We start from the raw sequence: 64,986 nt of genomic DNA, 5'->3' as shown, positions 1-64,986 counted from the left end.
TGAGGCAGAAGTTGAGGTTAACCTCTCATGGCAGTGGAATACCGCTATTGAAGACAGACCTGCTTAGTAGCCAGAATCATTTTTGTATGTGTGCTTTGTGTTCTTTCTGGCTAAGGAAACTTCACGGGTCTCCAGTGTCATTTTAGGAGCTGGATTATTTCCAAATGGTTTAGGCTCAGTCAGCGTTTTAGTCTCAGTGAAACCGTGCTCCCCACCACCACATGCATGTCTGCCTCTGCAAACCACCGTGTCATTCAGCCCAGTACTTGCTGGTGTTGGACTGTTCGTTACCTTCATTGTTTGTGCAGCTTTTCCATAACCTCTGTCAGTGGTGAAGTCAGATGGCAACGATGACATTCTTGCCATAACTTCTTCTCTCCTCCCCCCCATACTTAGAAAATAAACCATCCCATAGTGGCACTTAATTCAGTTTCAGAATTGCCTTATTTGTCCTATTGGTTTGACAGCTTGCACTCCCTATCCAGCTACTGTGACACAGCCAAGAGAATGCCACAGGCCGAGTTCAGAGGCACTGACATAAAGCATGTCGAGTATGTTCTGAATTCATGGCAGTAAGCTGGAAATCTGCACATCTGCTGTGAACCAAAATTGCTTCAGATTTGTACATGGTTGCGCCTTTATGATACATCTTTTTAATGTCAGTCCTTAAAACTAAACCATAATTAAATCACAGAAAATTAGCGTTCTGGAGCAGGCTGCGCAGCGGCTTTGAGGGCCCTTGAGCAAGTGTCAAAAGACAGGAAAAAATCTGTTCCTATGTCATTCTCACTGAATTTCCTACTTGAAAATAGTGACGTGCCTCTAAAAGTTTGTCTCACCCTCTTCCAACGTGCTGTAAGGACTTGGCTGGTGAACCTAAGGGCTCACGGAACAGTTGCGCGCGCATCTCAGTGCAGCTCACTCAGCTGACAGAAGGGCTTCCCAGAGTATGTTGTTCCTTTTTCCATCCTGCTCATTTCAGGTGCTACCTGAATATACAGCACTGAGTGCCCACGTGCTATGCTCTTTTCTTGAGTGCCTGGTCCTCTTTAGGTGCAGAACATTGTAGTCTATCACTTTGAGAATTGTGATGTTGGTAAAAAACCATAGAAGAGAACAAGCTGGCAGTAGCTTTTTCATGTTAGAGGTAAGGTGGGTAGGAAGGAGTCTTGTGTTGGGTGTGATGATGGAAGTGCCTTGATAATGGAAACAGAACTGAAATTATGTGGAAAAACAAAACCATCCCACAGCAAATGGCATTTCGGGTATAAATACTCATTGTCAATTAGTCGTAATACAAAGCTTTGTCAGAGAACTGCGTTCTGCCACTCAACTTCTTGATGCAATGGGCCAAGAACTCTGATCAGAATTGCTCTTTGTTTTCTGACCATCTTGCTCTACCTTTCTCGGCCCCTCTCGCTCGTGCTCCCTGCCCTCTTACCAAGAGAATCAGTCTGTTCAACTTCCACAAATTTCAGTGCTGTGCATCTTTTTGATCATATCCTACCCATTCCCTTTTACCTCTGTGGACATTTCAGCTCACATACAGAAATGGTTATCAGTAATACATTTTTTATTTGCTGCATCTCAATGAATATTTCTGTAAGATGAGTTTAATGTCAGAAAATAAATGTCCCAGGCCTGCAGGCTCGGGCTGCAGATTGCTGATGTGAGGGATTTTTGCCTGTGTGTTACAGAAGCAACATTTCAGAAGTTCAGAATGGTTAACTGATGATCTTGCCTCAAAATATTGCCTTAAAAACTAAATGTTAAGATTGTATTTTGTTGTTGTTCTTCCCTTATTTGCCCACCCCAAATTCTGTCTCTCTTAAATGCTTATGTTTTGTGATTGCTGTATATGAGGGCTGCTCTGAAAGTATTGCCTCCTACTGTTCTGGCCCACAGTGTTAGAGGCAGATGGTGGTGGTACTGCAGCAGAGGTTGAGCCTTCCTGCCAGTGCTGCTGATAAAATGGAATCTGGCACGGAAGTGCATAGGGTGCAAAGGTGTGGAACTGAATTCCTCCAGGTAGAAGAAATTGCACCCACTGACATCCATTGGTGCTTCCTCTACACGTGTGGAGAGCAAGCAGTGGATGTGAGCACAGTGAGGTGATGGGTGGTGCAGGATCTTATGATGCAGGCTCTTGCTCTCTGCTGGCAGAGGCACGCAGCTCGTAGTGGTGTCTAAGCTGAGAAACAGAGAAAGTGCTCTATCAAATTTACTGTGCTCTTTGCATCTGTTGTAGCTGCCGTGGAAATAAGCAGGAGGCAGCAGTTTCAGAGCAACCAATGTATATGAGAGTGAGTTTTGAGACATTCTGAGAGAGCTTATGGAGAAAGGCCTCGCTCGTTCTGCAGTGTATTAAGTGGTCAGGATTAAATTAACCGAAGTCAAACAACAACAAAACAAAGATATAGTTCACTTAAATAAGATTTTGCCTTTTTTTTTTGTTTTTAGTATGTGCAATGCTTCTGTTGTGCTGCCCCTTCAGGATACATCTTCAGTGAGAGCTGGAAAGATCATGAACAAAAGTTAATGTGGCTTGCTAACAGGCAAAGGCAGCCTGGTGTGGCTCCTGGCTAAGTCTTCTTGTATCTGTGAGTGTGCATTTCTTTGTGATAAGAAAAATCTGATCTCAACCCTCACCTAACTCACTACAGTGGAGCTAAACACCACTGTATGCTTTGAGTGTGAACTGGCAGGGAGAGACAGCAGTGCTATAGGGTCCAGAAGCCTGGAAACAAGCAGGCAGGAGCAGATAAAATAGTGCTGGGAATAGTGTAAAGGAAATAGCAGCTACGTTGAAGGCATTGAGATTTCTGCAAGCACTTCACCTTGTGTTTGTGTCCCAAACAAACTTCTGATTGTTCTTCTACAAGAACTGACTTCAGTGGGATGCTTCTTCTCTCTGCTTCCTTGATAAGACAAAGTAATGTTTTGCAAATTATTAGTGATGTTTTCACAATGCCTGGAATAATGTCCAACCGCCTCTGCTCTGAAATGCAACCAGTGTGGTGTCAGCACGCTCGGTTTTGAATGTGTTACCTGTCATCTTTCAGATGCTATCCATCATGGTGAATCAGCCTGCAGCTTATTTGCATCTGAAAGAAGATTTAAACTGGCAGGAAAGTATATGCAGTCAATCCTTGGGTTATTGCTAGTGTTGGTACGAGCTAATTATATTCTGAGTGCTCATACTAAAACCACGTGGAGCAGCTTTCAAAAACCACGTCCTATATTTACTAAGACTCGGATATAATTACTTTGCATTCAGCAACTGCAACAATGGCCACTGCCTTCTGCTGTACTTGTAGGTTAAAAACCACTGACAAACGTAGTCAGGATGTGTGCTGTGAACAAGAGGCCAATCCTGACCTGGTCTGTGTTCTCACTGCGCCATGTGAGCAATGACTGCACGACCTCCATTCCTCTTGGGCAGGTGTGCAGTGCTAACCAAAGGCCAGAGCTTTTGCTTCAGAGTTGAAACTGGAACACTTGCATACTTCAGTACACCTCGGTACACAATTCTGCAGGGATTTCAGACCCTGCAGCCAAACTGCAAGGGATGATAAAAAGCTAAATCTCTTCAGTAGCACTAATATCAGTGAGATGGATGCAGCTTCAAGGCATTTCCATCAGTACTGCTTGATTAGCCAACCTTTGGTTAAAAAAAAATATAAAATAGGAATTTTACATCTGTTTTTAGAGCAATTTATCGCATCTGCGATTACATCCTCTTTCAAGAATGAAGATCACTGTTTGTGATCCCTGAATAACAGTTTCTGGAGTAATTTCTGAAACAATCTTCCATCAGCGTAATGGGAACAATCAGCTTTGCAGGCAGGAAATGACCACTTGCTGTGGAAGCCCATTCCAGCAGGGCTGCCATGTCCTGCTGCATACAATAGGCTTGCTGCTGCTGGCTGGAAGCTGAGCCATGCATGCACTGCTCTGAAATCACCGCTCTCCAAAGAGAAAGAGGAAGTGTCCTTCACTTGGTATGTCGTGACCGAGCACAGCTGTCCCCTCTGCAGTCAGGGCTGCATTTTAAATAAATGACAACACATTTGCATTCTTTTTATTTATTTCAACACTATGATTTAGGAGCCTAAATGCAAGTTCTTCCCTTTTATTTCAGCAAGTAGCACTGCAATCATAACTTACAAAAATGTTTAAAATACAAAATGTACATGAAATTACAATACAAGGCTCTGTAAACATCTAGAACTTAATCTTTATTGTCCCATATTTTTAAATATAAAACTTCAATTTGAATGATTTCCGAACCTCAAGGAATGACATCTGTTCTGAGTATCAAAAATAGAGTTGCAAAGCTCTGTTTGTATCAGGACAGAACAGTCTTGTTCTTTTCGTTCTTTGGTTTAAAAAGGATGGCAGTTCCACTGACGAGGTGAAAGTTTCACTACAGGAACAAAGACAGCTAGTTCATGGTAACTGCACAAACTGAGCTCCCTGCCCCTTGTGTTACAATATTACCCCATGATTTTTGTTTCAACGTGAATCTCTTTTGACCCTCCTTATAGAAAAGCTACCTCATCTTTAAGGCTTTCCTTCAGGATAATCTAAATTAGACGGACTCAGGAAGGAGAAAGGACTTGAGGGCAAAAAAGTGGATGCCAACAAAACATTGATAGTTGCCAGGTTCTGCTGTTTAATCAAATTTGCATAGTCCAATAGAGATTGTGTGCTTTTTATATCACTAAAATTATACAAGATAAACAGTCTTTACCTACATTATCACACAAGCTAAAATAAAATTAAGACCCTTGTACTGAAGCTTTTACAAGGCAAATACAAAACTGCTTTAGTATCCAAAGCTATATATATAATTTTTTTCTTTTCATTTTTAAATAGGAAAGCGTCTATGTCTACAGGCATCAAGGTATTTAAAGGCATCAGAAAATTTAGTGCATAGCAATTCTGTATTGTATGGGCTCCTGTATTTCAGGTACAGTATGAATTCCAGCTACTTACTTGGAGAACTTGCAAAGAGAATCTGTACCAGTAGGATAAAGGAGTACAAATCCCATACAGTATGAAAAGCTTTTAAGTTAGAATTTTCCTACAAACAATGCTTAATGCAAAAGACCCAATAAATGATCGGAAACTGGAACATGCCTTGCCACCAGCACACAGTCTGAAGACAATTGCATAGCTTACCGTGGGGACTTTTGGTGCGTTTTTAATGTGGAAAACATAAGCAGATGTATTTCTTTGCATGTCACCCCTTATCTAGGATCTTTAACACAGATGAGTGGAGGACAGAGTAAAACAGCACCGCTAAGGGACAGCTGCAGCGTCACACCTCTCAGCCTGCAGCCCTGCCAGTCTCTTAGTTCAGCTTTTAAGATGTGCATCACTGAACAGCACATTCACAAGCAGGACACTTGGGTTCCCAGCACGCGTTCCCTCGTGTTGGGCTGTCTGAAGTAACTGTGAAACACTCCCATAGCAGCTTTAGGCTGGACTCTAACAGGAAGCAACTGCTTCTCCTCCTCAGCGTATGGTCTTCTAAGAAATATGTAGGTTCAGCTATTGTGAACGTGACCGCAGTCAGTGCAATGCTAGAACCTGCGTGCTGACCCACACCGAGATGTAACGCTCTGCCTGCAGGACGATGAATGAAGTCCTCCCTATGGTTGTCCAGCAAAATGCAACACCAGGAGTCTGAATTTACTCTTACGGGCATGGGCGTTACAGTTTGGTAATGGAGTCAGCTTTAAGACTTACAACCTGCAGCATGGTAGTCTAGAGGGCAGAGATGCATCCTCCACGTGCACTGAGCTGATAAAATGTCCACTGAGCATCTGAGAGTCGCTGTATTTCTCATCTTGTTTGGCTGTGATTGTTGTACCCTGTATTTTCCATATCAGAAAGCTTTGTAAACTTCAATTTCTGGAAGGAGAGGGAAACGCTTGTGGCCTTAGCAGGCGGTTTCAGATCCTCTCCTAGGTTTCTAATCATAGAGGCCCGAGCTTTTTAGTAACATGTAAACAGAACTGCTTCAGATGCATCAGATTATGTAGGTGAGGGAAACACATCCTTTGAGCACAGCAGGGTTTACTGCTGCCGTGAGACTTGTGCATTTCTTTGGTAGCTTCTGCTTTACACATCTACAACACGGGCGAGGTACGCTACTTACTCACCACCTCACAGGAAATTACGAATTTGCAGACTGAGTTTATAAACAGTTTAAGGAACTGTATTATCTCCTCAGGACTTCGAGGTGGCATGGTGAGGCATGCAGCACATAAAAGATACAGATGTGGTCAAATGATTTATTGCGTGGAAAACTTGAACGCCACCGAACTGGTGACTTAAAACATATTCTGCAGGGTTACCAGGAACACTTGGATCCTCAGCAAATATTAACATTTCTCCTGTTATCTAACATGGCTTTGATGTTGCTGTTCTTTAATCTAAAATCCTACTTCTCAAATTTGATTACAAATGTAACTTTCTAAGAAAAACCTATTTCAAGAAGGAGCCTGTGCTAATAAAGTACAGGAAGATTATCCACAAAGTTATAAAAGTTAAATTTTGGAATGTCATTTCTATCCCAACACTTTCATGATGGAATGGTCTTTTTGCAGCCTATCAAGTAACATTTTCAGTTTACAAACAAGTGCAGATCTACATTTGGCTTTGCTTCCTATGAATCTAAGAAAGAAAACACTACAGTATTTGTATACACAATGGCTTCCATGGCATTGGCTTCAGATGACAGGTATGATCTGCCACTGGAAGATCATATTTAAAAAAATAATAATAAAAATGAAACAATATAAGCTTAAAGGCTTTCCAAAATGACCAAAAGGTGTTAACAAATTATCAGTTACAAACTACGCTATCTCTAAGGGAAAGCATCACACTGAAGATGTGTATTAAATCTTTTTCCACATTCAGTACTGTGAATATTATAAGAGCAAACTAACATCTCCACACATTTGAAGCACTTATCATATAAAAGTATTCTATTTCAATGCAAAAAGCAAAGCTTATTTGTATTTTTAAAACAGTTAAAAGTATCTGGTGTAGACTGGGTGTCCATTTTACGAAGTCTCTTTACAGCATCCAATGAACTATAATTATAAATGCTCTGTCTCTACATCAAAAATGTAACCCACTAAAAGGGCTTTGCAAGGATCCACTGTTCCAGTTCATAAAGGCCACAGAGTTGGAAGCACAGTTAAGTCTAAAGAGGAAGAGGACAAAGAGTGTTCAGAGAGACTGTGAAGTTTTCATGGATGTTTTAGCTGTAAGCTTATCTGTTACTGGATTCCATCAGATATTCTTGTCTCCAAAGATCCAGGGCACGTTCGTGGAGGCTGGGTGGCCACTGTTGTTCCATGTGACACTGAGATCTGTGACATATCTCTTCCTATGATCTCATTTACTAAAAAAGGAAAAGAAAAAAAGGCTGTTTTATGCTTTTCAAAGGACACGATTTAACAACCCATCTCTTTTAAAAAGAAGTGCTGCAGTGCTAAGCCTTGATGCAGTAAATTAACAGGATGCATTAGGACTCTAACTTCAGTAACAGCTAAACAGGGAAAAAAAAAAAGTCATAGCTTCTCATCTTAAGCAGTGTACTCAATGTAATCTATGTCAGAGAATATCTATAATATTCGAAGAAAATAAGGAAATGCTTATTCATGAAAACCAGGTCAACAAAAGGCACAGGACAAGTCAGTTTAATACAGGTTTCTCAGAACTCAGTGTTCAGGAGTGCTACAGGCACAGTTACCAACCCCGGGCCCTCTAAAGCTACTTACAGAACTTCCTTACAACTTGATACTGTTAATGCAGTCATTATTACTGTTTTTTAAACTACATGCCTACTCAATTGGTCAGTCTTCTCAGTGTGTTTGTAATGCTGCAGTAACAAAAATGGTCAACTTTTCTACAGGGAAGGCTTAATACTGGCTGACACGCACATCAGTTCAGTTTGGGCCACAGCAGTAGAATATCCCTTACTCAGCAAGATGCTGAATGCACCAAGTTACAGTAACAGAAGAAATGCCTCTGGTATGGGTTTGTTTGGATCCTCTGTAAGGGTACATATAACGTGATCTTTTTGTTGAATAATGTCCATTCCCAGTGCATGAGAGCATTGGTTTTGTACCTGAAGGGCTTATGCTCCATTGGTTTCTGTCAGGGCACTTGTTGGCTTGCTCTAAGGGACCCCAACAGCTGCTACTGACTGCATGTGCTGAATGGGTTGTGTTTGCAGATCAAATAGTGCAAATGTTCACTTAAAATGTTGATGAGTGGTACAACGAGAAGAAAAATAGCAAAATCCTTCCTATCTTTTGAAATTATAAGACTTCAAGTGACAGCTTCACTATATCTTAGATGCAGTGTGTATGTGTGTGTATGGCAGGCAGCGTCAGGACACCCTGAGCTCCCACAGTGTTCACTAACTGAATAATGTGTACCTATATGGCATTAAACTTTGTGGAAATGACATTCTATCATGAAAACAAAAAGTGGTCACGTGGCATGTTATTTGCTGAGGTTCTGCATGGTTCCTTATGTAGAGTGTTACAGTTACAGGTTAATTTGTAGTCTTGTTTTTTTTTTTTAAACAATTGACTTCTGCATAAAACCTTTCTTTTTTCCATGTGTGATAGCTCTGCAGTGCTTTGTGTCTTGTTGTTAAAGAACTTCTTTGGCGCTGTTTAGGATGAGGCCAAGACAGATCTGTCTGTAAGCAACACATGGACAGGGGTAAGCTTGCAGACTCCAGAAGTCTTTAGGGTGATCTGAATTATGTACAGGTGATGGTAAAAATGCTTCAGAGACAGCTCAGACTGCAGTAGGCAGCAGCAGAGAGCAAAGTGTGCTAATCTTCTGCAGCACAGCAGCACAGCTGCCAGCTTCAGGACAACCAGGTGGGGCTGCTCCGGGAAGTGGAAGGGTTGAATGGGGGCAGTGAGGAGTCCCTGCCCAGCGTGCCAGCTATCAGATGGAAGAGTGGGCATTTAAATCAGGAAAGCAGATTTGCTACAGGAGCCGGGGGTTCAGAAGCCCGACTTTAAAAAACAAAAAGCCAACGATCACTGAATGGAAGCCGTATCGATTTAGGCAGCTTGGAAGTCCTTTGGAATAGCTCACTGAAGAGATGTACAACTCAGGGCAGCAAATGATGAGACACTCAACTATATTTCCATGGCATTATCACAGAATGGTTTGGGTTGGAAGGGATCTTTAAGACCATCCAATTCCAACCTCCTTCCTATAGGCAGGGACAAGTTGCTCAAAGGCCCATCCAGCCTGGCCTTGAAAGCCTTCAGTGATGGGGCACTCACAACCTTGCTGGGCAGCCTGTTCCAGCATCTCACCACCCTCACTGGGAAGAATTTCTTCCTGCTATCTAGTCTGTATCTACCCTCTTCCAGTTTAAAGCCACTTCTGTCATCCTGTCGCTACGTGCCCTTACAGAGTGCCCTTCTCCAGCTTTCCTGTAGGCAACTGTAATTGTCTAACTGTGCAGTAGTATGAATTAAGACAGTTTAAAAGGTAAATAACATAAATAGTAAGAGGAGCTGAAGTCTGTGCAGAAATGTATAGAACTGAAGGTAAAAATCACATGGTTTCCCTTCTGTATTAATTTTTGAGAAAATATTTAAGACTAAATCACTAATCAAGAAGTCTGTGTTCAAACACGTGCCACGCTGACTTCCTCCAAAAAGAATCAATATTGCCACAGAACATTTACTTCTCTGCAATTAAAACTGAAAATTGAAATTTGTGTGTGTAAATGCAGACTTTCTGTAAGTCTGGCTAGCAAAACTGAAGTTCTTACGTGACAAATTGGGAAAGGAAGTCTGTTTCATCAGTTCAGAGAGAGGCCTGAGCTGACGATGGTTTATTTCTTGATTTTAAACACATGCACTTATTTTTAATACCACTTCCTTTCTTCCTTCAACAAAAGTTTCTTGGGGAAGGCTGCTAAGCTCACTGTGGACTCAGCAATAGTGCTCTCAAGTATGTTCTTAAAGTTCTATGGTCTGTCTGCTAGGTTCATATATGGTGTGTAGTGGATAATTCTGTCTTCCTTTTGAAGAGGACCAATCTCCTGAGAGTTAAGATGGAAGGGAACAGCACCTTTGGCTTTTTTTCTTCTAAAAAAGCTCTGCCTATTTGGTATATTTCGTGGCTGGTGTTCTGACTGCTGATCCCCAGACCTCTATTCACTAAAGATGTGGAATTAGAAATATTTGAGCAGAGTGGAGTTGTTTTGTTGTGAAACGCACCAATACCATGAGGCAAGGTGCTTTCTAATAATAGGCTGTGTTTTTGGATGAATTTTTAAAACAGTCTGAAAGAGATTACAACGAGCGATTAAAAGAGAGGAACTGGTCCTCTTATATATTTATGAGGTCTATTTCCTCCCCCCCCCCCCCCATTTCTTTTGTCAGTTTTACATCAATTTATCCTCTTGTCCCATAACTTGTCAGTCAACTTGCATGCTTGTACCATCGTGCTAAATATTTCTTATTGGTATAAGAGCACGTGTAGATGTAAACTCTGAGACAGGTGTCTTCATTGCTATCACAAGAAGTGAAATCATTCTCTTTTCAAATACAATGTCCACCAAAAACTCGCATCCACCTAAATTGTTCTAACAGCTGTTTCCTTGATTCCTGTGAATGCTGAGACAAATGTTTCGTACAGGAAACAGTAAATCATTCCTGGGCCCTAAAGGCCCTTCTGCTAATACAGCAAGTGGCCTCTTTCAGATTTAAAGCTGGGAACAGGATCCATAAGCACCCATCCCACTGTCTGATAGTCACTTATCTGACACTAGGCATTCCTTGAGATACAGAGCCATTCATCTGACATTCGTGTTTAAATACTAGTTTCCATTACAGCATTAGTATTTCAGTGACTTAGCCTCCAAGTACCTGCAGTATCAATTATTTCATTTCCTGACCATATTTCTCAGATGCTGGCATTTGTGCAGAAGCACGTTTCTTTATGGATGTGGTTTTCTGTGTATGTGCCCTTTTAAAAAGGGACCTGAATGTCGATGTACATTTCATAATTTCAAGCTCAGGCTTTTCCGGTATCTGTCTTAAAATTTACCAGACAAGACAAGTGTGTGTGGGTTTTTGGTTTGCTTTAATGATTATTATACTGAGTCTGTCATCCAAGAACTCTTTCAAGGATTCTTTCATACCTACCAGATTCTGAGTTGCTCTGGTTGTAGTCTAGAATACAGAAATAATCTAAGCTCTAAGTAATATGTTACCAACCAACTTGTAGCTTCAAATTACAGATGTGTCAACTCAGCGTGGAGTCCATTCTCCAGCTTTGGCATTCTGACAAGTAAAGCAGAACGGAGTTCTGCGAGTAAATTTAAGCCCACACACTGTGTGTAAGGGTTTTACTATGGCTATCTGGGTTCAGTAAGTGTTAGCAGTCCTAAATTGAATGCGCACTTATAGGTATTACTCTCTAAAATATTTGGGGAAAAGATGTGTTGTGTGAGTGCATACGTGTATGTGCATTTATTGATCTACAGGGTTCTTTGGCACTGTGGGCATGTTTGTAAAGAAGTGAAAAACCCTTAAGAAGAATGACTATAGACACAAACATGACCAATACGCTACTTATCAATTTCTAACATCACCACTAGGGATGTAGTGATAAGCACGTAGTTATCACCTTTATGTGTGAAATAAAGAGCTGACAGCATTTTAAAGCAAATTCAGATGAAAATTCTCAATTACAGTGCACGTTCACCTAGAATTCTTTCTATAAAACGTGTACTTCTGGTACTTAGACTGGTAGTGCATGCCACTGTGCTCCATCTACTTAAACTGGTACTGTTTTGTATCTTTAAAAAGAGAAACTTTCCAAGTCTCTCAGTTAATCTGATCAGGCTGCTCTACCACCATGGCTGTATTTGGCTTTAAATGTTCATAGTCTCTTTGCTACCTCACTAGATCCTACAGCACTCAGGAAGTTCTGTGGCAGCTATAAATACTGCAGGCAGAGGTTTTTACTCAGTTAAGTGTACACCTGGTTCACAACTTCTGATGTTTCCAACTATTTCAGAAAGTACAGGTGTCCAATTACAGCAATACTTAAGTACTACATTGTGCTTTCCACTCGTATATGTTAGGACTATTAAAACACCTTCCCCTCTCCTTTGTGCTCCAATTTTAAACATTGAAGCATTTTCATAAGCAGACTCACCCTCTAGATTTTCCACATAGGAGTTGGACATGAGTGCTGAATGTTGAGTCCATTTCTCTGTTGAACCTGATGGCTGGTATTCCAGGTCAGAGATAAAACTGTCTGTGTCAGAGAAGAAGACAGACATAACTACTGACTGCACTAAACCAAGAAGTTACAGTTCACTCAACCAGGAAGTGACTTTCAGTTTTCTTTCAGTAGTGCTAACTTTAAATACCCAGTTTCATCCACAATTACTACATACATTGACATAAATAACTACGTATAATTCGTCTGTTGTCATTATTTTTCAGTTTGTAGCCAGAGCCATAAAGGTAATGTTGATACTTTTCAACGTGTACCTAATTTTATACAACCTATATTTCATTTAGTATTTGCATTGCAGTATTCTTCTTGCAGTTTTCTCAACTTGCTTTACTTAATGCAGTAAAGTTAATAGTGCTTACGCCTCCTGACAGCACCTCTGCTGGACATGGCAGGCAAAACAGTGCTACTCGATCCAACCTTTATTTGTATTCCTCAAAAAATATATTTATTTGTATTAAAGGATAACCTTTACACAAAGGAATTTGCTGCTGTGAACAGCTGTTAGCTTCCCCTCACTTGTCAGACTGAGCACTCTGCCCAAGGTATTGCTCTTCAGTCAGATGGTCGCATAGACTGAAGTGTAGGAAAACTAAGTGTTATGTGGGTGTGGGTGGCTCTTAGCAGAGAGGCAATGTGAGAAACTAAGGAGGAAGCAGAGAACTGTACCTCACTGAACTAGTTCCTGGAGGAAGAAGTAATGCAGGGTGGTGTACTTATGAATGTAAGCAACGAGGCTGTTTGCCTGTTCTGATTAGTGACTATGCAGAAGTTGCACTGGGATGTCTCTGATTTTATTATGTCCGAGACGGTGTTGTACACTTTAGTAAACCAGACTTCATACAGCTGAAAGCTTACTCTAGAAGCTGGCTGAGTGGTGCCTCCTGGACACCGCCACACAAATGCTTTGCCACACTGATTTCTGAGCACTGCGTAGGAATGACTCCTGGGAATAACTTTATTCCCACTCTCTTCTGAAGTCCAAGCAGTTCAAATCACATACTTCTTTGGATGACTCCTCGTGCTCAATTACTTAAAGCATGCGGTCACACATATTTAAATGGAAAGTGGAAAGGCTTATCTGTGTTTCAAAGAAATGTTTGCTGCCATTTTGAGGACAGATATTGAGCAGTGTTTTCCCACCGGTTTGGTACAGCCCGCAGGACAGTGTCATTTAAATACAGATCTAATGACTCCAGGATAAGCTGTAAACTACTTGTGGATGATACACATTAACTCTTACAGAGATCTATCAAGCTCAGGTTTTAAAAGGAACAGACAGTAAACACACAGAGCCTCTGTGGGCAACAGTGGAATTAATTCACCCTTTTAAGCAATACCATCTGCACTGTTAAATCATCATGGTTTATAGAGATTGTCACTCTAGCAGAGAAAGATGAGTGAGTATATTTTTCCTAATTATTTTAATGCATAGAAAGGTTTCCAGTTATTCTAACAAAATTGACGACAGCACTGAGCTCCTTCTCTAAGACGTTCCTGACACAACGTGTTGCAGGCAGCATGTGTAACAAGTCTCCTGCCAGCACCGCTTGGAATGAAGCATGCTTTTGCCTCAGGCACACAGTGCTTGGAACTGGTGAAGTGTGGCAAACAAAGCAAGAGCCTTTTGAAGTGCACAATATAGCATATGTATCTTTTTCAGTGAACACTGAAGTTGAATAGAACTCGAGGTACTAGACAGATATTAAGAGTATCTCTCTACCTCACTGTTTCAAAAACATTTCTGAAGGGTTTTTTGTATTTAAGTGATGTTAGAATGCATTTTGTATGCCAACAGTATAACACTGGAATTATATCTTCTCAATTTAAATGAAATCAGGAAGACTGATGTAATGTAGATGTGCCTATTCAACAAAAAGAAGCACACTTCTGAAAGGCAGCTCTTGGCCTGACCTGCATCCCGTAAGCTTTCTTCCTTTAAGAAAAACTTTAAAACCTCAGTGAGCTGCACCACACCTGGAGCTGTTGTGAGTAGAACCAGAAAGACTAAAAAGTTTCTGGAGTTCAACCACTTGGTTTTCAGGATCTTTTCCTACAAGAGTCAAGCAACTTAGGGTTTTTTTTTGTAGCTCTATCTAATGAAACACTGATATGCACAGATGAACTGGAAAGGAGATGTGTGCAGCCTGACTTTGGCCAGAAGCTGTGCCAGTTCTAGAACAGCAGATCCCAAAAGCTATCATAAACATATGCTTGTCCCCAGTGCTGTTACAGTAAGTAGCACAGACTGAGTTTCTTTATGTCCTCTGCAAAGGGAGTTTGTCTAGATTGCTGGAACCGTCTAGGCGTGGTCGCAGTGCTGCACTGATCTAGGAGTTTGCATTTGAGAAGACAGGTCAGTGAAATACTACTGTACATACAGATGGAAAGAGCATCAGTAAAGCTCAAAGAACATTTGTCTACTCTAGATAGTTAGATCAGCAGCATTTACAATCATCTGCTGCATCACACTAGTTAGTGCTGGGTATTTAGCCTGGTTTAGACTTTACACGACCAGCTGCCAGGTTGTACTTAACCCTCAGCGTTCCCGCTGTGGAGCAGCCAGCTGTGACTGCTGGGTTGTGATCAAAGACAGCAAATGGAAGCACACATCTGGAATGGCAAACTTCCAGGGATGTGGTGAGTTGCCTTGTGTGTTACTACTTCAAGTAATACAGTGAGCTTACTTTAGAAACTTCAGGTTTAGCACCAGCTTCACTAAGTGCTTTTGTTGGTTTTTTTTGTAACTTATTTAATCAGGATGTAAGAAATGTTAGGAAGGGTACAGTCTTCATAGGCACATAACGTTTACAGCTGTACAGTGGGTGTGCACAGCTTTGGCCTGCAGGGTCACAGTGCAAGCTGTAAAGTCACTCTGTGCAGTAACAAAAATCTCTGTATGCCGTGGTTGTCACGCTCTGCATTTAAATGAATTGGTTTTACTCTGACATGTATGTCATGTGACTGCCTTTCTTCCAAGCAACAAAATGAGTTGAATACAGCATAAAGCGTGAATCTTAGGGCTGTGGAAAGCAGTGCAAAGTGTTTGTGTACTTTTGCCACTGGTGCAAGGACATGCCTAACTCCTTCCAGCTTTGCTGCTCTTGGTAGTATCCGCACCACGGTGTAGATACAATATTTGCATTCCCAAAGCAAGTTTCTAACCTCTTCTAACCTTTTTGTGGTGGTACAATTAGGTGTTCTTACATCAGTTATGAGGCACTTTGCAGCTATCAGAGACAGACAGGATTCAGACATGAGCAGGTTGTAACTTCCTGATGATTTAGCCAAGCAACTTAATACACCAGCAGTCTGCAGCTGCCCACCTAAAAAAGATTCTGTCCTGGCATCAATTCTATGAAGGTAGTGAATGACTCTACTAGGAGATATGGTCCTAACATCCTTTAACTGCTGACGACCACAGATGGATAACATCATTTCACCTTCCCTTACCATTCCAACCTTCTCCCTTTAATGCAGTACTCAGTGTCTGGATCTTTTTTCCTTTCACTCTTAATTAAAACTAGCACACTTCCATACATTTCAGGTTTTCTCCTACCATCTTGTTTGACCTCAGGATGTCACTGAAGGAGTCCATAAGCTTATGAGAATTACGAGGGCTGCTCTGAAAGTAATGCCTCCTGTTATGTTGGCCCACAACATCAGAGGGCGATGGTGTTACTGCATAGAGGCTGAACCTTGCCACCAGTATTCCATTGTGTTTTGTTGCTGTGTGACAGATGGCAGCAGAGGGGCAGTCTGACAAATTGGTGTCTGGCACAGAAGTGTGAAGGAAGCAAAGGTGTGTCACTGAATTCCTACTCCATACAGGAAAAAAATGGCACCTGCTGCCATTCATTTGATGCTTGCTGGATGCTTATGGACACCAAGCAGTGGCTGTGAGCACAGTGAGGTGGTGGGTGGTGTGTTTCAGCACAACAGTGGTTCAATTCCAATGGTGCAGATCTTTTTGTTCATTGCTGACAAAAATGTGTAGCTGATGCTGGTGACTGCTGAGAAAGCGTTATGCAGCTGAGAGCGGGCTCTGTCACATACTGTCATCATGCTCTTTTTCTCTGTTGTAGTTTCCGTGGAAACTTCAGGAGGCATAACTTTTGGAGCAACCTCTGTAAAACCGTTCATTGCTTTTTATTGCAACTCCTGTACTCCTCGATAATATCTAACATACATAACAGAATGCAAAAGATGGTACTGAAATGCATCCTTGATGAATGATTTACACTAGTCTGATTTTCTGAATGGCTTTTACAATTGGGAATACTGTAGGTTCTGTGTACAACGCAGGCAGGTCAAGGCACACTGCAAAATGCAACACGTTGTTCTGGCATTTGGTATTCCCAGTGTTTCTGTAGACCTTCAGTGCTTTGCTGTGCAGGAAGCTGCTTAATTAATAGCTATCTGTTAATTCATATGTTTTAATTAGGTACAGAGAAATACCACTTAGTCATTCTCCAGCTCTTCCTTGCTAGTTGCTGCTAATAAGGCACAGCTACAGCTCATAGCTGTACAGAAGTGAAGCTGAAGTAACAAGGTACCTGTAATGATCTACTCTGGTCTTTACTAGAAAACGTGCAATCTGAGCTTCCAAGCAGGAGAGCTCACTGACTAGAGAAGATCAAACAGAACTATTGCAGTGAATGACTGCAAGTGGCTTAGAGTGTTATGTGGAATGCATCTGAGAAAGCTGAATCACTGCTTTATGTACACAAGACTGTTAGAGGATTTCTGGTTATGATTTATAATAAATCCACATACTAGATTTTCTAATCTCCTGCTCGAGGTAATGGAGATGTAATGAGTAACAGAATGCTGGAGGATTAGCAGAAGGTCAGCCTGAGTTGCTGAATAGCCTGACAATAATACCTTGAAAATGGTTGAATACAGTTGTACATGTTAGAAATCTCATCACTGTAGAAAGCCATGAAATAAAAGGTAAACTCACTCCTAAACTGCAAAATAAACTTATGCTTTTGTAAGGGCAACAGTGTTAGAATAGTTTTAAATCTAGAACTTGACAGCAGGATAGGCAAACTGCCTCACTGAAAAATTAACAGGGCCTCATCATACAGCTAGATTGAGCTGTTTTTTTCTAGCTGTGAAGAAATGGGACCTTTATTAGATGGCTACAGAACAGAACACAGAGTGGACCATGTATACAGGAAGGGCCTGAAATGACCAACTGTTGCTTTAGCTTTCTTGTTAACGCTTGCAGTCCTAACTGTTCTGCTCTCTGTACAGGGAAATGTCAGCACGGGCAGGCAGACAGAGAAAGGACTTAGTGAAAGCTGTTAAGGAAAGGAGGGGAGGGGTGGAGAAGGGAATGGGACAAATAAAGAGGAGGAAGCTGCTCTTGTGCAGCTCCAGTCCAAACATTTCTCAGCTTGTGCAGATGGACTACTGGAAAGTCCCAAGCAGGAAAAAAATCCACTGGTTTTCAGAATGCCTTTAAAGTAGCATACAATACAAATTATTTTGGATTTGCCTTATGTTTCAGTTTCTTTAATCTTTATCTGATTTCACATCTAGCTGTCCTTCTGCATCTTGATTCTTTAAGTGAATTACAAAGTGTGGGGAAGCAAGGATTGTGGAAAATAAGCATGAAGCCAAATGTAAGGGCAAATTCAGAGCATCAACTGAAAGGGCCTAAAGCATCAATCAGGTCCTGCTGGAAAACACGAAGCCACACTGGCTTACGTAAACATCTTTTTTTTCTTCAAGTGTAATCCAGGTACAGGATCTGCCTCCCAGTTCTGAAAGCTTAGTAATACAAGTAGCACTTCTGTATACAGCTCGAAGTTGTGTTCAAGTATTTTCTTTTCTTGGCAAACTGTCTACTAAGCCAATTTTAAAACATAAGGTTTACTAAAGGTTTGTTTTTTTGTTTGTTTGTTTTAAGCTACTGAGTGCAATTCTTAAGAGCAGTAATCCAGATACAATTAAAAAAAAATAATTGGCTTTGCCTTAGAATTATTTTGAGGGCAGTTTACTCACCTTAATTGGTAACCTATTAAAAAAACCCATTTTGCAGCTAAATATAGCTTTCATGTTTGATACGTACTTGGGGAAAACATAGCATATTAATGTTAATTTATATATGCATTTATGTTTGGATTTTTTTTTTAGTTTTTATAACATTAGAGGAATTCATCTGCAATTTGTGTCTAGCTCTATTTGTATTGAAACTAAAATTCAATAATGAACCAAACCAAATTTTTCCAATTATTTCATAAACCACAGTAAAACATCAGATGCATTTAAAAAATGTTCCTGTCTAAACATGTTTTTTTATTTTTCAAACTTAAAACTGGTTACACAGAGGGTGTCTTTACTCATGTCGCTGCACTGTAACACGTGTGGAACAGCGAGTTTCAGCATACACATCCAACCCGAACTGGCAGATGAAATAAGAATAAAAACTGCCAGTTTTCCATTTCTCAGAATTCTACTTCTGAATGATTCAATCAATGAATGGCAGTGATATTAAACTGAAATGAATGTGATTTCTGTGCTTGTAAAGGTACAGCTGATGCCAAGGGATTGTTTAGCATTTAAAAATGCATTGTTCTCTGTGTGGGAAGTAAATAATTTAGTCACAGGTTATGAGACTTGAACTTCCACAGCCAAATTATTTTCAAGAATAGTAATTACTGAAACTGCGGTCGTTTGTCTCTTCTGATACTGATTATGCTTCTCTCATTTATTAGCACGTGGGTACCCTTTAAGCATGGCTCTTTGTTAAGCAACAGAAATGGTTTCTAGAAGAATCTCCTCCCTTGTTCAATAGTTAGATAAAAAAAAGTCGGCTTACTTTTCTGTGCATTCATCCTGAATTCCAGACAGGAACTTCCAAACTGAGCTGCACATAAATGCTAAATGTTTCTGCTTACAGTGTGAAGAAATCAACCAACCAAAAGCAAATCACCTAAATACTGTAGTTAGTTTTATTATTTTCCAATTTCTGTATCTTTTACGTGGGCACAAGGGGAAGCGGGGACAGGTTCTGATGTGACACTTCTTTGAAACATTAGATCTTACTCCTCTAGCATGGCAGCAGAAATCTTAAGTGTTCTGTTTTGTAAAGTCTTCCTCTTCTCTGAGCAAGTCCTTGGAAGATTCAGTCTCTCTTTTAATTCCTAATTTAAAGAAAGTTGACTAACTGATACACAGGTTGTAAACATCCAGTTAATAACTTCTGGAAACAGGGTTTTAAGTAAAACATTGCCATTTAACTGCAAGTCCAACTGTACAACAACTTCTCTCATTTTTTCTCTTAGTGTGCAGGGCCTTCAGTGGCATTTCTTACCAACTTTCTTACTACTTATTGAAGGGACTGATGTGGATATTTAACAGCTGGCCTACACTTCAGTCTTTATGTTATAGTTACTGCTGCTGTAATTAAATAACTGCATGGGGTAATTAAAAAAACTACAGATAAACCTAACTGTAGAAAATAGATACCAGTAAGATACTCATGATCAATATCAAGTACCTTCTACATACCTTTGAAGGCCAGGCCTTCTGATCTTTCGGTCACTTCCATCTGATGCGTTCTTTAAATTCCTTCTCATGTACATCTAAAACATTCCCAACACTTAGCACCTGATTACTGCTACTTTACATGTGGTTTTGTAAATTAATACTGTCCAAGTATTTAAAGTTGAGGATTTTATGGTCTGGCCTTAGCACCACAATGCCTTCCACCATGGTCCTTGTTTACAGTAAGCCAGTGAATTTCTCAGAAAGGTAGACAAAGTGGTAAGGAGAAAGCCAAGAGCTACAGTGAGCAGAGGTGCTGAATGACAGCAGCTTTTCTACAGAACATCTAGGAAGAGACTAAGCCAGTGCCAAAATGCATGTGCTGTATTTTCAGCAAAGTAGCCTGCCTCTCAAAACCAGGATAGCTCCATGAAAGCACAATCTGAACTACATTTATGTAACTCAGATATATTTTAATGACTTTCACTGAAATATGCCAGAAAGAAGACCAGAAGAGGCTTCAAATTAATTCCTTGTGTAGATAAAGTATAAATATGCAGGGGTTAATTCTCTTGGCCCTGTTTTATGACTTTAAACAAAGGCTGCAGGCAAGCTGTACACTAAACTAGTTCAACTGTCTTAACTACTGCTAGTTTTAAATTACAAGCCATTGCTTTGGATGTGAAAATATGATAGTACAAACATAGTTCTGCAAAGAAAATAACCCTTTCCTCCAACGAGTTTTGTTTTAGTGCAATTATATCCCAGTATTAAAACATTAAATCCACTTACCATCATCCAGTGTGATATCTTGTAGTCCTATCTGAAAATTCAGTTCTCGATCTTCAGGTTCTGGTTTAATGTTAATAGCTGCCCCATCTGGTGAAAATGGAGATGAATCGCATACGGTATGGTGCACTAGGGATGAAGCTGCATTAAGACCTCCCAATGCAGGACTATGTGCTTGAGGGGAGTGCTGTCCCGAGTGACTTACAGTGGCTGGTGGGGGAGATGAGGCAGGTCCTGAGCTAGGAGATTGGTAAGGCATAGGTTGTAGCTGGGGTGACGATGGCCCAGACAGCGGTGAATGGACCAAAGGATGGGAAGCTGTTGGGGACGGGGAAGTAGACGCTGGGTTTGTAGAATGGTATGGGACTTGTTGCAGCTGGGGAGAAGACTGCCCAAGGGAGCGACTCATTGCAGAAGGGATGGAGGACTGCCCAGCACTTGGGCAGTGGTATCCCATCGATGGCAGGTGTGAAGATGACTGTCCTGAATGTGTTGAGTGTGCTAGCGGGTGCCCTGCTGTACTTGGTGATGACACAGAACCTGGATTTGAAGAATGGAACGGCATTGGTGGTAGAGCCTGGCAGCTAAGATTTATCAGATGAGGTACAGCTGTGTCTTGCTGAAACGAAATAGCATCAAATCCTTGGCTGGAGGCAGAGTTCATAGGAAGACCAGACTGTTCACTGTACACATCACTGGACTGCATAGGCTGATAGGAAGGCCTCACAGGAGGTGCTGATGTTACCTGAAAAGACTGAACGACAGCAGGGGGCAAAACATGACACTCTTCGCTTGGACTAAGGTTTCTACCTTGCATATGAGACAGGTGGGATACAGCTGAGGTCACCATTGCTGTGTACGGTGGCTGAACCGGACATACAAGGCTCCTGGGTGACGTAGACAGTAAACTGTCATGAGGATGCCCTTGCTCTGGTGAAGGCAACTGAGTTCGGATAGAATGTAGGCCCTGGACGTTGCTTGTGTGAGGCAGTGCCAAAGATGGAACAGTAGACAAATCCACCTCATCTCTGTGCTCTTGCTTCATTATAACTAGAAAAAGCGAAATCATGTATTACTTTCCAACTCATTTTCATTCTGTTAAATTGCCATTTAACAACCACAACAGTATTGTTAATACCCTTGTTCTAATTTCCCTTTACCTTTTGCTCTGTTTTCATTGTCTTTGAATTTAAGAATGAGCATTACAGGCATAACAGGAGAAGAATCCTTCTAGCATTTACTCAAAGGCAGTTATCGTTCCTTCTACACTACCCTCCTACACAGCGTACGGCTCTTAAGGACATTTGCAACCCAGCCAGAGAAAGTCCAGCAGTACAACATAAGGATGCTCACCAAAGGTGGGTGCGTGGGGACTGCTGCCAGGCTCTGCTAAAAACAGTCCAGAATGAGGCACAAGGAAATAAAATAAAAATTGTGTTCACCTTTTCAACCACACAGCACACTTCTACTTGTCTGATTATTTTTGAAGCCACAGGTAAGCTTATGAAGATATACACAGTAGAAAAATACTGACCTTTTACATCTCGGTTGCTATTTTACATTTATGCTGAAGTGTTAAACACTGATAATTAAAATGGGTGCTTAAAACATTTGTGCAATTATAGCTACAGTTATAAGTAGAAGAGCTTCCTATTTAAGCGTTGAGTTTTATTACTTAATTCCACTGTTTGAATATGGATTTCTCATACAAGATGCATCTTATTTTTGTCACTATCTTAGGAGCTGATATTCTTAAGAACAGCATTGCATATATTTGATAACACAATTAATTTATACCTAGTGCTCCACATGGTTAAGTAATGTTCCTCAAATTATGCACAAAATCTGTAATTTTAGAGTGCAAGCAGAGCTTATTTTAAATTTTAAATACTGTACATTAATGAAAGCTTTGTTTGCCAGGATACACATTATCTCTGAGAAGACTGTTTCGGTATCCATGTTTAACTTTAAAAGACTCTTTCAGGTATCTGACCTTAAGTCCCCTGAACAGTACTAAAGGACCTAGATCCATCGTTGGTCCTCTGTGAACTGTGACCACCCTCAATAGGCACGAATTTCTTAGTAGCAAGGAAGCAGCAGGCAGAGCAGCAGGCACTATGTATCTAGTAGCTCTCATGCCAAACAGAAAGGAATTAAGACTTTTTTTTTCTTTTAACTGAAACACATTGAGTTTTCACTTGTGTTTAAGTTCCAAACTATTTTCTCTGAATGGGCTGCAATATGTCTGTTTTTTTTCCCCCTCAAATATCCATAAAAATAGTGTTAGATGTAAGGAAAACAGAAAACACACAGAACCTGATATTCTATGACTCACTGCCCTCCTTGTCAGAAGTGCAAATTCTGAGACTTACTATCATTCTCAAAGGATGGTAAAATGCAAATTATTCTGTGAGTCGTATAACAAAGAAACACTTGGCTGTAGTTGTAGCACTGTAGCTAATGACTCTAATTTCAGTATTGTAATCAGTGAGCTTAAGGAAGATATTTTACATGCTGTTCAAAGCTAGTCTTACCTACCTGTCAGAGATACAAAGACTGTCTGAACTACTTTCAAATGTTTACTGTAACAAATATAAAATGCAGCTTTTTTCCTTGTTTACATTTAGTACCTGGTGTATAAGTAAAACGCTGAGACTGGCTTTTTTTCCTTTTGCCATTGCAGAGATAAAACTGCACCTGTACTGCAGCTGTAATAGTTTTGTTGTGGTACGGAGGAACTTCAAGTATGATGTTTGCCTATAAGAAAGATCAAATGAAAAGGTTTTATGTATTAAATGGAAATGAAACTGCAATTAATTACAGAATAACTAAAACAGTTAAAGCAAACTGATATTCCACAATGGATGAATTTATGCCTATATATGTATAAAAATGGTAGTATTAGAAGACTGTTAACCAGAGACTCTTTTTTTCCTTTCTTAAACTCAAGTGTTCTGAAGGTAACACTTGTAATTAGAGACACATCTGAATGATGCTTTGTTTACCTGCCAGTGCACAAAATACACTAGGAGTCAAAAGAACTGTACTTCACATCATTTAAGCTTGAAAGAAAGATTCTAATGCGCTGGAAATTACTTGTCACCTTAAAATTTATCTTCAGTTTTCTTTTTGTCCAATTAGAATTTCTTTTTGTACCACTTTCTCAAGCATACTTTGCTTCCAGTTCTTTCAGCACATCATCTTAATGGCTGCTTTAAAGAATCAAGACAATGTAGAAGTCTCCAGTTGTCTGTCTGAATCAGCCAAAGATCCACTTTGCTAAATGAAGTCTAAATTTCAGAACAATTAAGATGAGCAGTTTCTCACTTTAAAACATACGATTTCTAAAGAAAGAAGAAGAAAGTTTCTCACCCCTTGACACTTTTCCCTAATTATTTTCCCTTCTACCTCCCACTGAGGTCGTCCATCTGTTGGGAGAAATTAACAAACAAGTGAAGCAGAAAGCATTTTCTAAAACCCTTAAATACTTAAATCTTACAAATACTCCAGGAGTGCATTTACTATCAGTCATAGAGCAGCAGCTCAGTGAGAGAGACAGCTGACTGAGACACATTCAAATAGATTGCACCGTATGGGGATTCTATGGAGTTTCAGTACTACAGCAACACAGTGAAGCTGACTGCTGTGCAAGATTCTGTTTTAGCAGAACCTGATTTCAGACAGCTGGATCTGCCTCTAACAGAGGCACTGTGGTTGGAGGGATTTTTTTTCTGAAGCATTTTTTTAAATGAAGTTGAATAACTAATACTACTTAGGATTCTTCAAACAAACATCTGAAGATTTACAGGTTCAGTCACTGTATGACAAACAACATATACCGTATCTTCCTGTACGTATCCAAAGGTTATACACTGAAGACAAATACACACTGCAGAACCAAAAGGCCCCGTAGTTCAACTATGGGGCAAGCTGTCTGCGCTGTGAGGACTCGCTTCACCCTGGTGAACCTTATCCTTGCTCTGACCTAGCATAACCTGTCACCCTTAATCTACTGTCTAGCAGCAATATTTCCTCAAAAGGGCTTAGAAGTACAGCTTGGGAAACTGGATATCAAAATATACAATATATTAAAAAGCAACTTGTTATATTTGCCAATTAAAATCAACACCACAGTTTCACTTAAATAGATAAGTAAATATGAGGATGTAGAAGAACTGGACTCAGCTGCAACCTTTTCATTTACTCTGTTTAGTGACAAACACAGGTGCACACTTTCAAACATATACATCTTACTCCAAGATGTTAAATTGAAGTATACTGTTCCTTCCTGGTTCTGTATCTATTCTGGATTTGCACTGTTATGTTAATGCTTTTTCCTTAAATTAATATCCATAGGAAACAGTTGAAAATTCAGGTCTAGCTGTCCTAGTATGCTGGTATCTTTTTCCCTAATCTTCCCTTTAGTACAGAAGGCACAGCAAGTCAAGGTAACTGAACGAGTTAAATCATCACTGCTGGAACTTGAAGACCTGAGAAGTTTCAACATTTCGCAAAGAAGCTGCAAATATATTTTCATAGGGTTTCTGAGTGCTGAATTCCCTAGCTGATGCAGATACATTATTAAGCAAAATTAAATCAGTATGTAAATGGCAGTTGTCTCTGGAAAACAACAAAACTATGCAAAGAGAGGACTTAACTCTAGAAAAAAAACAACGAAAATTTTCTACCAATTTTCTACTTTGACATTCTGTTACTTTTGTGATGTAAGAATTGTCTGTAACTTCTCAGTTAGTGAATTTCCTATCTGTATTTGAGACTAGCAGTGATGCAACCACCAAAACTTAATCATCCTTTAGAATGCAACTTCAAAGAGTCATACACTTTGGGTAAAGAATTTAAATTTCATAACAAGTTTTGTGATTATATTATGTAATATTATATATATTAATATATTTATTGATATATTAAAAATTTAACCTGAAATAACAGGAGGGCCAAGTCAGTGCCTTTGAAAAAGCTCTGACTGCAACTAAAGCCTCAAAGCAAAATAAGTAAGTTCCTTATAATGATAAAACTTGAAGTAACAGCAACAGTATCAGTGAAAATCAGTCCATTTCCCTTAGTCTGCATATTCATTTTTCATCTTGTCATATTATGGAGGAGAAAATAAATGGCATGATCCATCAACTGCATCTTTATTCAAAGTCAGTTCCTCTGCAGCTGTCCCTGAACCACAAGCACTATTCTCAGCAATCACTGCCAACCACCACCTATAGATCAGTGCTCAAACTGGGGTTTCCAATTGCTACTTCTAACTTCATTTTTTATTTTTAGAGACAGCCTTTCTTCCGAAAATTAAGCTCAGGTACTGTGTTCTGTTTTGTTCTTAAGAAACAAAAGTAGGGAAGCACTTACCTTGTCCTTTTTCAAAAAATATGATTTTTGATTCTGGAAGGAAATTAGATCCCGTTACTACCATTTCATGGCCTCCATTGACTGAGCAACTACTGATGCTGTATTTCTCAATCTGAGGAAGTTCTTGAGCAGATCGCTGAGCTTTAAAACAAAAAAAGAAGAAAATATTACTCACGGTTTTAACCGTAGCATTAACACTTTTCCTACTGTCCTACACTAAAGAATCAGAGTTGAAACTAAAACGGTTGTCTATTTATGTATTTAAATTGTGAACTGTGTACTGTTCAGCCTTTGTTTGCTGTATTTACATAATTTCAACATAACTCTTAAAAGAAACGACAAGAAGCCATGAAACCCAACAGATCCTCCTGTTACAGCAAACACAGTTTTTAATTTAGGAACAGTAAATTTAAAAGAAACCACAAGTATTTTAAAAGCTACTTTCTTATTTGTTATGAGTTCCAGCAAAAATTGAAATTAAGGTCATGTTTTGGTTCCTTATTGCCAGCATTTTAAGACATCAACTGCCTTCAAGTTCAGCTGCTGATCAAGTAATTGCTGTAAGAAGACAAGTAATGGTATACACTGTTGTAAATGAAAGGTATTATTTCTTCCTAAAATGAGTACTTACTTTCACTGCTCTCACCTTTTGCATGCAGGAGCTTCTTAAGCTAATAAATGTGTGACTGCAGTATTAGTTTTGAAGCCTAAAACTCTGCTGCTTCTCAGAACCTTCAGGCTGCCCACTGCTAAGCAGCATCCCCAAATAAACGTATCGTTTTTTTCTTAATTAAGCTCCTCACACACAATGCTTTTCACACACAATCATTACATATATTCTGACAATAAATATCATCAGAATGACATTATTACTGACACATGCAGGAAACATGAGTATGAATTACATATAGTTAAAGCAATCTTACAGCATTCAACAGGTATGGAAGCAGTCTGCAGAGATAAGACTTTTCCACTAGGTTGTGGGATGTGAACACGAAACACGAGTCGGACTCTGGTATTCTTTCTTCCAATATCTGTCTCTCCTTTACGGAGCTCTATATCTGAATTGCGAAGTTTCAGAATACCCGCACAATCGATACTGGAGATAGGTGAGGAAGGATGGATTAGAAGAGAAATGGAAGAAAATGAATCAAACTTTTTGCTTAAGTATACTCTGCAAGCCTTTCTGTTAAAGAATGAAGAACATTCAAATTTTCCCCATGTTATGCTGCTTTAAATGTTTCCATGAACAGATCTGTTAGTGTCAGAAATGTCAGCAAACTTGATATATTCTGCCTTAGAGACATCTAGCTGATGGCTTTTTGGACCTCTAACATTGTTCAAAGTAAGTTATGTAACAGTAAATGTTTACAAGGATGATATTTAGTTCTGCTTAGGAAGAGAGAACGACCAAACTGCAGCCATCACATCCCAGATACCATTCCATGGTTACTGATTACTCATACGAGCCACCCAGTACTTCCACCAAATAACACAGAAGCTCCTGAAGACTGTTACTGTGGGTCTGCAGCATTCAACAGAACCAGCATGAGATCTGTAACTTCTGGAAATGTAAGTTGGCCTCAGAAGTAAGTCTCATTAGAAATAGATCTGCTACATTAACAAATAACTGTGCTTCACTCACTTCACTGACTCCAGGTAGAACAGAGCAGCGTAATTGTTGCTAAAACTAGCCATTAGTAAACTATCATTGGGCACACTCTATCCAGAAAGATCAGAAATGCCAGGATAACTCAACTGCTTACAAAAAAAAAAAATTAAAAGAAAAAATGCCTGTCAGGACACGAGAAGGCAGACAACAACATTCAGTGAAAAACAAGCAGCTCAACTCTACTGCCAGTCATAGCTCACATGCAATTCCACAAATGTTGGGTCATACACATTTACAGATTAGATGGGAAAGTATAACCCCCACGTTGTTCATCTTCCCATCAATCACATGAGCTTCCTTGTCTCCCTGCTTCATCGCTTTTAATGTTACCTGAAGACTTATTTCTGAGTGCTGACACATTTATCATGAATCATAAACATGCTGTTTTACTAGATGCTTCTTTAGTACAAGTAGGGAAAAGACACATCAGCTGAAGAGCAGCAATGTACCTGGCTGACATATTGTTTTCAGGAAGAAGTGGTATTTCCAAAACTTTTGTGCTGGCAATGATTATCTCCTGACTTGCTGTAGCAACAGTTTTTCCAGTGATTCGGTGCACCTGGTAAAATGCATGAGGTCTTAAGTAGCGATCATCTGCCGTTCCGATGAACATTTGCAGGTTTACAGGCTTTTCACTGTAGCCCAGGAGCTGATGGAAAAAAACAGACAGTACAACATCAGTTGACTTTTCTGCATTTGCGCGAAAGAGCAGTGCTAAGCTTGCTACTTCTGTCTCCTGTGTTGTTTGTTTTAGAATGGGAGAATGAGGGGAAAGAAAGGAAGCAGTTTGGAGTTTGTTTCTGTTGTTTTCTCGGGGCTGAGTGATCTCAGGACCATCACTACAGCAAGGGAACTATGCTAAATTCTAAAGTAGACGGACTTCAGTTCTGAAACTCAAATTCTGTCTCCTCCTTGATTCCAGCTACCATCAGCAATTCGCTTATGCATAGTAGAAAAAGAGATTTAATAACCTTAAATCAAAAAGTCACATCTTCACATGGCTTGAACAGTCCTTACCCTTTCAGTTCCTTTTTACAATGAAAGAAAAGTACCTGCCACTAAAGGTATACGATGCTTAAAGCAGCTCTTATCAAATGCAATACTCTGCCCTACAACTGGCTAATTTACATCAAATTTAATAAAAAGATTTCATTTATTTGCATTTATATATCTATGTCTGCTATTGATAGAATTATGTCCTTTCAAATATCTAAAATCTTTTTGTTCACACCAGAGCTCTCAGTACAAACAGCTAAACTTGGACAAAAAAAACCAAACCAACAACCCTAAAACCTCAGCCACTGAGTAACAAAAGTCTAGGTTACCAGAGTTGATACCCACATAAATAAATTCAATATTGAAACATTTACTGATGTCAAAGAACACACAGAGCTGCTGTGACCATCAGTGTTCTGACAGGTTTCTTGCCATTGACTTTTAAGTCACCTGTAAACTACAGCAACACAACCAGCCCACAACACGTTCTACTCTTAATTATCATTCCACTGAAAGTGGGACAGAGGGACTCTTACCAATTAAGAATAATTTCCTTTTAATAATACCTGATGCAAGGCTTCAACTTCCCAAACTATTTTACTGTAATACCTAAGAGTTCTTTGTACAAATCTCTATTCTTTTAGAATACCAAAAGTAAAATATAAAGAATATAAGAACATACATAATTTAGCATTTACAGCAGCCACCTTTTCCAAAATTCTCAGTGCTGTGACTCTACCATCTGTTGTCCTCAGCTAAAATCAAGTCTTAACATGATAAAACACAGGCTGAATGTGAGCACTGTGAAATGTGTTCACTCCTAATACTAAGAACTGTAAAAACTGCAAGCCAAACCTATTCAAAAACTTGAATAACTGCCAAACAGGGTCACTGTGACAAAGCTGATTTCCAATTAAAGCTATCTTCCCCTTCCCTAACAATGGACACATACACAACAGTCCTAGGGATAACAGCAAGATGGACTCAGAACGCTGTGCCAGTCCATCAGGAGCTTCATTCGGAGAGCAAAGTACACCTGGTGCCAGCAGCTGCAGTGGTGGAGCCCCACAGGCAGCATGGCTGCACTCTGAATGTGCACTGCTCAGAACTGTTTCTGACACTGCTCCCATTACTCTCAAGCACAGGTTCGCCCTCTTGCTTGGCTCGGATATGCTATGGAAGACACGGGGCCGAGTTTCCAAATGTTATTCTGCAAACTGTGCTAGAGGAAAGGAAAGTGGCAGAAAAGACAGAAAAAAATCTTTATCCCAGCAAGAGATTAGAAATATATCAGCAAGTTATCAAGCGCATTTTCTGAATGATGATGTTGTGATACAACCTTGCACGCATGCACTTCACTCCTGGTTTATATATACTAGATTAAACAAAAGATAAATGTGAAATTCAATGCTCCAACGACACTGCAAGGAAATAGACTGTACTGAAGCAGAATACACTCATCTAACAACTTTGAGGAAACCTATGCATGTTACAAATCAGAAGCATATAAATAAGGCTTTTCATGATTAGAAGTGTTCTGTAACATTACCACAACCCCCAAAGAATTTCAAACACACTGAAAAGCAGTACTGGCTGAAACCTGTCTCAAAACGAAAGCAAACAAGCTTCCCTCTGCCACCACTGCACTGTGTTTATCAGATGCTTACACGACAGCCTTCTCGTGCACTGCTACAGAACACCTGTGGTGAGGTCCTGGTAAAGGTACTGCAATACGTACAGTTAGAGTCATAACATGCAGGAACACTAGGAGAGACTTCATAAAATTTAACTTCTCCATAAAATGATTTATCGTGTTTACTTACTGTTTAAAATTAAAAGATGACTATAAATAATGAGTACAAGTGTGGCAGTTAAGTAAGCTGGGTAGTGGCAAAGAGAAGTATGAATAATCTTGTTTCCTGCTGGAGGGCCTGATCCCAGAAACAGGAGCTACAGAAAACCAAAGAGACACCTTTTTTAAGCAAGCAATGAACAGCTTACTTTGTGTTTTCGTGTTCAGGCATCATGCTTCTAACAACAACAAAGACAGCAAACCTAATTGCCTGTGGAAACCATATATACACGAGCTGAAACTTCAGGCAGCTGCTACAGACTTCAGCACTTTCCCCTTTCTTGTCGAGGCATCCACTGCAAGGATTCCACAGGAGTAAACAGCAAATTCACACAGCACTGCTGTGAAAAAGTGAAATTCTGTTGGGGGACAGTGAGTCAAGATGTCAGGAACAAATGAGGTGAGAGCTTGTGGAAAAGATGTCTGCATATCATTAGTAAGAAGGCAATTGGAGATTACCGGGGGCAAAAATGAACTGTTTTACAGCGATGGTAATCTCCAGAGCCTTCTACTCCACTCAGTCTGTTCAGTGGCACATTCCCTCTGAACAGTGTCTTACTGAGTAAGTTTTTCACACAGTATCTTTTTAGCATTTTTTGGTCTTTCAGAAAGGGCAAGGTAATGGGGGTGGGGGGTGTTTAGTCAGAGCAATGGCTGTCTCTCAATTACATTCCTGCAGTACCTACGATTTATGCAATTTGTGTTCGTGTTGTGACAGGAACAGCTCTATATCTATAACTTCAGTTGAGGGCTGTTTTGCATTTAACACACGAGTTCCCTTTTATTCAGTAAATATGATATTAATCTCCCTTACTATTAGGCTTACAGAGTGACTTCCGAAAACATACAAGCCACACGTACCTTTGGACTAGCTCCTGTATTAGGGATCACTTTGAACTAGCTACTCTTTATTACATTGCTTTGGTTTATGGTCAATACTAAGGACAGCCCTCTGACTTCCATTGCTGCTGCTTCTGAAATTAAATAATGGAGCTAGGTCAAAGCCCAAATACAGTATTATGCTAACAGCAGCATTCTATGAGCATATACATGAAGATTATTTCTTTTAGAGAATCATTCAGGGCCCTCCTCCTGCACCACCTTCTGTGCCTAGCACAACACGCACGTGCAATTAAACACAGCCTATTCCATATCATTCCTAAGAACAGAGGACAATGCTGGATTACTCTGTTAATTCACCTTGAAGTACTCCTGCTTTATTTAACCGTAGTTGTGTTTGGCAGTACGTTGGAGAGCATGAATGTAATGTCAGTACGAGAATCAGCCCGGTGACAGCAAGCCTTAGATATTGTGACAGAGCCTATAAACCTTTACCCCACCATCCTTGGTCCCCACTGGACACTGAATTACCAAGGAATCCAAACTAACTAGCAATATGACAGCTTCTTCCTAAAGGAAAGGGGACATTTGGATCTTAGATCGCCACTGCTGACACAATACCTATCCTGTGAATAATGGACACTTACTATCTGCAACCAACATCAAATTAGGAAAAATGACATAGTCAGGACTTCAAAAGGCCTTAAAGTACAGGTTTGTTCTTGTTCAAAATACGTTGGCTCTTAGAAACTGATTCAAGGAGAGTGGAGTTAGTAAGACTTTCTTTGTGTTAAGCACAGTACTGTATTGTGGACGGCCCAAACACTTAACCAAAAAACATGCTATTTTTTATTCTATGAAAATACCTACGTGACTTAAGAAAACACATATAATGTTTTGTTCAAAGTATCTAGTGAAACTTTGGTATCTGTTACTTGAGCTCACCGTATGCATATATATATATATATGTATATAATATAATGATTTGTACCATGAGAACATAATGTTTCTGTACAGATCACAGGTATCTAAACTAAACCATCTTACCAACTTCTGGTCAGTGCTGCACAACTGCTGTGACGAAGATGCACTGCAAGAAGATGCCTATGTGGGATTCAGTCGTGGGTCACTCACAGAAAGATAGTAACGAAAACAAAAGGGTTTTTTGGTTTCTTTTTCTCCCCGTGCATACCAATGCAATAAGCGTTGGAATGCACACGATCTGACAGCTGTGTGCTACAAAAAACATTTACTTTAAAAAAAATACACCACTTTCCCAGGAGTAGCGAGCAGCGTGCTGCAGCCAGCTAAAAAGTTACTGCATACTGTCACTACTGACCTCTAGAAACCCTCCTCTGTAACAGAATACTGATACACCACCCACTGCTTTGCAGAGGAAACTCAGCCAAGTTGCTTTTGTGTTTCTATATCGTTTCCATAGCAAAGGTCAGTGCATGCGTAAGTTAAACTAAAGCTGGAAGGCTAAAGACTGAAGGTCACAACAGGATAAGCCAGAGGAGCTTCACGCCAAAGCAGCTCCAGCCTCATTACTACACTGCACACAGTAAGCTCATGCAAGTCAACACTGTTACCAATTTTTACCAAATATACAGAGAATACATTAATGAGACATTTTAAATCACGGGGATGGAAATAACTAGTTACTTCTTCCTTGATAGTCTCATGACAGCTGGGTGCATCCCTGTGCTGTATTCCATAGAACAACTCCAAAGCTACACAGTAGAGTCAAAAGATGAGAAAAGGTCCAATTATATGAAGACAAAAGGAAATACAAAGGAGAGACAAAGCTGTTTTCTTCTGTTAGGTATTTCACTTTCTACAACTGTATAAAGGAAGACGTGGTATAATTCACCATGATATCTAAACAACCCAAAAAGAAAAGAACTTCCACTGCACAAGTTCTACTTTCAAACAGCTGTTTACTAAACTGAACCTGCCAGACCTCACCACAGCAATATAATATTAGAATAAAAGCCTCTGAGATGTTTTGTCCTCTGATACAATGGAGATGTGACCTACAAGCTTGGAATACTCTGGCTGACAACATTCAAGAAGCACCGAAGCATCAGAACAGCTAACAGTGGTGGTGCAGTTTACCAGAAGTTTATCAACATGGCATTTTGAAAAGCTTGAACTAAGCTACACGTACAAAACCAAGAAGTTAGAGTCCAGGGAAGGTAGTGAAAGTCAGCAACTACAATCACTGCCTTGCGGCCTCCCAGAGGTGCAGCAAGGGTTGACATACGATTTCCTGAGGACTGTTCACATGGAACTGGAGTTCATTGCAAGAAAAACTCCATTCAGATTTCTCTGACAAAACCCCCAGCCACTGGCTCAGACAAATTTAGCAGTGCATGGGAATGGGTTTTTATTTTAATTTCATTCTGAGTCCACAAAGGTTTTAACGTTAGAAAAAGTTAAATGTCTAATTTTAAAATTCAATATGTTAAAACATGTACTTCCCCTTCCTGAACTGTGGTACTACTTTCAATCAGTTGATTATTTGATGTAGGAAGGAATAGCGTGCACATCAGAAAAGCATCCTCCTTCCTCTTTTGCTAATAAGCTTGTCAAGTACACTGCCTTGAAGCTCTTCTAATAGTACAGACCTCTGTCACTGAGAATAAATAAATAAAAAATAATGAAGTATGAAAGAACAAATGTTAATAAACTACTAGACTGTGGCACAAGTCCAGATTAAAAGCATTCTAAAGGTCATCACAAAGACGAATGGGTCCTGCAAAGGACCAGAACAAAAAAAAACAGTGCACTACTGGTCCTAATACCATATAATCATACAACGTGCAGAACACCCTTCAAGTTTTAAAAAGCTAGATTTTCCATCTCTGAAATCTCATGCACACTCAGTGCTGGCAGATAATTTGAAAACATTTTAAATACTAATTTCAGGCATATTTTGAAGAGTATTTCAGCTCCTGTCCCATTCTATGCTACAAAAAAAGGAAAGCAACTCATAGTTAAAATAACAGTAGACTAACATTACAGCTTCACACAGTGCAGAACTGCAAGGTGCATCAAACCAGCCATCACAATACATGACCCACGTTCAGTTTGCTCTATGTGATAAAAAAAAAATAGCATTCTCTGGTCTTCCAAAATCCAGTGTCATATTATGCTGTGGACAGTTTTTCAGATGAGCGTTTCAGGGAAAGCTCGTGTTACTTACAGAAGAAGTTCAGAAGAACAGAAGAACTTACAGAAGAAGCATCATTTGACAACAGGGAAAAATAAAAGCACTGCTTTTCCACATCTTAGTGACTGCATGGCACAAAAAGCAGACAACTGTGTCATTACAGATCCAGTACACCACATTTTTTCCTTCATATTCAAGCATTTTCTAAATCGAGTATTCAAACATCTATTAAGTGCATCAGTATGGGCTTCACTATCTATCTGGGAGATTCTGGAGCAGAAGATGCCTATATAGTCATAAACATCTGCTCTTAAAAAGATATTTACTAGCATCTCATCCAAAGGTCCCCGCTTTGTCCAGTACAGCCACTTACATGACTCATGCAGGCTGCCTTCTACACAATGTATTTGCAGGTTGCTGACACCAAACAATACTTCGCAATTGGAGCTGGGATGCAACCTGCTTTCCAGTGATGTCCGAATAAGGGGAAGAATTCAAGACAGAAAAAACAAGTGTAAGAATTGCAAAAATGAAGACAGAAAGAATGGAGTCATGAGACACAGAAAATATCAATGTTCATTGGACTTGGAGAAGAACAAGGAGAATCCTGATATAATGATACCCATTACTGGAGAAGTTATGTGAACTGATCACATAGAACACCTGGTAAAAAGTGACAGCACAGAATTACAGGAAGGAGGCCAGGAAGCACACGCTCATTTAGACAATCCTTCATTAACTTACTTTTCTTGGATCATTTCTGACATTTCTCAGTTAGATCCTTCCACGTAGGCTACAGTTACAGTGTACCTGAGCTCAGGCAAGGTTTGATAGGCTTTCAGAGGACACCTTCCCGTTTCAGAATTTACCGAGTAGTTCAAAAATCAATATACTTCTTGTCCCCTTGCAACTCTTCAGTCATGACCTTCAAGCTCTGTGATCACACTACAGAGCTGACATTCAGTCCCTCTTTCACATGTCTCAGGTAAGCAGTTCCTGTGACTACAAGTGCATACCCCTTCCTCAAGGGGAACAGAGCAAAACATCACAACAAAATAAAATTTGCTGTGCACAACATTAAGTGTTTCTTTATGTGTGTGTGTGTTTTTTTTTTTTAATAAATAATTTTAAAACACGAAAATAAAAAAGTAATTATTCCTGAGAGATGCTTGTTGTGTTTCACCCTGCTCTGAAATGCTCTGTCATTATCCAAGTGAGGACTCGTGAAAATCCCTAAGTGCTTTAGAGAACAGGAAAATCTCATTCTAGAAAATTGTAAAATGTAATGTTTGTGTACATATGATGGGGCGAGAGTGAGAAATTCAAGGCATTATTATCATTCATATAAGAAATAAATAGCTTCTGCATTCCATCTAAAAGGTTTTTTCAGTATGCAGAATGAGTACTATAACCCACTGAGTTAGGTGAAGGCATTCAGAGGCTGCCTTTGCCTCCTGACTTTGCAATACAAAATTTTCAGACAGTTTTCATGAGACAATTTCAAAACATCACCTTTCCCCTTGCTAGCCATGCCACCAAGATATCCATTTCTTCCTTGTGAAAACAGTCAGCCTTATCTCATGGGTTTTTCTGCCCAGGTTAAATAAGTAATGCCAAATTACACCGACCAACAGGAACATACTCTCAGGCAGGCAGAGATTAAAGCCACAGTTACCTGCTACTTAGAAATTTTTGCCAACAAGAGAATTTCATTACAGAATTTGCTTCCTTAAAGTCAGTGAACTTAGGAAACAAAGCATGATGCTCAACTCATTTCATTTCCTCACATTTGGAAATAAGCTGATTAAATGTACTCACAACAGATGATGCCAAATTTGTCAGAAGCTTAGTCTCCTAGCAACTGGTACAGAACAGTATTAGAAATAGATTAATGACATGTGCTAATAGATTAATGGCTTGAAACTACGTACAATCTTAATTTTAAATAACACATCAGCTGTACATGCAGCACTACAGAGGCTTCACAGTCAAGAAATTAAATGTTCTCTCTATAGAGCTTTGTTCAAAAGCAACAAGAACTTTGAAGACAGAAAGAACACTCAGGCGTCCATGCACACAACTCTTGCCTTGTCTCTGACACTGCTTAAAATACAGACACGTAACACAAGAAAATGCCAAGTACATTATCACAGTGATCACACACATGGATCTAACAATGGTGTAAGGCCAAGAGCACACAGAAAAGACAATCCGTAATGCATATTGTGAACTGAAGTTGTGCAGTCAACTTCTAAAGTGCTGGAAACGATTGCACCTTTGTATTTAAATGGTTTATGTCTGCACACAGTAGTTTTTACCTTTCACCAAACTTGGCCCTTACTGTACTGCTTTTACCAGCAGCAAGTTAAAAGTTAATTCAAAACCTTTTGTTTCAACAATTTCCTCTTTCCCATCAAGCACAACAGTTAAGTTCTAAACTAGCTGGAAGAGACCAAACTGCAAAATAGAATACTGATTCACATTTGTATTCATTTTACTTTAGAGCAGCATAGCACAATGCACATGTTTAAGCATGAGACCGTGAAACTATAAATACTCTGCCCATTTTTAAAACAGTATTCTTGTCTTTGTGAGGTATTTCAATTCTTATGTGAATAAATATGTTTGAAAATAGTAAGTCACATAGGTTACAGAGCTGTTTTTTCTGACTTACACCTAAACACTGCTTCAGAAACATTAAGTAGTAGTTCCATGAGCAAAAGAAACCCCACATGTATTTGTCAAGTCCGGTGAACATCAGCAAAACTAGTTCCCTTAACACAAACACTAGCACAAGACACAATAAGTAAGTAGATAAATAAATTAGCTTCCAGCTCAGCAGAGACTTATTTTGTCAGCTAAAATCTCACAAGATTCTGTCCTTACTAACAGTGCACTAAATTCCAGTGCCAGCTACCTTGGCATGTGAAAATTGTGTCTACTTGTCTTCCACTGACTAAAGCAACACAATGCTCCACAAGAAGAAATGCCCCCAGTTAACCACTTTCAGATTCCAGCCCAGCTCAGGCATCCTCTCTTTCCTCTAGCTCAGAGCACAGACATCCCTGCTGAGCACCTGACTGCACCTCTACTGCGCTAAGAAATCTTGCAGATCTGCCAATAGGAGGTTTGAGCTGGTCAGGTCATGGTATTGTCACTAGGAGGAAAACACTGAGGAATTCCACAGGGAACACAATAGCTGGCTGAAGAGCTCACAATAAGAATGGAAATGAAAGAATGGAAGAAGAATGTTAGAAGACACTCAAGGAAGAAAAGATGTGATGACAAGATCCAGTCATTTTTTGGAGAGCACGGAAAGGTACAGATGAAAAAGTCTGTATGAGGACGAAGAAGAAAAGAGGAAAAATAAATCAAGGTAAACTATCAGAAGAAACAGAGTTGGCTGAGTAGCCCAAAGAACATGACTAAGTGTCAGACTTCAAGAACTGCATTAGACAAAGAGCTTGGAGATTACAGGAGAAAAGTCAGTCCAGCAGATTTAATTTCTGTGGGTACATCTTTCTTCATGTACATGTAGCTTCAGAGAAGACTGTAACTGCTGCTAAATGAATCCTAAAGTCTGCTCGGCACTGAGCGAGATGTGTACTCACCTCAGAGGGAGCACATCTCAGCTTGCTTACCTAGTTACAGCCACAACAAACACCCATGCATTGTGCCCTTCAAAGATTACAATGGCAGAACTTTCACATGAAAGCCAAACCAAATTGGTCAGGACCCTGCACCTAACTCTGATCTCAGCAACAATTGGTGTTTGCAAAGCACACAAATACTATGCTTCAGATGTCTTTAGCATCTTGAACATTTAGCAGTAAGGAAGAAGCCAGTTCACACAGCTGTTAATGACCAGTACTAGATATCAAAACAGGTAGCATATCACCACCCTCTTAGTCAAAGGAGAACTGCTGCCTGCACTGCTGCATTAACATCAGTTTCACTACTGAAAAAAACAAAACTGTTCTAAGAGACAATAAAGCCTGCTCGATTCAGTTAAGACAATGGAAACAATGACAAGACACCAGGCTGGGGAGGAAGGGAACAAGTCTTGCTCTTACAGACTAACAGTCCAAATCTAAGCTAACTTTCATATTGCACAGGTTACATCTAGGGGAAAATATCTTACCCAGGAAGGAACGCGAGCTTCACAGAAGGTAACAATTCACAGCATCATAAATGCCAGTAACTGTGCTTAATAGAAAACAGTTATCCTGCATTCAAGAAAGCCAGACTTCCTACCTTCACTACAGGGTGTCCTCCAGTAGATGCTTTTACAGCTCCTCTGCTTCCTTCTGTTTCATAGTGAGCTCTGTGATGAGTTTTCGGCTGGACTTCTATTTTCAGTTCACACTGCCCATAATGACTTGGTAAAGGCCAGTCAAGAGGTGGCAACGAAGATGTGCTGCAATCGAGACATGAACACTATGGTTAAATGAAGTATGTCATTTGGCCAGGACAGTATCAAAACTGCTTGTCTATAAAATGATGTCACTTTCCTAACAAACAATTACCAAGTAAGAACAGCTATTAGCCTAACGTCTTTACTTGTAAATTCCCAAAGCTTACTGATGCATTAAAAATCTTCAATTAAACATTTCAGGGTTATTAGTGCTTTATTTCTTTCTTTCTTCCAATACTTGATTAAAATAAAGGTACCGTATGACTCCCTGTCATTACCAATGCTATTCCTTAATTTATTAAGGTTTTATTAAGTTATTAATTTCTTGCTCTCAAGTACACCAACAAGCAAGTCCAAATGGTGCAAGACAGCCTAAGATCAATCTGTAAGTCATTAAGTTTAATTACCTTCATTATTACCTTCAAATATTTCTTACTTTTCTAAGATTGTCAGCATGTCAACATTAAAATGAACACTATATGATGGTCCAAATTTTTAAGACTAGTAATCCTATCCGAGCATAAAGACTTACTGCAATGGATACATCTGAAGTGCAAGCTATTTACCCACAATTTGTACTCTTACATCCAGAAGCAACGTTGCTCCAGGGAAGGAGAAAAAAAACAAATAAATAAATAATGCAGAAAATAGCATGCAAGAAACTCAAAGGAAAATAAGCCACATAACACTGTCAATTTTTTCACACCTATCCTTTTACCTGTATGAATTTGCATGCTTATTCTCATAAGAACAGTCAGATTCAAGTCAGTAATTACCTGGTAGAGCAAATTAGTTTGCAAACTTTTAAAAGTGAGCATTTATAGTGTTGTGTACCACATAAGAACATACATGAGAAAAATAAAACAGTTCTTACTACCGTGCTTTGACCAACAGGGAAAGCAAAGTAGGTTCTAAAGAGATGGACAGACAGTGGTCTACATCATTGCTTGAGAAAGCTCATTTCCATTTCTTTTTCCTTCATAGCAAGTCAGGAAAAGCCCAACACCAATCCAAAACCACGCACATTTCCACAAACACAAAAGATAAATGTTACCTTCTGTAGAATTCAGCTAGACTTATAAAACATACCCATAGTTGGAAAAGAAGATAACATTTAGATTGAGGGGAGGAAAAAAATCTGACTTTAGTAAGTATCTGGATGGACTCGGGCTCAGCCTGCAGCACCATACATCCACCTTTTACTGCAAACATCACAGTCACTAGGAATGAAAAAGGGGGGAGAAGAAAAGGTACCACTTGCTGGCATTCTCCCATGGGAGGACAACCTACAAGCCTGCTGACCTGCAGCTTCATGCAGTACCTTCAGTGTGTGCTTCAGGAGAGAGCTAACCTGGTAAATTAAACCTCACCTCCTGAAGTCCCACTCTGGGAGTCAAGGGGAACAGAAGTACTTCTCTTTCTGCTTACTGAAAGGAAGAAACGTGAACAGTAAATCATGTCCACGAGCATTCGGTGCATAGCAAAGACTCTTCTCCCAGCACGCAGCTCTGATGACTGGTCCTTCCACAGCAATAGTATTTACTGGGTAGGGAGAAGATTGGTGATGTCAGCAATAAAAGAGGAAACACAGGAATGCAGTATAAGCCCAGTCCTTCCAGTTACTTACCATAGGCCAAGGTGCACTGCCTAAATTCTATTACTGGCTATCAACTAGACCTTGCCATTCTCTTTTATAGCTATTGTAGGAGAATTGGACTCAAGTCTTCAGTCTGAAAAAGGAAAGAAAACGTCAGGATTAGAAGATACTAAACCTCTTTTAAAACACTTCTTAGCATACAAGAATTTTTTCTATTTCGGAAAATATTTTTCTCCCCTATAAACAAATGTACTATGCCAAAATAGATGGTATGCACAGTGAACAGATACGGTCCCTAAAAGAGCTTGGTATAATATGCACGGGCAATACACCATTACTGAGACATATCATACTGAGAACTATACATTCTACATAGTATACTCACTCAAGAAAACATATTCATTGCTACTGACAACTCCATGCCTCCCAGAGTGGTTAATTCTACTATTAACTCGTAAAAATACAGCACAAGCTGCATCAGTCCCATTATCTACTGAAAAAATATTTGGAATATTAGAACAAATACAGACACAGGCAAATAACCAAGTCTAGATTTTGTCATTCTTTGAAAACAAACAAAATATCAAAGTGAGGGAGGGAGCAAGCACATATGCATATACAGATATGATACTAACAAACAATAACAAAAACTGGAAACCTTCCAAGTTTCCTAAATAAATGACACGGCACAAAGACTTTGAGGCTGTGCTGCATCAAACGGCTGTTTCCTATTTTCTATGTGCAGCAGAATACAGACACTTCAAATCTCAGCATGTCTTTGAGACAGCACCATTCTGTAAACCTGCAAACATTCTACCAGTAATATGAAGAGAATTTCATAATCTGATTAATGCAAGTCTCCAAAAGCTCATACTCCTATCACATCAAGATTAAATGCTTTAGGGAGCAGCCGCTATTAAAGGAAGCTTAGAAGAAGGAAGCCTTGAGCAGCATTGTCAGCCAAAGCCACTGCACTTAAAATGGTCACTTCAGTGTTCAAATACTAATTCAGTCAACACCTTCACTTTCAGCCACAATTTCTAAAGCAGAACTGCTTCCAGCGACGTGCACTGAACAAACATCTTGTGTTCATCACAGGAACAACCACACGAGTGCCACATTTCATTTTTCATACCTACACAAGTCAGCCCAGCATGGGCTGCACCTCTTTCACAGGAAGAAATGAACTCTAGACACAACACTGCTTGCTTGCATTCAACTTAACGCTTTATTTTTCCTTCTATCTCACACACAATGTTCTGAGGTCAGTGACAGCCATAGAAAATAATGCCAGTAAGAACTTAAAATGGTAATCTTCCATCTGGAGCAGTCTTCCAGGGAAATTCATTGGACCGACAGTAACTGCTCACCTCAGTCTCTCAGCTGAAGCACGTGCAACTAGCTCGGTTCTGGTGGCATCCATGCCTAGAAAGTTTCTGAATACAGGTGAAATGAAGGCTCACTTTAGCAACTCAGCATGAATATATTCCTGCTTCTCAGTAATCACAAATTCTAGTAATAACTTTTAAAGACACACTGGGATCTCAGCTGTTCTACTACTAGCAGAGCAACAGCTAAATATGCTTTGGAGTATTGATAAAGCATACTGTCAAGTAAAATCTATATTCTGTCATGTCAGAACAAAGCAGAGAGCCAAAGCATCTGTACTGCACAGAGGTCATACATCACTCCATATGAATTTCTCTGGATTCATTAATGGTGTGTAAACACTAAAGCAGCAGCCTCCCTTATTACAAATCCAAGAGGTTCAAAGTCCTTCTGCTTGTCTCAATTCAGTGGAAACCTATCTTGAAAGTCAGCAATTTGCAAACATTTTCACCATAAAGTTCTGCTATCACAGCGTAACTGGTGTTATTTCTATTTAGCAATACACGGATGGATAACTATGTACAGAGTAAGTTTGTCTACAGTCCGCTCACACTGAAAGATTTGTTCTTCTAAAAAATTAAAGACGGAGATCCCAATAGTTATGCTAAAAATAGAGGATAATTCCATTCCTCTCTCCTCCCCAGACTTCCAAGAGAAATATTTAGATGACAGAACTGACTATTGCAAGTATTTTACCACCTGCCACTACGTTTACACATTCTTTTCCTGAAAAAGTAGGTAACACTGTCAGCAATCCCAGTTTTCAGCAGTAAGTGCGAGGTAACTGCAGGTAAAATACTCTCAAGTTGCCATGAAGTATCTGCCACTAAAGAGAACTGTCCTGAACTGTTCATACACGCTTCAAAGCCCTTCTGTTCATCACCACTGGACAAAGAAGCTGCCTTGGCAGCCCTTCAATTCACAGCACCCCGAAGACAACTGCCGGTTTATGAAGTTGTTCTTAATTTACAAATCACTGAGAATTCCAAGAGGGGAGGCACAACAGAATAAACTAACGTTGTATTTCAAGGATTTTGCTTGTTTAAAAGGATTTCCAGGACACAAAAGCACAATTTCTTCTTGTGAAATATTTGTTCCAGGGGTTAAATAAAAAATGCATGACTCGTTAATACCCTACAAAGTGTCTATTTGCAACTTTTCAATTTATAATCACACATTTTGCAGTCTATATTACAATTAATATCATGCTATGTGTAGTGCCTATAAGGGCTGCCTCTGAAAGTGACGCTTCCTATATTATTATGCTGGCCCACAACAGCAGAGGCAGATGCTGGTGGTATGGCAACAGAACCTTCCCACTTGTTACGTTCTGCTGCTGTGTGACAGATGGCAGCAGAGGGGCAGCCTGACAGAATGAAGTCTGACATGGAAGTGTGAAAGAAGCAAAGGTGTGTCACTGAGTTCCTCCATGCTGAAAAAATGGCACCCGCTGACATTCAGTGATGCTTGCCGAGCATTTATGGAGACCAAGCAGTGGATGTGAGCACAGCGAGGTGCTGGGTGGCACGTTTCAGCAGTGGGAACAACAGTTCACTTTTCACTGGTACATTTTTATGAGCATGGCATGCACGCTCTCATTCATCACTGGTGACAATGCACAGCTAATGGTCGTGACCACGCTGAAAAATAATGTTTTGTAGCTGAGAATTTGCACTATGCAATAGTACTAGTGTGCTCTTTTTATCTGCTGCAGCTTCCATGGAAATAAACAGGAAGCATTACTTTCAGAGCTACCAACACATAACACGTAATAAACATGTAAACTGCAATTAGTATCTAACTTTATCACAACGAAGGTGCTTGCTTCTGTTTGCTGCCATAGACAACTTCAGCAGGATTTCCCTCCATTTCACTTTTATTCATAAAGCAGAAGTGAACTGAACTTCCCTACTTCATGAGCATCAAAAACAAAACAGTTTACAATGTACCATCTGAATACTGAAGTCCCACGGTCTCATTGCTCTGGTGGAACAGGCTACAGATGCTAAGTAGTTCAACATTTTACTGAGGATACAGCTGCTAATGCAACCATTTCCACTAATTCAATGCTCAGGAAATATTTTGAGCAGCAACGGTACACAGCTGTTTGGTCAGTTTACTTGTCAATAGATGTAGCCTTTACCTTCTTCTGCACAAATGTCCATTTTATATTCTTGAGAAGTAACACCTTTTAAATAAATTTGGACATTCTGGATTAAGTCAATCATTAGTTCTTGCTTTTGCTTTTCCCCTGCCCCCTGCAAAGAAGTTGTGTCATCCATTACATCAGTTTCTTCACCTACTACATCCCTGAAGTACCAATCTTAAGCACCGACTCCCTAGAATGAAATTACTTCAATCCCTTACTGAATCAGTACACAGTAGTGCAGAAACACCAACATTTCACCCTACAGCATGTATTTATATGGATAACTGCTTTATGTGCACTAACTTATTAGAAAACATCTACACAAAACCAGGACAGCTTGACCCTCCAGCACCCCTTGCTTTTAAAACCTAGCAGGGCAACAAGAAGGTCCATGAAACAAGCAGATAACTTGAGCTGAGTAATCACAATAGCTACCCAGCCAGCAGCAATGCTATATCAGTTCTCATTCCTGCTCTACCTACTGCACTGCTGTGGCCAAGTGGTCCAGAAGCTCTGAGGTCACACAGATCGCAGACCTGCTGCTAGGAGAAGATAACAGAACAGGAAGGAGGGAGAGTGAATTATTCCTCCAGCTGAACTAGTTCCTTCTATTGAGCCTCCACAAATCATCCTGCAAACACACCACAACTACAAAAGGACAAGACCAGATTAACTCAGCACCATGTTGGTAGAAATACCATCAGAGCCAAAGCTCAGAAATGAATTCCTAGATGGCTTTCAGCATGACAAGCAGAATAATACAAATTAGGGTAGAGAAAATAGATTTTATCAACCCAAAGAAGCAAAGGAAATGAAATCTTGCACCTCTCTTGTGTTGTCACAATTTTATAGAATGAGCAGTCAGGTTTCTTTTCACAGAATCATAGTGGCCGGAAGGCACCTCTGGAGATTTTCTAGTCCAACCCTGATGCTAAAGCAGGTTTCCCACAGTAGGTTACATGGGAAAGTGCCCAGGCAGGTTTTAATATCTCCAGAGAAGGAGACTCCCGTTTGTACCAACTGCCTCTTCTTCTGTCACAGAGCGCCATCAAAAAGAGCCTAGCCCCATCCATTTGACTCCCACCCTTTAGGTATTTATAAGCATTGATAAGATCTCCTCTCAGCCCTTTCCTGCAGGATGAACAGTCCCAGGGCTCTCAGCCTTTCCTTATATGGGAGATACTCCAGGCCTCCATCATCTCTGTGGCCCTCAGCTGGATCCTCTCCAGCAGTTCTCTGTCTTTCTTGAACTGGGGAGACCATAACTGGACCCAGTGCCCCAGACGTGGTCCCACCAGAGCAGAGAAGAGAGGGAGGATAACATCCCTCAACCTGCTGGGCACACTCTTTTTCATGTACCTCAGTGGTATTAAAATGCTAACTGTTTGGATTAGATGCAACTGCTTAAGATTTACATTTTAAACAGACATTGCATTTAGCTGGGTTCTGTGCATGGACAGAAACAAAGCGTATTTAAATAAATCAGCTCCTGTGCTACAATGCATATACTGTATTCTTTTAAAAGAAGAAACAGACAGGCATTTGGAGTCTCAACTTGCTTTTCTCTAATCGTAACATTGACCTGCCTACAAGAAGTTCTCTTTCGGAAGTCTCGATGTAACACAGAAATATAAGCACGTTAGCATGCCTGTGTAGGAAGCACTGGAGGGAAGCCTTCTGAAGGACTCAGGGATTTTCTTACCACTTACCGAAATATAGGAGTGTGACCAGGCTTTGGTTTGTTCCAAGTAAAGTGCGAAGGAACAGACAGAAATTGGTCTCCGGGCAAATCTTTTTTCAAGGTGTGCTGAGAGCCAGAGCAGTCATCTACTGCGTTTTCAAGGGAAGATGATAAGTTACCCTGTTCTTCAGGACAGATATCTATTTTGCCAGACAAAGTAGCAGTCTGATCCTCTGAGGTCTTTCTTGTTTTAAGAGGAATATCAGTTTCTGTACAACACTGAAATGGTGAAAGGCCAGAATTAAGACCTTGCACGTTATGGATGGAAGTGTTTAGCCATGTGTCTTCTGTTATGCTTCCTCTGGGAGAATGACCAGGTGATGGAGTTGGAGAATGGTGAGGAGAGAGAGAACCAGCATAGCAAATCTCAGCACTGGAGTGTCGCCTTTTCCCACAGGGGGATGTAGGTCTTGAGGAGGGCCTTGATGTTGGTCTAGGGCTTAGCCAATTTTCATCTGTAATGCTAGTTCTAGGAGAATGACAGGGAGACTGTCTAGGTGACAAGGCATGCCCAAATCCATAAGGCTGTTGCCAAGATTCATCACTAGGACCTCTTGGAGAGCCACCAGGAGACGCCAGAGGAGAGCCAAGGGTAAATCGAGCAGCTGCTTCGTTTAGCTCGGAGTCTACATCATCATAAACATGGGAAATGGACTCACAAGAGGAAGCATCTGAAAACCAACTTCGGGAGGAAATGCTGCTGGCAGGGCTTGGACTAAGGGATGATTCCCTATACGATGGCTCAAGAGGAAGATAGAGATGGTCCCGTGAAGGCCTTTCCATATACTCATTTTCTGTGCCATTTGTGTGCAATTCATCTTCATTGGCTTCAATCCCCTGATGACAGTTAGGCGAAATAGATGTAATCTGAATACTGGGGCACTCAAAGGGTTTGGGTCCACCTAGTGGACTATATTTGGATTCTGGTACCTCACTAGCTCCTTCATAGTTCTTATGACTCTGAAGTCTTGTAGGTGGTGACAGAGGAGAGGAGTGAGACTGTAGTCCATGGCGAGGAATACAAATTGGCTGATTTACAGAAGATGATGGCTGGTCTACATTAAAGATGTATATGGATGCACAGTCATCAGACTCAAGATCTGAAAAAGAAACAAACAAAAAAAAGAGGAACCGAATCAGAGCATAATACTTGAAAAAAGTCACAACACTCTTGTTTCCCAGACATGTCCTGTTTTTCACACATCCTAGACATTTCTCCTTATACTAGGCACACAAAATAAAGCAAATCTCACATTTACATATTTATGCACATGACTACAGAATAAGTTTTCTTTCACAAATCTTGTTTTCAACCAGATTCTGCACTTTATCCACATCTTAAGTAGCAGAACATCTAATATACACAGAACGTGGGTTTAAATCTTGAAAGGATCTAATATGGAATGCTCAACTCAACATCTTTCTTAACTATATTTAAACTATTCACTTCTTTATTGTTTTAATGTTATCAGATGCTTAATCATCTTAACATGAATACGAACAAATATGACACTTTCTGCAACCTCACTAGTCAATACTTACAAGCACTAGAATAGGACATACATAATATTTATCTCCTTTAACAACAGAAAGCATCTTTCAGTGACTCAAACTTCAATGAAGATGACAAATAACTGCAAGTATTTAACCAAAAGAGGCTTAGCAAGAAATGTTATTAAATATAGTACGAAGAATCTCGTTCCAAAGGTCTTTTTGGTTGCCTAGAAAACTGTCAAGTGCCTATCTCACAGAACAGCATTTTTTCAAGTCTCATGAAGTTTGATCACAAACTATCCAGCATAAAAAAGCAAAACAAAACAAACTTAACTAAAACATAGGAAATATTCCAAAGAAAGACAAGCAATTGCAATGGAGCACGAGTCCAGTTAAGAAGTTCATCAGCTTCATCTCACAGAATCAAATTGGATACTCTTGCCCTGCTCCACAGTATTAAATGCAAATATGAGACATTTGTCTTTGAAATTATTAGAAAAATAAGCTTTTCCCTTATTTTGTGCCCACTCCTATTTGTTCCTTCTCCATTACGAAAGGGATCCCAAGTAAGATATTAACACTTTTTTTTTTTAACAATCTTTTCAGATTTCAAGACTCATTAGCGAGCAAGTTATCATCAAGCAAAAGATCCTTCTAGCCAACACTTTTTACACAGCTCAGCAGAGTAGGATGTTAATCAAGTCATTCTATTCTAAGTTTCATCTAGAGCAATCAGCTAAAATTACCTAAAATACATTATTCAGGAACAAAACAAGAAAGCATCTCCTCAGAGACAAGAAGAAAGCATTTTCAAGTGGAGAGAAAGCACATTGCTACCTCCGAACAGACCACAACTCTATATACTGAAAGAGGCACAAAAATGCATTTAATATTTAGTGTATACACATAAAATCCCGCAATGTATATTACACACAGTCATATGCAACACTTTTATACAACTATGCCTCTACTATTATTATGTGTTTTAAGAGCACAAAAAAACGTGTTATATGCTGTTTTATAAATATGCATATACTAACAGCATCAAGACACTATGGAGGGACTCCCTTGCCTGTCACACAAATAATCAGCAAACAGTCATTACATTGAACACAGGCAGAACTTCACTGCTCCACCTTTTCTCCACGATTAATATACATATTTTTTTAATTATTTTGTGGGAAAAAAATAATTATTGTGCTGTTTCCCATCTCAAAACATGAAATGGGAACAGTAATTAGTTACAGCTTTTCCACATTTACTGGTACATGCACATGCAGGATCACAGATGTCTTTACTCTCTACTTTAGCATTAGGACAGTTGGCCAAGAAAGAAAAAAGGCAATCCTGATAAAAGGATGACTTAAATGATTAAGCATTTATCCAGCTACTTGAAAGTTAGAAACGATACATACAGATCATTTTTTTTTTAAATAATATGAAAAATGTTACAGGAAAACAGTTGAAAGCCTGAGTCCTGCATGTAACCATTTACTGCCATGAGCAGCTTTAGGAACAGCAGCAGCGCACTGCTGGATTCAAACTGTCAGCAATGCAAAGAGCCTTATTTATTTCTCTTGCAGCAATAATCAAGAAATCTTAAAATATTTAAGACAGCTTATCCTCATTCAGTGCCCCTGGGACTTACAAAAATTGGAGGTACATTCAGAATTCAAGTTTCATGGAGCTGAGGTGGAAAAACTGAACGAGCACAGAAAACATCAGCGCTGGCTGGGAAGGCCTGCGGGAGAAAGGCAGGCACGTTCCCCTGACCCCGGCTTTGCTGCTCCTGCTCCATGACAAACAGCCTCTAATGAGCTTGGCACCGCTTCTCCCATTATCCCTTCCCAGCAGAGCACATGTGCACACTCGAAAAACAGGAAGCCAGAAACCTGGAGTACAACCTATGACTCTATAACAAACACCAACCCCCGAAAACCACACTTATGACTGTGGAAACAATTTATTTTGAAGTCTATAGTCACCAAACCATTTTCAGAGGCCATAAATAAACAGATTTATCTTATTTTGGGACCATCCTCCAACTCTCCCTTATAGACAAGTGTTAAAATAATCTGTTAGTTGATTATACAAACAACAACACTAGGGTTCATACAACGTGTCTCATTAATTGTTCTACACCAGTTACCGGTCATTTTCTTCTGCCACATTAACAACTGCAGGGAGAATTTGATCTGGAAGAGGGAAGAGCCCCCTAACTAAATGGAAAGAACGAGTCAACCTACAAAGATGAATACAATTTGGGCAAAATAAAAAAAACAGTGGGAGGGGGGAAGACTGACAACCCATAAAATAAGGACAATAGCTCAGAAGAAAATCTATTGCGGGGCTTCAAGAAAGCAGGGAATAAATAAACTCACGGAAGTCTCACAAAAGGCAAGTACAAGGCAAAAAGGTGCTGCTAAGAAGCCCAAAGCATAAAAAGGAGTCATGGACATCTGGAATATTAACAGGAGGCCTACTACATCCCAGTAATACTGATAAGGGGGCAAAGATGAAAGTTGCCCTAGTCAAGAGGACTTCACCAACCTGGCAATATATGAAGGAGCCATTCAAGAAACAGAATGTTATTCAGAGTAGTAAAGTAGATCATAAAAAACACCACAAACACATGGAGGCAAGATGCTAGGTAGGCAACAACATGCAAAGATTTAAGAAAAGGAAAAAAAAAAGCACTGCCATCAGTGTCAAAAGTCTGCCATGACCACGAAAGGTGAGATGCTAAATGTCTTTTCTTCAGTAAAGTCAATTAATTGAGTAAATTAACAAAACTAATAGCAATGCAAAGTAAAGAAAAGTACACAGAATAAAAGGTTAAAGGGCACTGAAGAACTACAGACCAATCTGTTTATCTACGGTTATAGGAGTAATCTGTTTCAATTAGCATTCAGAAAGAAGATAGGGAAACAAAACAAGAAGTCAACATCTGTTACGATCAAAACCATGTCAAACTAATTTTGTTTTATGATAGAAGGTCTTTTGGGTAGCCAATGCAGAAAGCAGCTCAGCTTTGCCTTAACTTACTAAGACATTTAACACTGCCTCGTGTGGAGAATCTGATGAGTCTTTCTTTAGAAGCACAGCAAAGCCCTCTTTCACACCCTGCTGAGAGCACATTTACTAGAGGGAACATAAAAGGCAGCGTATCTCCCATATCCACAAAGTGTCTAACAGCTATATAAAGCTGCAGACCTGCAGTGCAATCTGACATCAGGTGCCTGTCCCACCCTTTACCAATGAGCCGGGAAGGCGGTCATTCTGAGCACACATTTGCGACCGTCTGGAAGCAGGCTGGTGCATATAGCAGCTTCTGTTCTGCGTTAGAACAGCACTGCCTCATCTCTGACTAAGCTGTTAACTATGCTTCAATGTAAGTGGGGAATAGAATTAAATAATACCCAGAACAACTGTTTCTGAAGTGCATTTTGCTCACTACTTGCTGCACCAGACCGCGTTCAGGACTGGCTATGCTGGCCCACCAGTTGCTCACCGCTCAGCCACGTACTGGCACATGTTTATGTGCAGCTGTGCAACGAGCCAGATTTTTCCACAGAAGGAAGGTCAATTACTATCAAATGTCTGAACACAAGCTCCGTGCCAAATAAATTCAAACCACTTTATTATTCTAGGTTTGTAAGCCCATAAGCAAACAGGTTCAGACAATAAGAGTTGTTACGAGGTACCAAGAAAGTGCAACGCGACCTAGGTCTTACAAAAATACTACTGTGAAAACAGGATCAGTAATCAAGTCCTTTAAATAGCATTAGGAAAGACTTGAGCACTGCCACAGACATCATCTGTGTTCTAACGCAGGTCATATAATCTCTGTCTCCATTCCCAAACTTTAAAAAGAAAATGGCAACCTCTTCTGTTTTTCAGGTCTGTCAATGTCAGTCATCACTGTCTCTTTTCAAACTTGATGGTATTGAAAGAAAGCCACAAAAATATCTGTTAATGTGAACAAAAAGTGAACGCAGCTCCATTTCTAAAATGCCACGAAGTTGCAGTCCTCATTCTCGGGGTGAAAGAAGAGTCTTCATCTTCACAAAGAACCAAAAATACTCAAGAGCCACTGTTTTCCTATTGTACACTTAAAACCAGAGCTGATCAGACTTCTTGCTGGTTCACCACCATGTTAAATCTCTATAATTGGATATTTCATTCTAGTTTTCCATTGCAACCTGTAAGTTCTCCAGAGACAATTCCTGTCTTCTGACAAGCTTGATCAGTTCTAGCAGGCAGCTTAAAAACAAGCAACCCCAAAAAACCCTGAGAAACACAGCCATGTGTTTGTTTATAAGGGATTAGAACTGACTAGTAAGCCACCAAATATGGTAACAAAAAAGCGTAAATTGTTAAAACAATTAGAGTGACAGCGTGGAGCAGAGGGAAAATACCTCTTAATGCTCCAAGCTTACAAACACACAGAACAGTAGCGCCAGCTTTCAGGAAAGAGATGATTTACATCAACCTCATTTTGGAAAGGAGTTCTCCCTGCTCAATGATTCTGTGCTCTGTTCCATGCGTATCTGATTACTCAAAAAGGACAAAAAGACATTTTACTTCTGTCGGTCACATACGCTGGGGGCAGCACTGTCATGCCCATCAGAACTTCACTCACCAATCTTACTCATCTTCTTATGTTAAGCAGGGACAACGGAAATGTGCTAGAAAAACAATCTTTTCTGCAGTGGAAGCTCATCAGTGCATCTCCCAAATTCTAGTCCAGACGACAATTAGCTGTCCTCAGTAGAACCACAGAACAGCAATGAAACTGCAGTAGTTGAAGCAAGGGAATCATACAGCATATCAAATGTGTACAACTGACACTGCATTAAAAAAAGAACAGGCAGGCTGGCAGGGTGGAGCTCCACCTTAGGTGTTTTCAGCTGTAACTGCCCACCCACCCACACAAAGGGGGAAGGGCAATGAGAGGAGACGTATTTTTAACCCAGATGATTTTGGCAATCTGATTTACAGTGCAGTAACATAAGCCTTAGGACATATGGAGAAACAAGCAACAAGGACAGGAACCGCAGGTGGCTGCACAACCAAATAAAAATCTAACACGCAGTTAAAGGCTTGGTACAATATTCAAACTGGAATGGCTGTCCGTGGAGAAACACACACCAAGTCTCACCCTAACCTAACAGAATTTGGCTCCAAATAGGGAAATAACAGCCTTTAAATTTTATTTGACACATAAGAAAGACTAAATAAACATGAAAATCGAATGCATCTACTTAAGCTATAAGCATGTTATAAAAAAATTATGTACTTGTAGCAAATGGAATCAATCTCAGTTGAGAAACTTTCTTCCCTGTCTTTGAAATAAAAGTTTCCCTGATCTTTCTGGTGAAGGAAGCTGCTCTGGCAGGGGGCTGGACTGGATGACCTCTAGAGGTCCCTTCCAACCCCTACAATTCTGTGATTCTGTGATTCACTGCAAAGGGCTTTGAGTGATGCTGATAAGAACATAAAAAGCGGGCAAAAAAACCCAGCTTGTCACAGTAAGCTTCAACACAACTGTTGTTGTCAGTTACACGAACAGAAAACAGCAACCGGAAGCATGGGGCAGTGTTTATACCTGTGCCTTCTCAACCTCTCCTGGTATTTCTGCTGATTATGAGACAAGCGTTTAAGTGAAAGCTTTTTAAAGCTTGTGATTTGGTATTTAAGGATTAGCCATTAATATTTGTAAGAGGTAAAAGAAAAATATTTACTTCTTGCTTTCAAAATCTGCAAGTTCCACCGCTGCTCTCTGCTTCCCCTTTTTCCTCTGCGGGTGTGTCACTCAGGAGGGCACCAGATCCTTGTAGATAAAGGGAAGATGCTGCCCTCCAGTTTGAAGTTTCATCCATCATTCAGTGTAAGACTGAAAGTCAGCTCAACATGACCCAAGCAGTTCAGAGATATTCTTTAAATGGTGCCATACCCCCACAAAGCAGTTAACAACACGCAGTTGTTACTGCTCTTTTCCAGATAGAGTATTCTGCCCATTCAGTTACTAGACTTTGTGAAAGAACTTGGCCCTGCACTCCCTGAGCATCTGATATGTGTGGATGTAGGGACCAAAACAGCACTCTGAAACTGCTGTGCCCGACCACAGGAAGATGAGCGATGATAATGATGAAATGAGAGTACATGACTGAGGAGAAAAAGGGAACTACGTGCTGTAGCTGCTGGCTAAAGGTTTGTCTGCACTGCTGGTACTGTAAGCCAATTGAATGCTCATAACCCAACTCGTTTCTGGAGCAAAACTGAAAGACTTTGTAAAGGGTTCTCCCCAACTAATGCTCTATCTAGAAAATAAAATTGTCACCTAACTGCCTGCATAATTCCAATGGCCACTGATTAACTTCTGATACCCACAAGCTCATTGACAGCAGCCTGTCTTATACTGAGCTCTCCAGGTGTATTGTCTGCTTCAGTCCCAAAGGAAGCACTGCAAAGAAGCAGTTTTCAAGACCACAGCACTTAAGTAATGTCACAGCAAAATAACAACAACAAACCCAACACAGCAATGTGCAAGAAAATCAGCATTCTAGTTTATAGGAAAGCATGTGACACAGGTTGCGGCCTTTGAGAAAGCTTATTGAAAAAGAACACAAGAAGCAAAGGCAAAACGTTTGAGCAGGGAGAGGCTGTTATACAGCACGAGGAGGGGAGGCAGAACTGGAGGCATGCCCCCCTCTGAGACGGGATCTGAACAAACTAGTTTGGGAACATCTCACACCTCAGCAAAGCTGCACTGTACTTCTGCAGCAGTCCTGCAATGCAACAGAGGGCAAACCCTTTCATTCTGCCGCAGGCAACCCTACCCTATAGATAACTCAGTGCTTCAACTCATTAATATGTAAACTTGATATACACAAATCTCAAAGAGAGACTGTACATTAAGAGACTGAAACAAGCCAGAACGAGAAGTGCTTGAATCAGTGAAGAATTAGCAACCCCTTGAGCTCACTTTGTCAACCAAGTGACACGGTGCAATGGGCAGAAACGAGAATCTTACAGCCCAGGAGGCACGCAGGGAAACAGACAAGGGCACACTGCAGCACAGCAAGAACACCAATTTTTCAGCAACTTTCAGAACGATCCCCCAGAATGGAAGGAAGGACATCACTATGCCACCTGCAAACTCTGGAACACATATTTCTTCATAGAGTCCTACATAACTTGTGTTTATTCCAGCAGGAGCAGAGGCTTCACCAGATACTGCATCTAATCAGCTTAAAAACAAATCCTCCCCCTGCCCACAGAAATGCTAAGCAATACAAAGGTACCAGCAGTTGCTGCTCTAAAGCCTAGACCTGATAATTTACACCAATGAAACGCAGGAGCTCTGATCTAATTTAAAGAAGCTACACACAATATAAAATGTTGGCTTTTTTTAGTAGTTCTTTGTATTAAGCCACACATTCCCTTCTAGCATTGTCACTTGAGTACAGTTGTCCCAAATGACTCTGCTAAAACCTTCTGTAATCACTGTTACTCCATCTCCACAGCTCCTTTGTGTTTGTGACTTGGGGAACAACTACTAGGAAATATTTTACTTCAAATACATACACGCACTTATAAATGATTGTAGACATTATTACAGCCCTTTATTCGGTCACTCGAAGCAGCAAACCACTGTCCCAGTTGATGAAAGCATTCTGAATTCACTGCCAGCTTGAAATTCTGTTTTTGGTGTGGGTTTCGTTTTAGGTGATGCAAGAATTTTGCAGATCAATTTAGTTAGAAGGCAACTTTTGTGGTGTTGTCCCAGCCAGGAGCAGCCACTTCATGGCACAGTACCAAGGCTGCTATCACTGAACTTGACTTTAATTATCTTACCGTTTTTCTATTTGCTCAAAACAATATAAAACAATCTAAAGAACAGAAATAAAAAACTCTATTCCTCCCAGCACTGGCTTCTAAAAATGAAAGTTAACAGTCACAGAACACAGATCCTTGTTAAGGTTTTTGCCCCTTGCAGTCCTGAAGAAGCTCGTATCTCAAAAACAAAAAATCTAGATTTGAAAGGACCTAAAAGCAAAGGAATATTCTGGATATCTCCCTCAACAATCTTGTTAAACATACAGAAAATCCAACCTCAGCCATCAATATTTTGTTAAAACTATTTCTCACTTTTTGGAAGTCACTAATAATCTAAGAAGCAGTTTTTTTAAACAAATGCTAATAATGAGGTTCTACATTTCTAGGGGTGGTGAATCAACTGTAGGCAGCTGCTCATGTGTTCACCTACAACTGTCTTTTATGCAGCCTCAAATGAAGTATTTGCTCCTGCTTAAAATAAAACCAAAAACAACAGAAGAACAAAACCCACCAAATCAAACAAGACTTCTTTTTTCCTCCCATTTCCCCAAGTACCAAAAAACAAACCTCCTAGAAAACCCAAGAAAAACAATTTCCATCATCCCTATCATCCTTTGCCTGAAAAGAATCCATAGCACGCGATGTCCCTGTGATATTCAGCCAGAGGAGCCATGTAAATGATTAAGTTCAGCTGCTGAGTTAACTGCCCGCGTGCAGACACAGCCTGCTCACTGCTCAGCTTTGCAGTTCTTCAGATTGAACAGCTTTACAAGGTTTGGCATGACCTACGTCGGCAGTGTTGCACAAAATCACATGGAGATGGGGTGCTCTAAAGGCAGAGCAGAGCACTGACTCACAAATAAGCTTGCTCCTGCTTTGCCATTTTACCTAGTCCTACCGATCGTTTCACTCATCTTAAATTCCACTGTCACTTGAACCCCACACAGCATGCCTGGACAAATGCATGGACTTGGATGCTGCTTTACAGGCTGGGCTGACTGCCAGCACGGCTCCATGTACTTCCCTGCCTGCTAGGGCAGCTTTAGGCAACAACTCCTCTATTTACGTTATTGCTGTGAACAGCCAAACTGCTGCTCACTACTGACCAGGGCCCAATCTACTCTTTATTTCTCACTCATTCAACAGCAATGTTACTTAACTAGCCCTCTAGTGGGATACGTAGAGAGGTACTTTCTACTTCAAGAAAGAAAGTTTGTTTCCAACATAGAGACATCTTTAGGACACAAGTGTTGGCACAAACATTTTTTGCACCAAGACAACCTTCCGCAACCCAGCTCTCAGCGTTTGCCCTGACTCGCACCGTGCCCAACATTCAGATGGGAGGAAAGGGAACAGAGAGCAGCATGTGAGGATGAATGCTCACATGAAGTAAATGACATTTGGTCAAGCTAGTGATCTTTCTGAAACTTCTGTATGAGTGTGCCTCACTGTGCAACGTAGTGAGCCAAACCATACATCAAACTGTGAACGTTATGACATTAGATCTCGTGCAACTACAACTGCCTCACAAGAGCACACATGAGAACTGGGTAGTTTGCCAAACAGTCTCATTCTGGTCAAGTTTCATTCAGACAGGGGAGACTTTATAATATGGAAGAAGCAACACATCTGAACATGTCAGCCTCCCATGATTACTGTTACAGTGTAGCCCAGGCAACCCTGACTTTACCGATACCAGATTTAGCTTTCATACAAATTTTCCTCTGGTACTTCCTCAGCACCTCTCTGTTATCTCGGTGTCACAGACCCTCTATTTTCAGCCAGCTGCAGCTGCTTGGCTCCCCCCTGCCCTCCACCAGCACGTTATATAACCGCAGCCTCTGCATGATTTGCATCGGCCTTCTACATGCACATAACAGAAATCACCACGTTGTGAAATAAAACAGTGGCTGCAATTAAACTTCCCCTCAAGTGGTGGTTCCTACTGAAATACATTTAGTGTTCAATATCTAATAAACAAATATTCTGGTTTACCTCTGAGGGAAAAAAAAGAGAAAAGGTCTCAAGCAACTTGTTCATTTGCTTTCTTGCACCATCTGATGCTGGTATTAACTCACGAGCTCTCTTTTGCACAGCAAACGTTTACAGGCCCACACAACAGCTGTATTTATACGGATGGCTCAAATTATACCCATAAGCCTCAGCATTACCATCTCGTGCAAAGACTTTCTCCACTACCCACAGACAGCCAGATCCAAACAGACTAGTAACACCTTACAGTACAGGTGTGTAAGACGGTCTCCTAAGGAAAGCAGAATCTGGCAGTTCTGGGCCAAAGTACACAGTCACAGAAAGGATGTCAGCGACAGCAGCCCCATCTCAGTTCACACCTTGAGTGCACAACGACTGCCAGCACTCAGCCCTCGATTTCCCACCCATACTCATTAGGAGACCATTTTCCTACCACAACTGACTTTCTTAGCATGGCCTACCTTAAACACCATCTTAAGGAAAAGAACAAAAAGTTCAAGCACACTGCAAACATCCATAAACAAGTTAGCCTGTTTCCTACTCTGTACCAACAGCCTCTGACAGCAGTGTCACGAATACACGTTTAAGAAGCGGAGAATAATTTAGATATCAGTGATCAAAACAAAGCTATAAAGACTGGTATTGTTTCAGCACAAGCCATCAGTTTCAACATTTTTCTACTACATTCCTAAATTAAAAGACTCATATGTAGTGCCCACTTTTGCTGGGCAGCACTCTGCCGAGTTCCTGAGGCCAGCGCAGTGGCAGATGTCACTTGGGAGCACTCAGCACACAGGAGCAGGACCTGCAGAGCTGCCCAACAAGCTCCCAGGTGCTCCAGGGAAAGGGCAAACACAGAAGCCCTAAAAAGAAAATATGCTATGACTCTGATATTCACGTGGCATAATGTGTATTTCAGTATCGGTATTTGGAAACAGCCTTGAACCAGTAAGCTCATCGCTCTAAGCTAAAGAAAAAACGTCATGCAGCACAGAAGGATGGAAGTTCTCAAATAAACCAAAGAGCCAAGTCCACATACACTGTCCTTAAGAGGAGCAAGGCTCCAGCTAACAAAGGCATTCTGAATTGTCACCAAATTCATCACCAAACTGGGACACAAAAACAAAACAAACAGAATAAATCAACCAACCCACAACTCCTCTGGAGGTAAGAGGGACTGTGAGAAATAATGTACCAGTAACAAGATTACTAAACAGTATTACTTAACCAAATATCAAGTCACGGAAAATATGCAGAATTTTTTTTCAGCTTTTTTCAGAGTTTCCAAGAAAATAAAACAGATATTACGAACAAAAGCTCCAAGGAGAATAATTTTTGCTTTTCTCAGTAAAGCAGTCAAATCTGGGGGAAGCAAACAAAAAAAATGACAAGGATGACTGCCTATATTGAAAGCAGATAGGTAACAGGAATTTCTCCTCCCCCATAATTCAAGAACAGAAAGCTGGAGGGGTTGGGGAGGACACGCTGCTCCGTTCTGCTGGGTCACAAAGCCTCAGCCTGCCTCTCGCTCTTACCCAGCTCCTTCAGGATTCTGAACAGCAGTACCAACACTCTGCTGTCCATATTTCCTAATTGAATAATTCATTTTCTGGCTATTGAACAGCTTGCAGCCTCTGATTTTAAGCCGCTCCAAATGTCACATACCAACAAGAAATAATTTTGGATGGTATAGAACTTTACAAGATAATGAATTCCCAGCTCAGTACTACACAATCTGAGTTCTTTAAAGAGCCCTTTCTTTGTGGAAAAAAAAAAAAGTACAACTTTTGAAACAGAAGATAAACTCCAAAAATAAAAATTCAGCTAAAGCAGCTCACACTTGCACCCCTTTGCACAGCTCAGCATTTCAACAGTGAGCTTCATCCTCAATAGATAAGCTTTTAACAGCAGCACGGACACCATCAAGCTTACCTGCTTAATGCCTAATACATTTGAAATTCAAATTTCTCTTTTATTTATACCAAATTGCATTGAAACACCGGGGACAAACAGGGCAGGGGCTACAGAAAAGCAGTATTTTTTAATATATATTTTTTAATTCAAGTATCAAATACTAAAATCTTAAAAAAGCTCTTTTTAGTTAGCCCAGAGGTAGAGACACCTCTAATACATTCGACAAAGCCACTTGTTTCACAGTTTATCTTACCAGACTGCACAGGACCTCAAGGCAACTGACACCACGTGGCAATCAGACACTCCTAAAACCAACAGAACAGTTCTGCAAGACAGAATAGCAACAGGCTGGGTTCACTTCAAGAGTGCTCTGCAGCTGAAGGCCTGGATGACTCTACCAGAAAAAGATGAAGCTTATTAGGCCCAGAGCTCCACCACCTGCACTGGCTGCTGGATCCTGCCCGGTAACAGCAATCCCTTTCTTTGGGACACAGACACTAAACCAGCAAAGAGAAGTGGAAGGTGCTGCAGAAGGTGCTCAGTACCGAATCACCATTTAGAATTACCGAAAAGCTTCTGAGCACAACCAGATTTGTATGGCAGCACACAGGGTTCATGAAAGGGCAATCCCTCTGATTTTAAATGAAACACGCTGCAAACTGCAGTATCAGAGTACAGACTTCTAAGCACCTCTGAACCATTTTTCATGCATTCCCCCCCATCAGTGCAAAATGTAACTTTCAGACTGAGCACGCAAGCACTGCTGCAGAATGTTGATCTCATTTTCTGCCACTAAGCACAAAACTAAGTACTCTAGTTCGAGTGTCCTGAAAGCCACTGAAATTGCTCTATCTATTAACTTGGACAGGTTGCTTTGATTTCTCCTGTTATCCTTTTAGTCACACAAAAAGGTAAGCTCCAACCTGAGACACGCATGTGCTAAGTGGTTCAGAAATCAGAAATACGTTACATGAAAGAATTAACGAGCCGGAAATTAAAATAAAATACAGACACATATATAGAGAATAATTAAGTCCTAACATTACACTAGTCCTAGCACAAAAGAAAGCATTAACATCTATTTCTGTGCTACTTATGCTAGAACTTTGCACCCAACAATTCTTTCACGAGTATGCCAACCTCAAACGTCCAGATATACAGCATGTAGCATAAAAACTTGTCTTCATATGATCCTGGGAGACTCGGTAATTTGATTGTTACTTATTTCAAATTAAGTACCTTTCCCTGTGACATACATGTTTCAATATTACCTTCTGTTAGGAAAAGAATACCCTTATGCTTATTTTGCCACGCAACTAACATCATCACTGAAGCTAGTGATACAGGACTATGAAATGCATGGTTTAAATCATTTCCTTAAGGAGATCTAAGAGCTCCTGCCCACCTATTATACTTGGATGAGGGAAAATGAAAAATGAAAGACTTCCAGTTTGGATCTTCATTTATACCAGATCTAGTTCTCAGCACATGGGCAGGATTAGCAGCTGAACTCTAGCAGCACTTCCCAAAGGCACTGACTGACCCTGAGCCTTCCACCTCAAGACCACGTCCATGCACTGCCAGCTGGATATCCCACAAGCCACCAACCACTGAGTTTCAGAGCCTGGGATGCAGGCACACTGAGTGCTGAACACTACAGCAAACGAATCGCTTCACTGTCGCATTTTAAAATTTGCCTTAGAAAAAAGTTTTAGCATGTCAAGCGTGGAAATCTCTCTCTATGGAAGGCAGTACATGAAGCATTTGTTAAGGAATGCCACCAAATCACAAACATTATAGAACTGTTAAGGCTGGAAAGGCTGATCCTCTGGGACCACAAAGTCCAACCCCCAGCCCATCACCTCCATGTCCATGCTAGCATCCTCTCCTGTCATTTTCATTGATCCCTCACTGAGTAATGCGGTTTAGATCATCAGTGTTATGTGAAAAGTGAACAGAAATTGGGATGTCATCAATCCTTTTTTTGTAATTTATTCACATCCCTGCTGTTTCCCATTTAAGGTGCACGTATCCCGTCCACCTGGACTGTAATGCATTTATTTTGGCTAGCAGAACTCAGGTCTCCTTCCCAAAAGCACCACCTGCTTTTTAATGCCCCTCTCTGTTCCACTAAGTTGGAAAACAGGGAAGGAAAAATCTTTATTTCTCTTTTTCCTTTTCCTCCAAAGAATCCGCAGGCTAAAACTTAGCGTTAAAAACAAAACAAAACAAAACAAAACAAAACTTGGAATGAATTTCTGGGAAAAAAAAAAAAGATAGGAAGCGCTCACAGCGCGGATCACTTTCCCTCCCGAAGCGACGCGGTCCCGGGGCCGGGAGGCGGCCCAACATGGCTCCGCACGCGCGCTCCCGTGGGCGCACAGCGTCAGGAGGCGCCGCTGCCCGGCGGACACAACTTTCCACCCCACGGCGCTCCGCTCGGGCCCGCTCCGCCGCCGGTCCCGTCCGTCCCTCCCGAGTTCGCTTTTTTTCCTATCTTTTTCTTTTTTTTTTTCTTTTCCTCATTTTTTCCCCTCCCAACGACAGCGGGGCCGGGCCGTCCCTCCGCGCCCCGCCGGGCCCGAGGGCTGAGGGCGGTGACGGCCGCTCCCCGCCCCCCGCCGCGGCCCCCCCCCTCTCCGCCGCCCTGCGAGGAAAACAGGAAGCCGCCCCCCCCCCGGGCCCGGCCGGCACCGCACCTGTAGGGCCCAGCGGCGGCCCGGGCCCGGGCTGCCCGTCCTCCCCGAAGATCAGCCTGAAGTCGAACTCGTCGTTGGCTCCGCAGTTTGCCGTACTCATGGGTTTGGCCGGCGAGACGAAGCGGGACGCCGTCGCCCTGTCGGGCCGCGCCGGGCTCCCCGCCGGGCTGCGCTGTGGCCGCCGCCCCTCAGGGCCGCCTCATGGCACCGCGCGTGAACGGGGGCAGAAGGGGCGCGAGCGGCGGCTCCGACCTCGGCGCGAGCGGCCGTGCCCGGGCGCCTTCTGTCACTCAGAGGGGGAGGGCTCCCGCTACGGGCCGCCGCCGCCGGCCCCGCCCCCGCCCCGCGCGCTCCCGCCGGCCCCGCCCCCTCCCGGCGATTCCCACACTCGCGCCCCCGCGCGCAGCGGGTGCCCGTGACGTCGGCCGCGCCGAGGGCGCCTCGTGACCCGAGCGGGCAGAAAAGGACGGGGAGAGCGTCACGCGGAGCTGTCCCCGCTCCCCTCCGTCCCCCTCCTTCTCCCACCGCGTCGCGCCGCGGGGACCGCCGGGGGATGTAGTTCGGGCGGTGGGCGCGGAGGCCCCGCCTAGCGGGAGCGGGCCGAGGGGCGGGGTGCCACGTGTCGCTCGGCTCGTCCCGCGCTGCTGCTGCACGGCGGCGTGCCGGCTGCACGGACCGCCCCGCCGTGGCCCTGAGTCTCGTGCTGAAGGAAATGAAAGGGTTGGAAGAGCACGCGGAGCTGCGGCTGTTGTTGCAGCCGGCCCCAGGGGGTGCTGAAGCCCCCGGTGCTGGGTTTGCGTGAGAAAAGCCGGCGCAGCCTGTGCTGTGCGGGCGGGTTGCGCCTCAGGTGGGGGAACCGGGAAGGTTCTGTCCTGAGGTTCTGTGCTGTCGGTATGGATGGGAACTGAAGTGCTGCTTGTACCCAACCCCGTGCTCTTGAAGGTCAGTTGTGGGGTGTTCGCAGTTTTATTTGTGTTGCAGACTGATAAACTTCCAAAATTACCCCTGCTGCGCCTTCCAAGCGTTAAGGAACCGGGCTCTGCTGCCAAGCTAAAATCAATTGAACTAGAGCCGCTGTTGTGGTCATGTGGCCATGTGAAATCAAAGGTCTGTGTGTGTTAGCATGTCGTTAATCGCACTGTTCTGATCACAAATAACAAATTCAGCGTGTTTCAGTGCACAGGAGCTTCTTAAGACTGTAATCTTGGCAGATTCGTAGGGGATGGAAGGGATCTCTGGAGCCCTCCCAGTCCAACCCTGCTGCTAAAGCAATTCCCTACAGCATGTTGCCCAGGAAAGCATCCAGGTGGGTTTGAGTACCTCCAGAGAAGGAGGCTCCACCATCTCTCAGTGCCGGTGCTCTGTCACCCTCACAGTAAAGAAATTATTCCTTGTGTTTATCTGGAACTCCCTGCATTCCAGTTTGTGCCCATTACTCCTTGTTCTGTTGCTGGGTGCCATGATGAAGAACCTGGCCCCATCTGTTTGACTCCCTGCCTTTTAGGTATGTATAAGCATTCATGAAATCCCCCGTCAGCCTCCTCTTCCCCAGGGCTCTCAGCCTTTCCTCATACAGGAGATGCTCTAGGTCCCCATCATCTCTGTAGCTCTCCACTGGGCTCTATAGCAGTCCTGTCTGACTTCTGTTATTGTTGAGGTGCATGCAAACAGAATAACAACAGCCCCATGCCTGCATTTATCACTCAATGTTCTCTTCATAGATCTGAGTGCAAGCCAGAGAAGAAAGCTGATGTGGAGACAAGGAAGCTCAGTGACCTGTGCTGAGGAACGCATGTGTTTATCTTTCTTTCCCTTATTCTCCTAATGCAGCATCCTTTCTGTTGTTGCTTCCCATAAAATGCATGTGGGGCTGCAGCTGCTGTTTGTGCAGCCCTGGGAGATGCTCCCAGTGCACCTGTGTCCCTCCTGCCAGAAGCCCAGCCCCACACCATGAGCTCAGCTCTGGCTGCAGCCTCCTCTTATCTTTAAGTCCAAGGTCACGGAGAAAAATGTGTAATAGGATTAACCAAGGGTTAAAAAAAGCCCTCATGCAGACCTGAATGAAAAGAGGTCTACAATGAACACTTTGGGATGGTGTGGTATATATAAAATGGATCTTGGCTAATTTTTCTCTGAAAACTTTTGAATAACCTTTCACAATTTCAAGGCAGATATATCAGAATTCATCTTACTGTTAAATAATGGTCGTGTCAGATTACAGCACGTGGAGTAACTGTAGCTGTTTCCTGTTCTGCTATACCAGGAGATTATTCATTATGCATGTCCCTGGAGAAAAATACAGCCAAATTTGTTCTCTCTGTAAGGGGCTGTGTGAATGCAATCCAGGTTTCTTGATAAGATGCTCAGCATGAAGTTCCAGTCAGCATGCTGAATATGTAAAATACTGCCTTGTTCCTTCAGCTACAAAACAATTCCTTTCTCTCCTTTTTGAGGCAGGTATCCAGCAACCTGTGATAGCTGCAGGTCATCAGGGAAAGGGAAAGAAGGCCACATGGACTTCATACCCTAAAATACAGCAGAGCAATCTGCTATCTCATGACCATCTAGCCAAGAGGAGCAATTTACAGACTTTGTAGAAAGTAAGGCTGCACTCTAAGCAATTAATGGTTATTTACAATCATCTCTGTTAGGCTTTCTACTTCAAAGTTAGGTATATCCAGCTCTTTGAGTTTGGAGCCTGTGCTTCTTGCCAATCCTTTGTCTTTTCTCCACCAGATCTTTCATTTCACCCTCTCTCTCCTCCTGCACCACCACACATATCCTTCCTGCACTGAATTCCCCAAACCTAAAACACCTTCAAACCTTTCCACGCAGCCAAAGAGTAATCAGGGCATGACCACGTTGGCAGCAGCCCTCAGCATGCTGACGTGTGTTTGCACCGATTTGCAGGGACCTGGGTCAGCCCCGTGCTCGAGGCTGTGGCACGGATGGCTGACCTGGCACACGCACGCTGCCCAGAGCTCAGCCAGCAGCAGAACCAGGATGACCTTCTTTCACTGTGGTTTTGTGCCGAGGGAGTGCTTTTGTGTATTCCTCTGCTTCATATGCATAGGTGGTTCCTCTCCTGGGTGCTTTCGGGCTGCATGACTGCATCCAGATGGGGATACACCTTGATGTGCTCAGAAGCTGGAGTTGCTGCCTGCGCCTCGGGAAGGAAAGAGCACACTTCCTGTGGTGGTTGAAACCTTTCCAAACTGGGGCTATTTTCTAGGCGTGTTGTGA

The 64,986-nt window shown here is 41.2% G+C and overlaps 1 protein-coding gene across 2 annotated transcripts; it reads right to left on the bottom strand.

Annotated features, from left to right (window-relative positions):
- Nucleotides 1-5,573: 5,573 nt before the first annotated feature.
- NFATC3 (nuclear factor of activated T cells 3) lies at nucleotides 5,574-61,950 on the bottom strand. Of its 2 annotated transcripts, XM_065733279.1 has the most exons (11): nucleotides 61,744-61,950; nucleotides 45,771-46,902; nucleotides 38,767-38,929; nucleotides 28,099-28,298; nucleotides 26,904-27,076; nucleotides 25,978-26,118; nucleotides 23,974-24,029; nucleotides 23,232-23,358; nucleotides 20,605-21,651; nucleotides 12,232-12,333; nucleotides 5,574-7,420 (listed from the first exon to the last, which is right to left on the bottom strand). In XM_065733279.1, exons 1-11 carry the CDS (start codon nucleotides 61,841-61,843, stop codon nucleotides 7,296-7,298), a joined length of 3,366 nt encoding a protein of 1,121 aa, XP_065589351.1. In that variant the 5' UTR covers nucleotides 61,844-61,950; the 3' UTR covers nucleotides 5,574-7,295. The 2 variants fall into 2 exon arrangements, with proteins under 2 accessions (XP_065589351.1, XP_065589352.1); XM_065733280.1 differs by lacking the exon at nucleotides 12,232-12,333.
- Between the last annotated feature and the right edge of the window lie 3,036 nt (nucleotides 61,951-64,986).

This window comes from Cyrtonyx montezumae, unplaced genomic scaffold (genome assembly GCF_038088225.1).
Source record: "Cyrtonyx montezumae isolate F1298 unplaced genomic scaffold, pur_monq_1.0 scaffold_17, whole genome shotgun sequence".
Taxonomy (NCBI): Eukaryota; Metazoa; Chordata; class Aves; order Galliformes; family Odontophoridae; genus Cyrtonyx; species Cyrtonyx montezumae.
Note: the sequence above shows the minus strand (reverse complement) of the source record. Positions and strands in the feature narration are given on the sequence as shown.

Coding starts and splice junctions, on each gene's coding strand:
- NFATC3 (XM_065733279.1), bottom strand. CDS start 61,843: ATGAGTACGGCAAACTGCGGAGCCAACGACGAGTTCGACTTCAGGCTG. Junction 38,930..45,770: donor GGTCACACTCCTATATTTCG/GTAAGTGGTAAG, acceptor TCTCGATTGCAG/CACATCTTCGTTGCCACCTC. Junction 7,421..12,231: donor CTATGTGGAAAATCTAGAGG/GTGAGTCTGCTT, acceptor TTCCTTTTTTAG/TAAATGAGATCATAGGAAGA.